Consider the following 72,089-nt stretch of genomic DNA (forward strand, 5'->3'; position numbering starts at 1 on the left):
TTAAATGACCAGAAATATGGTACAAATGCAAAGGGAATGTAATGCTTTGGGCTAAATTGGTAAAAAGACAACCATAGGACAAGAATAAATGTTGCAGCTGCAATGTGGGAGCCAAATTTGCTTGCTGGCAGGTGAGGAAGGACTGAACCAGTGTTCCTAAAGAATATGAGTATGCCTGGGGACATACCTTCTTAGCCACAAAAATAAATGAATAAACTGGGATCCTTCTTAAGACAGGATCAGAGAAGCAGCCAAGGTGTTTACATAAACATATACCCCTTTTCAGTGCTAGTTAGCTAGACAATGACACCAAAATGAAATAGGGAGCTCATTAAACATACCCATGCTCTGGAGCAACAGCAAGTTCAAACCTATATTTGGGTTTCACAGAAGGTTGTTGCCTTGTTATGAGGTTGAAGCACATTTCCAGTGTGAAAATTCTTCACCTGTGGTTTGTTCTATGTTGATATGTGACTCTGTCACCAGTCCCTGTGGCTTGGGGCCACCGCTGCTCACACCACATCTTACTGCTGAGTCTCTGCAGCTGTCCTATTTTCTGAGTGCAAAGACTGAACCTAAGAAGTGTGGTTTCTCTCTTGCTTGGCACACGCTTTACACTGGTGATGCTCCTTGCCTTTCTAACAGCAGGAAGAAAATCTTGACAACAGCTCAAGGAATGTTCCTTGGAGAGTCCTAACTGCTCAAATTGCAGTTATTTCAATAGGTAGAGCCCTGGTGTCACTACAGGGAGCTTAAAGGTGTACCACCAAGCACGGTGTCTTTCAGCCCTTGCCTTTGTGTCCTCTGCACCCACGATGAAGTTTATGGTATAGGTATTCTCCTCAGAGGATATCTCTTCTGGGAGACCTCCTAATTTTCTGTTCCTTCACAAGAGCTTTCAGTGTGTGGGAAAGGTGGGAGGTGTGGTTGTCAGGGATCTATCTGAGGAAGCCATTCCCAGAGCAGGGCTGGAAGCCTTGTGATCATGATACAAGGCCAGAAGATGCTACTGTGATCATCTGCATGGTGTGCTGTAATATAATCAGTCAAAATAAACTGTGGAAAGGGCTTGATTGAAGAAAACATGTTTCCAAACAAAGTTATTTTATTTCCTATCTGTTTTCAATGGCACTGCCTCTTTTGACTATTTCCCTCATTCCCCAGTTATGCATCCCTTCTTCCCCTAATGTGGAGAGACTCACAACTCATACTACAGCATCAGTTCTCCTCCTCTACCCCTTGGGCACTCCTGAAATGCAACCAAACCCAAATCAACCCATTAGACTCCTCCCACACTGAGCATTTTGCTATTTTTTTGGAACACTTTCTAGAAATGGAGCTGGTACCTCAGAAGATGTATATCAGCTTTTTTTTTTTTTTTTTTTTTTAACAGCCAAAGAGATTAAAATTACAGCAAGGTAAATAAATCTCAACAGATTTCAGTGGGTTTTCTGTCTAGTCAAAACCATTCAATTTTCAGCAAAATTGAAGATTTGCTTGATTGATTGATTGATTTTTATTATTTTGCTAGATAAGCACGACAGATTAAAATCCAGAGACATCTCCTGCAACCTCTCATCCTCTGATTTTGAAATGTCCCTGGGCTACTTGGCATCTGAAGTGCAGGGTGTCACTATGCTCCCTGTGTCACCTGAGGTTTGGTATGACTGGCCAGCACCAGATGTTTCTTGCATGTTCACAAGTGCCAGGAGGTCTCTTTCCTGCCATTTACCAACAGTTTATATTCACAGGATACTCGTTCCTTCTCAGAGAACTCCGGCTTATTGTCCTGATGATACATTTAGAAAAGGAGTTCACTGTTGCTCTTTTGAACTTCCTCCTCCTTGTCCTCATTTGTTAATGGATTTCATTCCTCCCCAGCAGTTATTCATCCCTGAGTGCCTGAATTAGCCGGAAGGGTTTTTTCTACAACTGGTGGTCATTGAGAATCTTTGTCAATGAGCATTAATAGACACAAATGTATTGAGAAAGACATGAAAATCATCTCTGTGTGGATTATCACTTTTTATCTCTCTGATTTGATATTTTTGAAAGTGGTTGGTCAAGCACATGGTAATGAAAAACTTTGCACCACTGTACTTGTGAAGTAATTTTCTTCCTTGCCCCAGCTAGTTGATGGATTTTGGTTTTTAAATGTTTGGGTTTTTTTAAATATTATAAGATTTTCAGTATTTTTAACATCTAATTGTTCATTCACATCTGCATCTCAGGACATATCACCAGCTTTCAGGAAACCTCTTTTCCAACACACCTTAATTCTGACATTAATACCTTTATTTTGGAAAACAGTTGCTAAGTGAGAACTATATTTAAAAAACTTCTGTAACAGGATTTAAACATTATATCCATGCATTAACATAGTCAGGCAGCTTAAAAATTATATTCTTATGGTTTACTTTGGCGAAATATCTATCTGGAGTCACTGGTCTTGTGGTGATTTATCTACTCTCACTATTTGTACTGGATTTAAAAGGGAGTGCCTCATTCTTAAACTAATTGCCTGTCATTTATTCCAGGGGAAATACTTTTATAAGGATAAGGGGCTAAAGGCCAACTTTTCAAAGGCATGTTGGCACCTTAGGATGAAGACCGGCACTAGAGAAGCACTGAGGCAGCTGAGGTGTTCCTGAAAAATTCTGTGAGTGTTTGGCTGTGCCTTTAGGTGCCCACATACCTTCAATCTGTTCCTAAGACTTTTTTCTCCGGCCAGAAGAGAGGTTTCCAGAGCAGCTGTGGCACAGAGGATCCCTGAGACACGAATGGGGAGCACAGAAGCTGCTCCCCCTTCTTTTATGCCAGGATGTGGTTAAACTGAGCTGGGTGGGAAATGTGAGGGAGCCTCAGAAATGTCATTTGTAGAAAATACAACTTGAATCCTGGGTTTTAAATGATGTCATGGCACAGCCACTGTGCTAGGAATTACTCTCTGAGTAGTGTCACATCCATGTGGAACACACAGCACTGCAATGAGAGGTGCAGTGAACATCTAAGGCTTCAGGCTAACCCTGCCCCACTTGGAGACACTTTTCCTTGGAGGTTCCATGATGGTGCCAGAGGGTTCCTCACTGCACCCAAGCTGGTGAACGGCTGTTTCTACCCCCACCAGTGGGATGTGACACTCGAGGTTCCCCACCAAGTGCAAAGCCATTGCTTGCAGTGAAATTCAAATGCTCACTGGAAGGAACAATGGGAAAATGTTTTTGTATACACATCCTGTCTCGCTTGTTCCCTGCCTTCCTGCTCAGTCACACAGCACTGCTCTAAGAAAGGTTTCTTGTCCTGATCACATTCGTCCTCACTTTCTCTCTTGTTTCTGTGTGGATTCCCTTCTTTCCTTGCAAGGATTTCTTTCCTTGTTTCATCATATGTCCTCTTCTGGTCCTCCTGTCCTTCTTCTCCCTTAGTAATTGGCTTCAATCTGCGTGCTGCTGCTGTACAATGCCTTAAGTTTCCTCACTTCATCCTTCATCCCACTTCTCATTTCTATGGTTCTCTTGTGCTCCTTCCCCTTTCCCCTCCCCAACTTTCATCAGGTTCCTCCAGATTTTTAGCTCTTTTTTCTTTTCTTCCTACCCTCTGTCTCTCTTTAAAAATTTAATTGGCATGCTTTCTTCAAGCTGTCTTAGAAAGCCTTATTTTTTTTTCTTCTCTCTTTTCAGCCTCTTTCCTGAATTGCAGTCACACCAGTTCTGCTTTCCTGACTGCAGAGTCACAGCAGCTGTGGTGCAGCAGAGCATCTGAAAAGAAAATGCTAATGGGGGTTTTTATAGTGTACAGTAAAAGGCTCTGATTAAAAAAAATAATAATGCTACACCTCAGTGCTACCTCTAACCCAGACTATTGCTTCTTGAGAGTTTCCTTCTAGACCCTGCAGTAGCAAAGCAGAATCCATAATTTCATGTGCCATCTCCCTGCCCGTCATAACCACAGGCAAAGCCTGATCAGTAATTTTCTTTAGAGGGAAGCAAAGGAGATGTATCTGTGTAATGGCATCTCCCCTGTGCCTGATCACAAGATCATAAAGAGTGCGCAAGGCAGATTTATGGAGGTCCTGCCAATGTACTGATTGTACATAGAAGCATCTCATCAGACACTTTCAGATCAAACTGGTTCTGCAAACATTTCTCCATGAGAGCTCATTAAAATCTATACAGGAATTTGCTCCAGCCATACTAATGTCCCCCTCAGGTCAGCTTTCTGTGAGCATTCACAGTTTGTTTATCACCAACAACCAGTCTATACACATTTCAGCCTTGGACGGGTCAGTATTTCCACACACGAATATTGGAGTTCATGGTCATCCAGCTCAGGACAAAGAACATGTCATAGACTCAGCTACACCAAAGCAAATTATTTCCTCTAGCAAAGAGGGAAATTAGTTTAAAATAATGCAATACTATGTAAATTATGAAAAAATCTTCTCAGTGCTGATTATTCTTGTAGAGTACTGAGAATATGATCATTTGCTGGCAGATATTCTGTAAGAGGTAAAATACATTAAAGTAAATGATTCCTCTCAAATTACTTATCCATAGAGCTACTTAAAAAAATATCTTATTCACTCCAATGCACAACATTGATAGAACAAAAATGAGAGTATTACATGGACTTTCTTCTGTCATTTCTTGTTCTTAATAGAAGATTTACAGATGGTGAAACCAATTATTTGTATTTTTCTTTTCTTTTTCTTAATGTATCAGGCAAGTTTCCTGGTAAAAGAAAAACATTCAGGAAAAAAAAAAGTAAACATACCATCCAGAAAATGTACCACTTTAAAAATACTTTATGTATTACAAAACAGTTCTGATTATACCCTCAAGGCTTAGCCCATAATTTCCTCTGGTTTGATCCCTGGTACAGAGAAGGAGTCCTAGTGGGGTCTTCTAGGACACCACTGAGCTTCCATCTGCTGCCAGCCCTATGTCTCTCATGCCCGCAGTGATTTTCACCTGCTCTTCTCTCATGCTTGGAGTTCCCTGAGTTGAGGAGGATTTGGTGGGATGTGACAAGTGGAAAACTGGAGCCAAGCCACAGAAATAGAAAGTCAGAGTGACTGAACTGGCAGGACACGAACGATGGGAAGAGATCTTGGCTGGCCTGCTCCGTCCCATGGATTGAATGCAGGAACACCACCTTCCTTTGTGCAGTGCTCTGGGAGGCCAAGGTGAAAAAGGCTCTAATGGAATTCCTGCAGGGACAGTTTTCACTGGCTCAGTGGGAGCTGTTTGCACACAGACGCCACGGAGTAAGCTGCTAGGTGTTTATTAACTCAGCTTGCAAGAGGAGGGGAAGGGCAGAGGAAAACCGCTGAGGGGAAAATGCCGGTTAAAAAGACAGACCACCACCCCCTGCTGTCCACCGGAGCTGAGGGAGCTGCGGCTGAGCGAGGTCCTTGTAACCTGTCTGGTAAGTTTTAAAGGATGTTTTCCCTCTCTTTTAACTGGCTGCTGCGTATGTGTGTTAGGAAACAGCAATTAAAATATTCAGCCAAGGGCTTAACCCTTGATTGTTTCTGTGTTTCGCCCCCCATTTAGTGACAGGCCCTGCGCCGGGGGCTTGGGGGGCACTGTGGGGGGCACTGCGGGGCCTGCTGGACACCTCGCCCGCCCTGAGGTGCGGCCTTCCTGCTGTGGGATTCGGTGGCACGCAAGGCAAGAGATCCTTTGGGATGAATGGAGCCCTTGGCCTGCCGTTTAGGCCATCCAGCCGCTCTGTGTTCTTTGTCAGGGCCAAACAAGCTCCATATCATTACGCTGGCATTCGCTTGCCCAGTCTCATTATTAGGTGCATTAGCTGTGGGAACTAAATCCATGACAAAAAAAAAAAGAAAAAAAAAAAAAAAAGAGGGGGTGGAATTGGCTCACACAAAAAAAGGCTTTCCCAGCTCAGGCTAACAACTTGTGCCTATTAACTAAAAACGATCATTAGAAAATTCCCTGCAGACTTAAAGCTTCAGCAGAAGCTCATTTCACGTATGCACTTGCCTTGTTACATGAACACATAACCAGCCTTAAAGAAACATACCCTCCCACACTTGGATCAGGACTGGGAAAAGGGGCTCCAGGCAGGCACTGCACTGCCTTTAAAGTAAATCTTTCTGCTTTTTCCAGCAATACTGCTTAAAATATTCTGTACCAATAGGAGATAAGGAATCTATAGCCTTAAAAGGGGAAGGGTATTAGAGGATAACCATGTCAGCTTGGGGTGGTCACTGAAAAAAGAAAACAAGTGGTTGCATGTGAAAGGAAAGATGTGTGATAATGTCTTTACAAACAGTTGGATGGGTGAGGGTAGGTATTAACATCTTTGAAACGGGGCTTAATGTCTTTACCAACTTCAAGCGGCAGGTTTGTTACAGAGCCCGGACAGTCTGCCTCCTGAAACACAGAAATGGGGCCGCACACGCCTGAGTTTCTGAGCTTTGGGGTAAAATGACGGGTACAAAGGGGGATATGTGGTAGGCGGTTCAGGAAGGCTGTACCTTCCTAGTACCTCAGCCAATGGGGAAAGGAAGAGGGCAGCAAGAGGGAGTTTAGGATAAAAGGAGGCTGCGCCCTCCTAAACCTCGAGAGAGAAAACCCCACGAGTGAGTGTCCCAGTGGTTTCTCTCCCTTTATTCGAATAAAGTTTCAGGCATCCTCTGTCGCCTTTATGGATGCTGGCTTCTCATAGCGTGATTTTCCATACACATGGAACTTTCTTTTTTTATGTAATATTTTATATAACATAAAATATTATATACATTAATAAAAAGATATAATATATTTTATTTTACATTATATTTTTATATGATATATTTTACCTTTTTTTTTTTTTAATATTTAGTGACCTTTTATACAGGTCAAACCACAGAAAAAATCATCGGAGATCAGGTCTCCATGAACTGGATGAAGATAGTTCTCTCTAAACAGCAAATTGTCTTTGTGAACATGCATGGAATCTTCCCTGACTGCTTTACCATAATTGTAACAAACCACGAGGCAACAGGTAGATCCATGGGGATCCCCAGGCTGCTCAGGAGCTGTGAAGAGTTTTCCAATGGGTGGGAATGTGCAGACATCTCAACTCAGATGTCCTGGTTACTCTGGTTTTTGGTAGTCCTTGTGCTTTTGGCACTGAGAAAGCTGGTCCCTGGAACATGTTGGTTGGTTGGTTTCTCTGGGATTTTTGTGGGTCTCACTTCCAGTGGTCCATGGCTCTCAAAAGCAAAAAATATTGCCCACAGAATCTGCTACTTGGTCAGCAGTTCAATTCACAGGCTTCTGATTAAAAGTTTTTCCTCCCAGAAGATGCTTTCTTTCTTAGTATTTCCTAATGCTAAGAATTTTTTAGGTTGTATGATAGCCTTTCTAGGAAATGATGAAATTTCCAGTCTTTCAGTCATGTGAAGATAAGCAGGACACATCTCTGGAGAATACAGGGGACGATATTTTCCTGACAGCAAAAACAAATGCACAAGTCTTTCCCACCCTTAGTGAACACACAGTGGTTCTCTTCAGGTTACCAAGCATCAGAAACAGGTCCCTAAATTCAGTTGATTTAAACCAGTGATAAATAACCATGGCTTAGCTATTCCCTCTCCTGAGTGCCCACCATTAACTGGTGTGATGGAGCAGGCAGCTACAGCTGGGAGTTTAATGATGCTCCCCATGGGAAGGCAGTTTGGGAGCCAACAGGGTGGGCAGGGTAGAGTCTCACCAACCAGGGTGCAGCCCTGCAGCACCTGAATGCAAAAGTGTCACAGTACCTGAGTGCCCGTGATCAGGAGCAGCCAGGATGGCCAGGAAAATTTGGAGAAATGAGGCAGGACCCCGGTGTGCGTCAGTGAGGTGCATGGCCAGGCACAGGCACAGCTGCTTTGTAGTTCATGCAAACACCAAAGGTGAGGGCCTGAGTTTATGGGTGGCTCCCAAGGGAAGAGGAGACTCTTCCAGTGAGGCTTTTCCCAGCTCTTTCCCAGCAGTCAGATCCAAGGTCACACAGCTCCACCATAGCTGGGCTGGGGCACAGGCAGCTGAAGGCCAGGGGTGTGCACTGGGGTCTAGCTAGCAGCTGGATGGGTGCAGAGGTGACAGTGTTCTGCTGCTCCCACAGCTCTTCACTGGAAATGGTGGAATGGACATAAGGAACCCATTCTGTTTCCCAGGCAACTTTAGCAGTGCTTTGCTTGCCCAGTGTTTGTCCTCTCGGGCCAAGGCTTTACAATGGAAGCAGCCACCCCTGTAGACACTCTGGGCTGAGCAAGCCCTTGGCTTCCTGCGCTGGCATCCTTTCCTGGTGCTCCATTTGCCCACCCAGGCTGTGAAGAATCTACCTCACAAAGATGCCCCATCCATATGGCAGCCTAAGGTCATGTTCATGTGTGGCTGTGCAACCAAAATGCGGGGATGCCAAAAGCAGACTCTGTGATCTGCTTCCCTTTGGCTCATCCCTACCCCCTGTGGAGACCAATCATGGCATGCACCTGGAATAGATGCAGATTTAGGGAACTACTTGACCAACAGTCTTGCATAGGTCTCATTCAAACACGTGTCAGCAGTTTTTGCTCTAATCCCACTTCTCTTCAGCACTCCTGAATGATGGCCATGATGCCAGCAAGCACAGTCTTAGCAGAAGGTTTACCTCCTACCATTTCTCCCTGAGGGCACTTTTCTCTCAGATAAGAGTGTCTTTGGATCTGTCAAGCTGAAAGAAGAACTCCGTAGTGCTCTGACTCCTCACGGAACAGATGGCAGGGAACAAGCAGCCTTGGTGCCCATTCAACACATAGAGGCTGGGATATTTAAGCAACTCCTCTGCTGCTTCTTTATGAGATATCAGATCACAAAGTACACATTCTTGTCTCTCCCAGCAAAGCAGTACAGCCAAACTCCTGCTCAGAGCAGTGCTCGGCTTTGAGAGGAGTTAATAAGCAAGTTTTTGAGCATTTTGGGTTTCTCACTGTCCCCGGACTCCAGCACAGGGGTATTTGGTAGGTTAAGGACCACACGGGTTAATTTCAATCAAACTGGTAAACAGAGATGTCTGGCACTGACAAAACAAGATAACATCCAAAACTGACCAGAAGTTAAGAGACCAAGTGACATGGACAGAACCCAGGCAGACCTGCTCACCTTCCTCCTCCTCCTCCTCACACCAGCATCTCATACTTCCTACAAAAGAAATTTAATATTTTGAAAAAAAGTAGCAGGACCTAGGATATGTGTGCCATAAGGCCTTTCTCAGATGCCAAAGCAAGTAACTTCTGGAGTTTTAAAAAAGGAAGAAGGTCTGCTATAATGAACCTGCATTGCACTGTTCTTTCATCCTGATTGTTGCAAGCATCTTTTGGGTCTGCTGACATTAAAAATTGTGATCTGTTAAAACATGTTGATTTCAGATGCTTACAACTTTTCAAAGCACTTTTTTTTTTTTTTCCTGAGGAGGGTATTTTCCCATCTTAGTCTGGGAAAAAGTGAATATCTAGAAGTGTTGAATCCCAAACATGTAATTTTCTAAGAAGCTCTTGCATTAAAAAAAAATTCCTTCTTGAATGAAAAAGACAGGATGAGCTGTTTCTGCTGTGGGAATAACAAAAACTAGCCAAGATGCAAAATATTTCATAATACAGACATTTCTCAGGTGTACTGCCTTCTTTTTACTAACGTGCTACTAGCACAGTGTAATACACACAAATTTTCCTGCAGGACTTGTTTTTGATGGAGCATGGGTTGATTTGAAGAGTCCTGCTGCCTGTCCTTGGCTAAAAGTTTTGCCTTCTCAGCATCACTGCCTGAGGAAAATGAAAGGTGTTCTTATTTTTGTCAGGTTCCACCAGTTCTAACAGGTCCGAGCCAGTAATCTGCGAGTTCCTCAGAATTTTACTGCATTTATATGATGGCCCAATGTATCAAGGTGAATGAAATCAGAGCCAGAGGAGTGAGTTTACATAGGTTTATTGTAGATGTTATAAAAAGCTTTAGGCGTCCCTCCCTCTGAGCACTTGCTTATTCATCAGGTACTCCCAAACCATGGGATGCCCTTGATGCCAAATCCTTTTGGATGCTGCATTGATCCTGGGGTACAAAAAGTTTGTGGAGTTTCTAGATCAAGTGGTTTTTACCATTTCTTTGGGGTTTTGGTTGTTTATGTTTTTTTTGTATGAGCAAACTAGAAAATTAATTGTTTGCTTTTGTTTTTTTCTAAAGAAAAAGAATGTTTTCTGTATTATTCTGCATTGTTACAGAAAATATTCTGTAAGAATAATTTCTTGAGCTACCCCTCTTCTCTTCATGTTCTGAGCTCAAGAGAGACCTGCTGAGAGAGGCAGCTGTTTCAGATGGATAAAACTCCTTCCAGAATGTGATTAAAAAACATGATTTGAATGTTATATCCAGTAAGATTAACTGAGATAAAAGAAACAATTTAGTTGATGAACCTTCATTCAATTGACTTGCAAATGGTGATCATGTAATTTTGTTAAATTTCAGCTTTTGTTGAGTAATACTTTTCTCAGTGGTGTCAGTTTTTTTCTTACGTGTGGAGTGGAATCCTTGTTTCCTGACTAGCCCTGGAAATTATCTCGTTGACCTATTTAAAATTTATTTGTGTCACTGTTGTGATCCATACACATGTCCCAATGGTCAACAGAAATATTTTGCTGCAAATATTTGAACTTCGGGCCAGTTTACGGGAAAAAATGTCATCAGAGCTAATGTCCCTGTTCCCTGAGGAATGTAAATTCTGCAGTTAGGTTTCTAAAGCAAATCACAAATGTTCATTCCAGCTGCTTCATGGAACTGTTCTGTAGGATTTGGGTAGAATTTACCCTGCAGCAGAAAAGCTTCTCCATAAAAAGTTCACTGGGCTGTTTGCTGTGAAGACCAAGCATGAGCAAGATGGAGAAGTGGGACTGATGTTCTGGAAACAGTGAATGAGAATTTGCTGAAAAATGACCTCATTTTTCCTGAAAACACAGATATCATGGTTCATGGAACAGTTTTGGTTGGAAGGGACCTTAAGGATCATTCCATTTCAATCCCCTGCCATGGGCAGGGATACCTGCCACTATCCCAGGTTGCTCTAAGTTCCATCCAGCCTAGCCTTGGACTCTTCCAGGGTAGAGCAGCCAGAGCTTCTTGGGAATTTATTCCCAAATGCCAATTGCAACAGTCATTGATCAATAAATAACAGTGACAATAATTGCTGTTAATATTATTGCGCCTAATATAATTGCACAGGTTTTGATATTCTTTTTTTTTTTTCTTTTCAGTTTTTTTGGTTTTTTTTTTAAATTGTTTTTCGTGATGTGAGCCACTGATTTTGCCTCCAGTTCAAAACTTGATCTAATTCCAGGAATGCCTGAAAACATTCACTATATCTTTTCTGCTGGGAAAAAAATCTCTCAACTTACTGTTAGCTCCGTGCTCCAAAAATAAAATGTACAGTACGTAACAAATTTGGTCTGACAGCATTTTCCCAGCTGGAAGGATGGAACTTCTTAATTGGTGTATAAATAAATAGTGGTTTGATCCTGCTCTTAAATATATATTAAAAAAAAATTTTTGGCCTTGCCTCTAGTATGCATAGGAACAGATCTTCCTTTCTATCAGAAACAGTAACAGAAAAGGACTCTTCATTGAGTCCAATTTAAAAGCTAAATCTAAAGTCTAAACACACTGAAATAAATTAAAGTCCTGCTGCTGCTGTTGAGGAAGGCCCATGAAGCTCCCTGTCTCTCTTGACATATGGTTTCCATACCATTTTAGTTCATAAATCATCATTTCAAATTGCTTTGAAGTTTGACATGAGAACCTCAAGTGTTGTTGAATCATCAAATAAATAGCTGCTTAGCAAGAAGATGCTCCTATGAATTTAGGTTTTTCTTGTGTCTTCATATTAAAGGAAGTGATAATTTAGATTGGAAGTTCACCCAGAATAATTGTGTGGTTTTCACTTTTGCTACGTGACAATAAATTGAAACTAAATGAGGACACCAATCTGCAAATCCAGAAACTAGAAGAGGGAAGAGCACATTGGTCCAAACCCATAAAATGCATTTATTTGGTCCTCAAGTCCAACACTAGGCACTCTGAGGCGCTGTAATACTTATTCCTAGTGCACCTGAACACTCCAGGTGCATTGCTTGGTTGAAGTTCCCTTGGCACTGGAGTTTTTACAGTAGGAGACGTGCAGCAAATGCCCACATCCTGAAGCTTCTCACCCCAACTCATGTCACCACTGAGAAGGATCCTCAGAAGCCCAATAGCCTGACCTTTCTGGGGCGCGTCTTCTTTTTCCTCATACCCCAATAATTAACGATTCATCTCGAGAAAGGAAAAGGTCTGTTTGGGAAAAAGTGGGAGAAATCAAAACCACATCTCCTAGCTCCTGAAAAAGAACAGCCTCACCAAAACCAGCAAGTAAACATCTTGTTTCCTGGCCCCATCTTTGTGCAGCACACAGACAAGAGGCTTTGAAAAGCTTTCACTGCCAGAATATGAGATAAACGTGTCATTAGGGAACTCCCTTATTCTGTTTCTGGGCTGCTGGCACACCTTTGATTAAAATAGTTCAGTTTAAAGCAATGCACCAGTTTGGGCGTGTAATATTTGTACGGAGCTTAAGATGGTCCTGCCATAACACTTCTATCTCCCCCATTGTGCAAAGTTGGACCAGAAATCTCATGAGAATGAGCTTACTCATGAGATATCTGCTACTTCTGGCTTCCAGTTATGCTGTAAATAGTATGAGAACTGCCTTTCTAGCAGTTTTACGGAATTTGGCTCCCAGCCATTGCTAGAAAAGCCCAAGCTGTGACCTAAGTGAAAAGCAAGGGGGAAAGAAAAATGCTCCAGATTTCCAGAAAGCTCTTTATTAGTGCCAGAAGTTTGTCTTCTTCTCTATGTTCTTCTTCTCAAGTGTAATGGCCTCTGTTTGCAAAGACATGCTCTTGTGAGGTCAGGGACCTTACAGAAGGCACAGTGCTCAGTAATCAGATACTATGATGGCTGGATATGGCTGTTCTGTGGAGTTTTTGAGGAATAGAAAGCTGTGCCAAAAGCTGCATGGCAAGCTCAGGACTCTGTCTACAGCTCTTCAGCAATGGAGACTCCTGATCCCATTGCTTCTTTCTCCTCTGCCTCCTTCAGAGATGCTGGGATGGTGCCCTTTTCCCTACCCTGTGATGCCTTGCCCTGCCAGCTACCTGCCCTGCCTCCCAGGTCTCATTTTCATTACTGGGTCCAGGAACCCAAGGCTCTGCCTTGTAGCAAAGCCCTTGGGCAGTTCTGTGTGTAAACAGTGTCTCAAAAAGAAGCTGGGCAGACAGGTGGCTTTTTTAAGTTTCAAGAAACCCTCTGTGCAAATAATCCCGGTACCCCAGAAAGCAATCCCTACTTTCAAAACTAAAGGCAAAAGTCATGTGCTCTACAGGCCTAAACTTGAGTACTGGATTCTATCTCATATGCAAATTCTTAGCCCTGGTATCAAAAGTACTAGTAAGCATGTACCTATAAACACTCGTTAGCTTTAATTACACTGAGAATACTTGTGAGAGTGGCTTGGGTTACCTGATTTAGTGCACTGATAAGAGTTTCTAAGGCTGACAAGTGTCACACAGAAATTATTACATGTGTCAGAGATGAAATGTGGAATTGTAGAATTGTAGAATATTCTGAGTTGGAAGGGACACACAAGGATCATCCAGTCCAGCTCCTGGCCCTGCTCAGGACACCCAACAATCCCACCCTGTGAATCCCCAAGAGCACTGTCCAAACACTCCTGGAGCTCTGGCAGCCTTGGGGCTGTGACCATTCCCTGGGGAGCCTGTTCAATGCCCCACCACCCTCTGGGGGAAGGACCTTTTCCTGATATCCAGCCTAACCCTCCCCTGACACAGCTCCAGCCGTTCCCTCAGGTCCTGTCCCTGGTCACACAGAGCAGAGATCAGTGCCTGCCCCTCCCCTTCCCCAGGTGAGGAAGCTGCAGAACGGCTGTGAGCTCTGACCTCAGTCTCCTCTTCCCCAGATGAACAGTACATTTAACACAGCCTTGTTTGCAGTATTAGTAGCCAAGTTACTATGTTTCCATAATGATACTGTGGTCACTTCCAAATACTTTTCAACAGGTATTGAAAGCACAGCAGGTGATTTAAAATTGCCAGGAAGAAATGGGTCCCTTTGATAATTAATTAAGTAAGCAGTAATTATCACAGAAAACATCTTGTCTAAAGCCTGTATCACATTGAAAAGATGGTTGCTTCTCTGGGCAACCTGTGCCAGGGTCCCACCACTCTCTCAGCCAAGAATTTCTTCCTCATATCCAATCTAAACCTGCTCTCTGTCAGTGTGAAGCCATTCCCCTTGTCCTGTCACTCCAGGCCCTTGCCAAGAGTCTCTCTCCATCTTTCCTGTGGGCTCCCTTCAGGCACTGCAAGGCCACAATGAGGTCACCCTGGAGCCTTCTCTTCTCCAGGCTGAACAATCCCAGTTCCCTCAGCCTCTCCTCCCAGAAGAGCTGCTCCATCCCTCTGCTCCCCTTGGTGTCCCTGCTCTGGACTGGCTCCAGCAGCTCCCTGTCCTTCCTGTGCTGGGCCCAGGGCTGGATGCAGCCCTGCAGGGGGGTCTCAGCAGAGCGGGGCAGAGGGGCACAATCCCTTCCCTCACCCTGGTTCTATAACTGTATCTGATTTAAACATCATTTATTAGTTTGGGGGTTTTGCCCATGCTGGTTTGCAAATTAATTTATTCCCAATTCTAGGGTAAAACCATGTCAGCTGTCATTTGTAATTTAGTGTTTGTGAATGTGAATATTATGCCCCCTTCAATACAATACAATACAATACAATATCCAAACTCCCAACTCTTTAAAGTGGTTAAGTGTCTAGTTGTCAATATTTTCAATGGGGTTTAGATGCCTGTGCACTTTGGGACTGATTCAGTCATCTTCTAAAATTTGGTACTGAAATAAATATCCTGATTGGCCTCATGCAGCTGTGAGGTTCTGAGCACATGGGACTTGAGACTGGTTGTACAGGAGCCTTTGTAAAACAAGGACTTTCAATCGAGTTTCCAGGGAACACCTGTGGAAACCTCTGTGTACATGACATACAACCTCCAAACAATTTTCCAGCGACTTGTTTTGAGGAATGTTATGTACTGATATTTCTCACTGTATTTACTTTTCAAGTTCTTCATGTTGTAGCAAGTAACATACACACACACACACTCTCATAAGGTCTTTGCAAACATCTGTGGGGACATCAAATATGCAAATTGTAGCCAAAAGAAATTCTTTATAAACAGCCAAGAAGCTGGAACAGATTTTCATAAAACCTTTGTTAAATGGTGAAAATATCAGCAGTCACTGAAGCCTTTATAGTCAGCATGTATCCCCAGAAGGGCTGCATCATATGGAGAGTTCCAGTGCCCATCAGGACATCCTCTACAGGACCAGAGGCTCCTCCTCCTTCTTTGTAAGACTCTTGTGAGCAAAAAGTGTGGCAGAATTGAGTAATATGTAGTTATTTTCAAGGGCAGCCATCAGACATCAGGCACATTCTGGAATGTTTATGAATTCCATTGCTGCAGTATCCAAGTGTCTCCCAGCTGTTTATGCATTGCTTCTTCCTTAAGTTCCGTGTAACAGGGATCTATCCATCCCGTTTTCCAGGTCCAGCACCTGAGCACAGCTGGGACAGTTCATAATGCCAACGCTCCGCAAGAGCATAAAGGGGCAGAGGGACATCTAGTGGGATCTCTACTCTCTCTGCATTTGCAGGCCACCAGAAATCTTCGCACAGGGTTCACCTCACCTGTGACACATCTTCAGAGCAGCACCCAGATCCTTCGCTTCATGAGGATGCTGGGGCTGGACTGTAATTCCAGTGGATCTTGTGTTTACACTTTCTGAAGATTCACAGCCTGCTGTAATTAAAGGTAAGAGGAGGGACTAATCTGATTTCTGTCAGAGAGCTCACCTTGACAGACTTTCAGCAGCAGTGAGGTTGAAGGCATTTTGAAGGTTATCTTCATAAGAAAAGGACTGGCAACTTACACTGGAAAAAAACAAAAGTGTGATTAGCAACTTCTTTCTTGGCATGCCTGATGGCTGAGTGATTACAATGCACTGTATTGCCCTTCTCAGCTGGTGTAGAACAACAGTTTCACCCACTGAAGGCAAAAGGCTATGAGAATTTACATCAGACAGGGGTCTCTGACTAAACTACTGTGTCCGTGGATCCAGTCTTCAAGCTCTTCATTCTCTGCAGCTGTCCTCAAGTTCTGTGGGCCAAAAGAGCAGGATTTCTTGCTAGCCAACATATGAACTCCTTTTAGTCACTGAACTTGTCTTTGAGGCATCATGGAAATTGGCTTTTTTAGGGAAGCAATAGCTGAACCAGAGGAGAATTCAGCCATGTTGCAGGTACAGTGCAGCATGGCTCTGAAAGCCCAGGACATGTTCACCATCCTACAGACACCATCAGTTGTTTACATGGCAGTGGGACACCAAGGACAGACAAGGGGTGTGTGTGTGTTATGGAATCACAGAATCATGGATTGGGTTGGAAAGGACCTTAAAGATCATCCAGTTCCAACCCCTGCCACGGGCAGGGACACCTTACACTATCCCAGGCTGCTCAGAGCCCCATCCAACCTGGCCTGGAACACTTCCAGGGATGGGGCAGCCACAGCTTCTCTGGGCAACCTGTGCCAGGGCCTCAGCACCCTCACAGGGAACAATTTCTTCCTCACATCCCATCTAAACCTATTCACTGTCAGTTTAAATCCATTACACCTTGTCCTGTCACTACATGCCCATGCAAAATGTCTCTCCCCACCTTTCTTGCAGAATATCTTCAGGTACAGGAAGGCTTTGGAAGAAGGCAGACCTGCATTCTGCCATCTCATTAATGCTGCACATTATTGGCAGTGGATTCAACTGACAGAGGCCTGACTGTCACAGCCATGTGGTAATGAAATGACACAAAGATTTCCAGTGCCCCTGTTCAGTTCTGAATAATCAGCTCTTCCACAGCAATGGGGGAGTGGAGGTTTCTGGATGCTCCTCATACAGAGACACAGAAGGGGGCTGGAAGATGCTCTGCCCTGCTTTTGCCCTGACCCTGCTGCTCCTTCTTGAGCGACTGAAGAACCTGACAAGACACAGGGTAACCAAATGAATAAATGTTTGCAGGATTAGCTCTTTACTTTCTCCAGGCATCATTACTGGAACTTACACTTTTCACCTGAATCTATTTAATCAGTATTTGCACATATGACATTTGGTGCAGTCAGAGATGACGTAGAATCCAGGGATAGGGTGGAGTATTTCTGCATGTTCCTTATAGAGGGCTTTCCTCATTACAAGTGACCTGCAAAGAAAATTGAGCATCCTTTGCTTTGCATCACGTTTAGTCAAAGACCTGACCAAAATATGCTAAAATTTAGATGTATTTTCCTTTCAGTTGGATTATCCTTTGAAACTCTGACCAAACCCTGCCTGACAACACAAAGGAATTTTCCCATGGATCAGCTAAAGCTGACTCACATGAAAGACTTGCCCAAAGTGGTCATGCCCTCTGAGCAAATACCACAGGCATGAGGATCTCTGCTCTTGGCCTAACAGCACTGTTAGGATTCCAGGGACCCAGCCTCGGAAGGCAGCTTTTATTGGAGGAGGGGAGGTCTCCTACCTGTGACCCAGCCAATCTGCTCTGCTATTTATCTATGTTGCTAACTTGCAGGGGAGGTGAGCGTTTTGCTCTGTCACTGCACCATTGTGAGAAATTTCCTGCCTGGCCCCGAAGTTCACCAAATAGCACTGGCTGTTTGCTTAAGCAGGTACAGCACATAGCAAAAGGCACTGCTGTGACTCAAAGGAAGAAAGAAATAAAATCATCTAATCATGAAAGCTTTCAGCACCAGGTTTTAGTGCTGGAGTGAAAACCTAACGGAAGCTGTGCACCCTTCTAAGATAAATATTTCCTCTGCTGGAGTTGCTGAGTGTATCACAGATCAACGACCAGGAAGGCTTTGCTTACTCATCCCTGCCACGTGTTTCTGGAGTGGTTTTCTGCTCTTTTAATATTACCAAAGAGTGCATCCTCTGGCTGCCCTGGCTTGTTAGAAAGGCAAGCGCATGCTGAGCAAAGCGTCAGAACAACCCACAAAGCACTGATGCAAATAGAGACAGAATTTTGCACCACTCAGAGAGACACAGAGAGAGTTAAAGCTTCAGGCCAATGTGTTGCTGGAATTTTAAAGCTAAAAGGATTTTGAACTAACCTTTGCATTTTCTCCCTGAACTTTTTGTTTACTCTCTGCTCTTTTGCTCAGTGAAAGTAAAGCAGGCAAGACAACATCACTTGCTGTTTCCAACTGGCTTCTGCTTTGTTTCTAATACTCCTCTGAAAGAGTTCTGTTATACAGCTCACAGCATTTCAAGGAAACATTTTATTAATTGGGTACCTGTCTCTCACTTTCTGTTTTCTTATCTCTGGTTGCCCTTAAATAATATTTGGGCTTAAGTTATTTGTCATTTTCCCTTTGTATTTAATCTGGTCCATTTCTGTGTTTGAATTTGGGTTTTAAGTAAACTCACATGTGATCTGTGCCAAAATAGAGGCAAAGTCTCTTCTCACATTCCTCAAATATGTGGCACTGGGGTAACAATTTCAAAATTATGTGGCAGCTTCTTTTAAACAGGAAAACTCCAGTGGGTTTCACTCAGCTGTATATAAAAGCCAATAGTACACTTGGTGTTAGTCCCTGTGTTATTTGTTTTAAATTATGTTCCATTTCATACTTTCTCCACATTCCCTGTTTCCAGTATCCGGCAGATTTTTGTATTGACAAATGTGTGACTTTTACAGGAAGCTGTTGTGGAGGAAACCTGTGGTTCTTCTGTATGGGCTGAGCATAGTTGTGGCTTCTGACCCTGGGGAGAGCTGCTTGAGTTTGGGATTATCCCATCAGATGGATGCTTCTAATAAAACTCCCAGCAGCCAGATATCTTATCTGTGTTATCACCATACAGTTCCAGAGCCAACATTCCCCTCAGCATGAAAGGGTGAATACTGAGTGTCATTCGTTTTGAGTGTGCTGTGGGCTCAGGTTGTAGCTGAGCTAACACAGTGACTGCAGCTGATCTGAAGCAGGGCTGCCTTGCCCTTTCTCACTCTCTTCTTGTAATCCACCAGGTAAATCCATCCTGCTAAACCTGCGACAAACCCTTCTAAAAAGCAATCAAAGAGTTTTCTGCCATCTTAGCAAGATGTTCTATGTGGTTTCTTATGGTTCCAGAAGAAACTACTGATGAGAGGTGGTCAGATAACCAAAACTACGTACACCAGAGCAGAACTGCGACAGAGTTTGAATAAGGGAGCACTGTTTCTTGGAAACTGCTGGAAACACTCATCTCCCCTTCCTCTGGGCTGAAACTGTGTGTCCCTCACTCTGCACCTCCTCTTTGTTTTCCCCTTGTTGTGATTTATTGGGTTGGGTTCTGCGGCTGCTTCTTGGCTGAGTGCAGCCAAGGTATGTAAATTGCTTTTTAACAGCTAATACGCACCCACACTCCTGAAGATAATCAAAAAAGACAAAATAATATCATCAGCAGTGAGTTATAGGAGATCAAGAAAGCACCCAGAGGTAAAAGTCAGTGGCTGGCTAGCCAAGTCCTGCATACTGTCACAGCTGTGTTCAGAATAATCCCAGTGGAGAGCAGGTTTGGTAGCTTGAAATTAAGATTTTAAAGGAAAGGACTGCCTCTGTGGCTGCAATACATACTGCATGAACTGGACTTCTCTGAACCAAGCAAATTTTCTTTTTATAGAAATTTCAAACCCAAAACACAGTGTTTCATCCTCCAGTGGCATCTCACTACTTGTCCTGACTTGGTCCACTTTAAATAAAGGACAATGGCCACAGCTCTGCTGAGACTGTCCCCTCCCCCCCACCCGCAGGGCTGCATCCAGCCCTGGGCCCAGCACAGGAAGGACAGGGAGCTGCCGGAGCCAGTCCAGAGCAGGGACACCAAGGGGAGCAGAGGGATGGAGCAGCTCTGCTGGGAGGAAAGGCTGAGGGAACTGGGATTGTTCAGCCTGGAGAAGAGAAGGCTTTGGGGTGACCTCAGTGTGGCCTTGCAGTGCCTGAAGGGAGCCCACAGGAAAGATGGAGAGAGACTCCTGGCAAGGGCCTGGAGTGACAGGACAAGGGGAATGGCTTCACACTGACAGAGAGCAGGTTTAGATTGGATACGAGGAAGAAATTCTCGGCTGAGAGGGTGGTGGGACCCTGGCACAGGTTGCCCAGAGAAGCTGTGGCTTGGAAGTGTCTGAGGCCAGGTTGGATGGGGGTCTAAGAAACCTGGGATAGTGGAAGGTGTCCCTGCCCATGGCAGGTGGGTTGGAACAAGATGATCTTTAAGGTCTCTTCCAACCCATGCCATTCTATAATTCTGTGGTATCTTCAACCTTCTGGAAAGCCACAGCTAATGGGGTTAAATTTATCCTTGTTCTCAGAGCTTTTCTTATGGCTTTTCCACACCTTGTGGTTCTTGATGGTGAATGAAAGTTGCCCAGGGCTGAGACTGCATCCTCCAGCCTGTGTGTGAAGGCCCCAGGGTGTTTTTATGGTTGCTAAGACATTGCATATAAACACAGTGAGTGAGGCCCATCTTGCCATTCAGACTGTGAGCTGCAGAAAGCCACTAACCTCCCCAAAGGTCTTCTGGTAAAGGAATGTAAAATCAAATGCAAACCAATATGGATAATCGTGCTGCTGGCTAAGATGTGTTAGCAAAATACCAAAAAATGACAAACCTCAAAATGGGGTGATTCATCCAGACACCCAAAAAGCACTTACAAGAAACCACCTGACTAGTGATGCTGGAGCTCAGGGACACATATAATTTTATACTTCACAAAAACCAATCCTTGTCCTCTCAAGGTAAATAATATCTGCTGTGCTAATGGTATTATTGAGCTAATGGTATGAATTGCTGGGAAGAACAAACTTCTCCTCCTTGGGCTCCTTCTCCTACTCATGTATTATTTGCCCAACACCTGGCAAAATAGTTACATAAGCAACAAAAAACCCCAAACGCACAAACAAAAAAGCGAAAGGCCCAAATTGTGCCCTGCCCATGCTGATTTTTGTGTGGTGGCATTTCATGTGGGGGACTTCAGCCATGCTACACACACAAAGGCAAAAGCAGACTCTGTCTTCCAAGCTGACAGTGATACAACCCAGGTTAGTGGGTTGGGAATCTGATCAGGGGAGGCTGATGAGCTTCCATGGAGTTGTAAGTGATGTCCCTGGAAGGGAGGTGAAAGGCTGTGACCCAATCCCTCAGGGTGAGGCAGTGGTTCTCCTGTCAGCTGAAATATGGCTTTGAAAGTGCCAAGATGCTCCCACTTTGGTGGGGAGAAAATCATGTCTAAATTTGAATGCGTTTGATGATACTATAAAACACATAAAACTACAAGGTAATTATTACAGGAAACTCCTATTTCAGCTATTTCAGCAAAATTTCAGCGCCTCTGTTCATTTGAAGGCCTGGAACAAAGCAACTGGGTTTCGACTTTCACAGTTTACCTAACGTGGCATAGATGGTGAACCGTATGGTGATGTAAAGCACAGAGCTATATTTGTTTAAGGAACCTTCAGGCCGAATTTCCAGCTTTCTGAGTGCTGAGAGAGAAGAAAGAGGCAAGTTCAGAGGAAAACAAATGCTTCCTGAACTTTGAGTTTCTTTGCTTTTATATATCACCAGATTTTTCTGTGATGTGACCAGCCGTCCTTTATAAACTTTGCTTTATCTCTGACATTTTGCGTCTAGGAAATGATTAAGCTGTCATATTTGGGGACTGAAAAGAGCAAAGGGCTGCAAGAGTTTGTTCTACCTGTCAAGTTACCCAGTTACAGCTGAGTCCCTTTACAGACATGCATTTCCACTGGCTTACACACACCCTCCATGAGCTGGTCCTCGCCTGCTCCTCACTCTGTGGGAGCTCTAGATATCCAAAAATGTATATAAACCTATATGGATGAAAAATGTACCACCTGATGAGGAGGCTTGTGGGGATCAGCAAAGCTCCCTATTACTTATTAGCCAGCTAGTGGTCTGGCCTGCCTGTCCCTGTCCTTGGCAATAAAACGAAGATGAAAGGTAGCCGCTGACTTGGAGCCTCGCCTGAAAGTACAGTTTTATCAAAGGCTGGGACAGCAATAATCGTGCTGAGGGAGCAACAAGGACATGGTAGGCTGGGCTGACAAACAGTTACACCTTGTGGGCAAACAGCAGTTTCACATCCCCACGGGCACCCAAACAGCGCTGGCAGCTGAGGAGAGGCTGCAGCAGATGGTGCCCAACCGTGGTGCCAGCTCCTTCTCCAGGACAGGCTGGGCAGGGCAGTGCCTCCCCAGCCATGGGACCTTCCCAGGAGCTACCTGGTGAGGGCTTCTAGGGAGAACGTGTGCCTCAGGCCACCAGAGGAAGCTTAGCTGTCACCAGCCTGGCTCTTCCCAACTGGGAAAATAATTTTGAGCCTGAGAGTCTCACAGATCCGCCCTCACTTAGGCTGTAAGCAAATGACATTGAGGACAGTCCTCTTCAGGGGTGTTAAAACAGTCATCTCAAGTGGTGACAGAAAGGTGGGACTTGGGAACAGTCACACTTGTGTTTTAGCAACACCGGATCATCCTTTCAGAGGTGAGCATTAGAGGTTCAAGCTTCAAGGTTCCTCAAGCACTGTGTTGAAACCCCAAAGTTTCCAGATGATTCTAGTGGAGAACTCCTACACGTAGAATTGACCTGAATCAGTAAGTTGAACAAAGAGACAGTGCCTCTCTTGAGAAGAAATAGACTGAGGTATTGAATCACTGCAGCTTTTGTTGGCTGCATGAAATGGGTTTTTTCCAGCTCACTAAATTTGTCCATACATGTCTCCGAAGTACTAGGGCTACATGTACCTGACAAATTGTCTTACACAATACAGCAAACATGGTTTCAGATTGTGCTCTCTGTCATGGAGTTACTAACTGAAAACCAGAAAGACAGTTTTACTTTGGATAGGTATGTCAACCAAATCTGTGGAGTTGGGAGTGCAGTGTTAGTGCTGGAGTTCCTCTCCACAGATCAGTTTTTCAGTTAGAGGAAGGAAGAGATCCACAAAGAAGATGCTGAAGACACAACATACAAAACAGAAGATATTGAACTGGCAATAGTAGCATAAAAATATATTTGCCCTGAGTCACAAGGACTTCATCAGGAGAGGATGCAAGATCCAACACTGTCTTAAGTACCAAGTTCTGTGGCAAACTTACCTCTCCACTGCAAAATAATGATGATGTGCTGGATGAATGTACATAGGAGGAACATGGAAATTTTGGAGCAAGTCCAGAGGAAGCCACAAACTGATAAAGGGACTGGAGCACCCTCCCTGTGGAGATAGGCTTGGAGACTTTGGGCTGTTCAGCCTGGAGAGGAGAAGGTTGTGTGGCAACCTCAGGGCACCTTCCAGCATCTGAAGGGGCTATAGGGAAGTTGGAGAGGGACTTTTCATCAGGAACAGTAGTGGCAGGACAAGGGGGAATGGATTTAAACTGACAGAGAGTATGTTTAGCTTGGATATTGGGAAGAAATTCTTCCCTGTGAGGGTGGGGAGGCCCTGGCACAGCCTGCCCAGAGAAGCTGTGGCTGCCCCATCCCTGGCAGTGTTCAAGGCCAGGCTGGATGGGGCTCTGAGCAACCTGGGAGTAGTGGAAGGTGTCCCTGCCCATGGAAGGGGGTTGCAACAAGGTGATCTTTAAGGTCCCTTCCAACCCAGATCATTAATGATTCTATGCAAAAAGTAGCTTGACAAGTTTTAAGGAATTTTTAATACATTAATTGAACATAAAATTCCTGGTGAACAACTTTCCAAGTCTATGAGTAAAGCCTGAGGTAGCAAAAACTGGGGGTAGCAGGTTGCAAGAGACCTCTCAGAAAAAAAAAACAACTTCTAATGCATTTTCTAAATGTGTATGTCAGTCTCACCTAACACAGCCCATCTGTATCATATAGCTGATGTTTCTGGCAGCCTTAAGAGTCGCTAGATCCAGGCTCCACAGCATTATGTAATTTGCTTCATTTTAATCCTGATAAGAAAATTCTTGGAAGTCACTTAAAAAACAGTAACTATGGTGCTGATCTGTTTCATTTTGCTGCAATGAAGCAGAGTCCTGAAGGCAGCCAACATGATGGGAGAGATGATGCGCAGTGAGAGATCCTTCCTGTGTGTTTTTCCATTCCTCAGGGTAAACTAAGTTTTGAAAACTTAAGCTTGGAGCAATTTTTTTACTCATATCTGTTATGCCAGTGGTCAGCATTAATATTAAAAACCAGTTTCAAATCACATATTTAACCTGAAAAAGTAATATACCTGCTGACATTTTTTCCCTAGGCTAAAAAAAAGCTAAATAAGCCACTTTCTGTTGTGTTTTAAGTGTGAGATCACTTGTTCCATTTGTCTTAATTTCCTTTGATAGAGCTAACTCATTTCAGTTTTTGAAAATTATCACCTTGTGATGGTTGTAACTTTTAGAACCTACTTCTTTTTGATAATTTTGAACATTTTGCTAATTTTTCTCCCATCCTTTGCAGCCACTCCTTGTACACCTTCATTGAAATCCTTTTCGCAGCTCCTGTAGTCTGGGTTCATCAGTATTGGACTTGAGTGACCTGAGCTGCATGCAGCATGCAAGAGTGCCTGCTATGGAAATACTATCCCTTATTTGCAACCAGTGACCTACCAGTTTAACATAAATAATCTCTAAAGGCATGGCCACAGACTTCACACTGAATTAGTGCATTATTTTGAAGCCAACAAATGGAGAAAGGACAGGAGCAATACAAGCTATGTTAGCCTCATCTCCTGTGAGTAAAATTAAAACAGAGGTGCTTGATTGTGTTTCCCATGGATCAATGGCAAGTGTATTTCCATTTCTGAAAACATTTTTACCCCTAGTGAACACCCTCTTAATGAAAACATACAAAATGAAAATCACCTCCAAGATTTTCTATTCCCTCTCTTCAGCAGCAGAAAGACTGAGAGCCCTCTCACTGGAGTGGCAGGAGCTGCTGGTTAAAACTGAGAGTGGAGCCCAGCCACCAGTCCCTCATTGTGACTTAGACGGATAATTAGTCAGGTAACAATTCCACTGTTGAAAAGCCTGTGAGGCTGGGATCAAACTAACTCAGCACTGCAGGCAACTGTCATGAGATAAAAAGATAAGATGAATGAGTTTGTATTGCACTTGGAATGCACAGAGCCCAATATAGATGTAAAATATTACTAAATGCACTGAGGGCTCTATCGTAAGGAGACTTCCTGCAAAAGCAACTGAATGAATAAACTCCAGAGACCTGGACGGGTCACGGAGATAAATCATGTCAGTAAAGCAGTACTGGTTCCTGGGCTGCACCCTGCTCTCCTGTAACAATGTCCCCTGGGCAAGGTTTATACCTGTGTGCCGTGGCCATAGCAACCCCGGTGATGACAGATACAAGAGCTCCCTTGTGCCAGGTCGGTGAAGCTCGGAGAAGCAGTCTCTGGGTTTCCATCACAGCAGGGAACTGCTGGTTGTGATCTTCCTGGCACTGCCAGAGAGCTTGGGGGCTGCCCAGTGAAGAGGTTTGGGGCAGTCAGTGGGGTGAGAGAGATGCTGGACCCATCTCTCTCTGAACACTGAACTGCAGGGCAGAAGAGATACACAGTGTCCACCAAAACATTCTAGAGCCCTTTGGTGGCTCATTTCTTGCATGGTGCGCTTCTGCCCCTTGGAGGGCTGCTTTGTTCTGGTCAACAAGGTGAAGCAGATGCTGGAGCAGGTCCATGGATCCAGGATTCAACCTGCTCCGAGGCTGAACACCCACTTGTGGGCAGCGTGCTACACCCAGCACTTTGCTGGCTGAGTCGCTGTGTGTACAAACTTTCCCAGGATCATCTGGACAGCTTTTCTCATCCCCTCGAGCACAAAGCTTGTAAGTGGGAACAGTGCCACTAGGACAAATTTCTGCTCCTGTGGCTTATTCACATTTAGTACTGCAGTTGTCTGTTCTGACAGAGCCATTACAAGTTCTCTCCCAGAGCAAGTTTAGCTGATGGTTCAGACATGTAAAGGCAGAAGCAAAAGGATTACTTATGGATGACGCTGGGATCAATCACATATCCAAAGTGCAATTCAGAATTCAGCTTCATTAAGGACTGAGTCCAGAGGAGGGACACCAAGGGGATCAGAGGGATGGAGTAGCTCTGCTGTGAGGAAAGGCTGAGGGAATTGGGATTGTTCAGCCTTGGGGTGACCCAATTGTGGGTTTGTACCTGAAGGGAACCTACTGAAAAGATGGAGAGAGACTCTTGGCAAGGGTGTGGAATGCCAGGACAAGGGGGAATGGCTTCCTACTGACACAGGGCAGGGATAGATTGGCTATGAAGAAGAAATTGTTCCGTGTGAGGGGGGAGGCCCTGGCACAGGTTGCCCAGAGAAGCTGTGGCTGCCCCATCCCTGGAAGAGTCCAAGGCCAGGTTGGACAGGGCTTGGAGCAACCTGGGATAATGGGAGGTGTCCCTGCCCATGGCAGGGGGTGGAACTGGATGGGCTTTTAAGGTCCTTTCCAACCCAGCCCATTCCATGATGCTATGATTCTTTTACATTGTGATTCTGGAGTTCACTTTCACTTTTCATCATGATCCTGTGCCATGAGAAGTTCTCACCAGAATATCTGACACCTCATACTTCTCTTCTGGGATGCAGAGAGAAAAAGAAAGGCTGGCTGACAGCTACCATAAAGTCACTGGTATGGGTTTTTAATGCCAGGCAGGTTCCCTTGTAACCCTTTGACACACCCTGTTGCTGTGCTGCTTCGAATGAGTACCAGGCTAATTGAGAACACAGGTCTAAAAATAGATGTGTCTGGGAAGTGATGATTTTCCCACAGAAACATCAAGTTTTCATTAAAAACTCTAAAAACATGGAAGTTTTAAGTATAATGCAGAAAGGTTTTGGGTTACCAAGCTTAGGTTTTATGTTCTTCTTTTTGACCAACACTGAAGATTTTTGTGGGGAATTCTTTTTAACAAAAAATATTGGTTCCCCAAAGAAAACCACAGCTACTGACAAAATAATTTTTAAACATCATTAAAATGTTAGGCTCAGCTTACATCTTTTTCCCTGTTAATCTGCTTTCCTGCTTCTTCCATTTTTCTGTTTTCTGCCCTCTCCTTCTCATGTGCAGCCCACTTGCTGGTACTTACATGGTAACCAGTCCTACTAAGGGAAACCAGTGCTTTCATCTTCATCAGTTCTTCCCTCACTGTTTTTTCTCTTTATTCATATTTGTTACTGTTCTTTTTCTGTCCATTTATCTTCATGAGAACTTATCTTTCCTTTATCTTTTCCATGTCATATTCCTCCCCTCCCTTTCTTGTCCAGCAGTTAGATATCTCTAATAATCTTTGTTCCTTCCTGCTTCCATCTTTAGTTCTTTCTGGCACCTTTAATACCTGTGCTTTCATTTCCTTGTCTTCTCTCTGGATATTAATGTATGTTGGCAGTCTTTCCCACCTGTATCTCTGAATACCACATACTCCATAGGGCTTTAAAAACCATAAGCAATTTTTAATCACAATACTACAAGAGATTAAAAAGTAAATATTATTCTATTAATTTTATGTGTGTGAAAAACTAAAGGCAGAAATATTGATTAATTCTTTAATAGATCTGATGTTTCTTTCATCCTACTCTGTGGTCAGACTATTGTTCCTTCTACTGCTGTGATACTCTGTTTTCAATCTTCCTGGATTCTCTTAGACTCTGGACTACTGCAGGCTTCAACCCCACTTTATTCTTCATCTTCCATCACTTGAAACTTTTCCCACAAGCTTTCTCATGTGGAGATCACCATGCAGCAGCAGCAGAAGCATTGGGCCTGGGGGGAGCTGGGTAGCAAAGCACCACTTGCAGGATCTGAGGTCACTGCTTGTGGCCATACATTGAGAAATACAGAAAAAATAGTTGTGAAGATCAAGGAAACTTCATTCTACAGAATCACAGAATCCCAGGATGGGTCAGGTTGGAAGGGACCACAGAGGGTCATATGGTCTCACCTCCCTGCTCCAGCAGGGCCATCCCAGAGCACAGGGCACAGGATTGTGTCCAGATGGTTCTGGAATATCCTGAGTGAGGGAGACTTCACACCCTCTCTGGACAATCTGTTCAGGGCTCGGCCACTGCACAGGACAGAAGTTCTGCCTCCTGTCCAGGGGGAACTTCCTGGGATCAGTCCCTGCCCGTTCCTCTGGTGCCATTGCTGGGCCCCCCGGAGCAGAGCCTGGGCCCTGCTCGGAGCCCTCCCTGCACACAGGGACACCCAGGGCTGAGGGCCCCTCTCAGCTGGGGCTCCTCTCCAGGCTGAACAGCCCCAGCTCCCTCAGCCTTTCCCTGTCAGGGATGCTCCAGGCCCTAAATCATCTCTGCAGCCTCCGCTGGCCCCTCTCTAGGACCTCCCTGTCCCTCCTGTCCTGAGGATGCCAGGACTGGACACAGCACTCCACATGTGCCTCCCAGGGCCGGGCAGAGGGGCAGGATCACTTCCTGACCTGCTGGCACTGCTCTTCCCAGTGCACCCCAGGACAGCCCTGGCCTTCTTGTCCCTCAGGTCACTGCTGGCTCACAGACAGCCTGTTGTCCACCAGGACCTCCAGGTCCTTCTCAGCAGAGCTGCTGGCCAGTAGGTCACCCCCAGCCTGTGCTGGTGCCTGGGGTTATTCCTCCCCAGGTGCAGAATCCGGCATTTGCCCTTGCTGAACTTCAGCCACATTCCTCCTTGGAGACATGGAAAGATACAGGTTATACAGGTTCAAGTGTGCAGGGCTTTTGTACCTGCAAAAAACTTCATAAATGGCAGGATGAGCTGGGTTGCTGGGAGAATAAGCAGCCTGCCCCTGAGAGGAGAAACAAAGAATGGGTTAACAGACACACAACATTTTCATTTGGGTTGCTTAGGCTGTGTTTCAGATTCACTAACCTGGGTGTTTTTCACATGAGTTTGGGTTTCAGAATGAAAGCTTGCATAATGGTAGCAGGCTTGTGAGAAGAGAGAAGGAATTTGCCCGTGCTTCAGGCTGGGAAGGGTTAGTACTTGAAGACTTCAAATTACTTACATATGCATGATGTGTGTCAGTGGAGGATTTTTTTAATCATAAAACTAAAGTATGTAACTGGGTCCAGTCTGTTGGACATGCAAGTACAACAGATTTAGAAAGTTCTGTTTCTGCAGATGAGAGAAATCTGATAAAACTTGGAATGCACTTCCAAGCAAAGTTTACTAACTTTGAGAGGCTGCTGCAATTCTGTGTTAGGACCATGTGTTAATTATAGATCTTCTATTTCTAGTGAAAGCTCCCTTCTCACTACCCCAGAATGAGTTGAGTATAGTTTCAAGGAAAAGAGATAGGCTAAGCACAGTCCAGATCAAACATAGCGTGCGTTTTGTGCTTTTTCTCATCTTTTCTGGGAGGCTCAGACATTTCCAGAGGTGGTGGGTGGGAGACAGTGACATTCCTCAGGCTCTTCAGTCCTGCCCTTGCAGGGCATGAGCTTGGACTCAGCAATCTGTCCAAAGCACGCAGGCCATGTTTGTGGAGGCCCCAGAGAGCAGAGTGAACATCCAGAGTGAGCTCTCCTTGAGGTGAGCATGGTGTCCATCCCATAAATCCCACAGCAGACCCCCTAAACACAGCTCTCCTGTGGGTCACCTGGATGTGTTGGCACTGCCAAGGCTTTGTTCTGTGCCATCCATCCTGCTCGGGGCTCAGCCCTGTCAGCTCCCATCTGCTGCACAGGTTTGGGCTTGAGTGGATCACCAGAAGAAGGAGGCAGAGCTGGAGGAGGCTGGGCTGGTGACTCAGTGGGCAGAATTCTTCCCTCTGAGTCAGGGCTGAGTCAAGGGGTGCTAAGGGGGACTGTGCTGCTCAAGCTGCTGGGTTTGGGACACAACTGAGAAACCAAACTCCCAACCAGTGATGGTTTCAGAAATGTCTGAGGTCCTTCCTCAGCAGCAGTGGCATTTACCCACTATCTTGACCACGTTCCAGTGTGGAAAATGTATTTCACTCACCTCCAGCTCCCTGTTACCCCAGTGAAATGCTTCATTCTTCACTACTGCAGCACAATGCATCAGTGAGGAGATGCAGTATTTCATGTGGCTTTTTGGCTTTAATATTGGCCAAAATGGCTTGCACGCACATTGCAAAACTTTTTTTCATATGCCTCTTTTATGCATATCAAGGGATATCCTGGTCATCCTGCTCACACATGGCAGTACTTCCACAACTGTTAATCAGGAATCTGCATAGGTAAAGAGAGCATCATATGTCTCACAGCCCAGTTTATCTCAGGGCAAATAATACTTTGCAATCATGCAAAGTCCTTTTGCACATCAGTTCGCAGTGAAGTGCAAGTATTAGCCTCACTGAGGCAACAGCCTTCAGCACAGATAGCTTCTCCTGAGGCAGAGTACCTGGTCTCAGAAGGTCCAAACACTTCACCATGTCCTCTTGCTATTCCATCCACCGCAACAGTGATTTTTGAAGGCAACCAACTCTGAAAAGTTTGTGCTTGAACTCACTTTAGAATCACAGAATATCCATAACTGGAAGGGACTCTCAAGGATCATTCAGTCCAACTCCTGACCCTGCACAGACACCCCAACAATCCCACCCTGTGCCTGAGAACTATGTCCAAGCATTCCTGGAGCTCTGGCAGCCTTGGGGCTGTGACCATTCCTGGGGGAGTCTATTCAGTACCCCACTATCCTCTAGGAGAAGAACTTTTTCTTCATATCCAGCCTAACCCTCCCCTGACACAGCTCCAGCCGTTCCCTCAGGTCCTGTCCCTGGTCACACAGAGCAGAGATCAGTGCCTGCCCCTCCTCTTCCCCAGGTGAGGAAGCTGCAGAACTGCTGTGAGCTCTGACCTCAGTCTCCTCCAGCTGAACAGACCAAGTGCTCCTTGTGTAGCTTCACCTCCAGACCCTTCAGCATCTTTGTAGCCCTCTCTTGGACACTCTCTAATAACTTTATATTTTTCTTATATTGAGGTGCCCCAAACTGCCCCAGGACTCACTTTGTCCCCGCTTTGCTCACTTGCCATGGCTGACATGCCTCAGTTCATGCCTCCCAGCGATGGAGGCTGTGTGCCAGCATTGAGACACACATGCTGCCCGATACTTGCTTCGTTTGATATGTGATGACAGCTCTTTATAGGTGTCTGAGAAAAACAAATGAATGAAGAAGCAGTTCCTGGTGGCCTCTGCCAGCTGTTGACAATACCAAATAATTTGCCTTTCCTGAAACAGACCTGATGCCTCTTGTGGATGATGTGACGCGTAGGTGTCATGTCAATCAATAAAAATTAAAAGTTGCTAAAGGGCAGGAACAGCAGCTGTGAGATTTCTTACTGCTTTTCGTTCACAGGGAAATGGTATCAGGCTCTGCTTAGTGGCTTGTGTGATTTACTGTCACATTTATCTCACACGCTTCAGCAAGGACTTGCACAAGCAGATTGCTTTTAGACCCCAGCTTTTAAAGGTGGAAGACAAATGGTTTGTTCATAAAAACTTATTTTTGAAACCTTGTTTAGCATCTAAGCTTTTTCCAGAGCAGCTAGTATGGACCCCTTTACATGCAGGAAGCAATGCACACCAACCATGGGATGCCCCAGGTGCCTCTACAGAAATGGCTCTTGGGAAACACCTCTGGTGCTAAGCAAGCAAGGAGAGAGTAAAGGGACTTTCTCCAAATTCAGTGTTCCTGTGTCAGACACATCAGCAATGCTATTGTGCCTGAAAACAACCAAATAGATATAATTAGGTATTACTAGGATAAAAAAAAAAAAAAAAAAAGTTTATTTTTTGTTTGAAACTTCTTTACCACGAGGTCTGATTAAAATGTTTCTATTGAAATTGTTCTTTGGCAGGAAAAGCTGTTTCGAACAGAGCAGATCTCACAGAAGAGTGGATCCACCGAGGAAGATCCTCCTGCTACAGAATGTTTAGACATTTCACTGGAAAGCAGAAATGCTTCTGACAAAAGGATAGATGCTGTGCCATGGGTTAACCCAATGCTACACACAAGGAATTCTGCTGGAGAGCCCTGGAGGTGACACCCCAATGTGTCTGGCATTGCCCTGTTGCTTGGTCTTTACATTAAGTTGTCTAAAGCCTCCATGTGTCACCAGCCTAATGAGAATGCACAACCAGCACAGGGTGGAGGACGGGCGCATGAGGCACCCAGAATTACACTCTCATAACGTGGCATATCCATTTTGTTCCATATTTCATTTATTGGGCAATGTAGCTAAGGTTTTGGCTTTCAGTCAAAACCAAAGATTTTCCCAAGAAGAGAAATTGGATGAGGAATTAAAGAAACCCCACCAAGTGACCAAAACACCTCCTAAGCACCATTTTCCACTATTCATATTTAGAAGAATTAAATGCGGTTTTAGTGCAAGGAATAACTGTACCCTGGCCCTAGGGTTATGAACTGGATAAGCTATTAGGAATTTTCCATTTCTGACTGATTGTGATCTCACATCAGTGTAACTCTGCTCACTTCAGTGGAATTACTTCAGAACTGCTCTGATGGGAAAGCAGAAGGAGGTCCTGTGATTCTGTAACTATTTCTACTAAGCTGTTGGCATATGCTTGTGACAAGCAGCTTTTAAGAAAATATAGTGAAATTTAGAGCCCGTTTTTCATCAGTTCAGTTAATCAGTTTACTTTGGTCTACTGATCACTTCTGCTGCTTTGCATGTGATTGTCTTTATAAGTGAGGTCAGTTTTATAGGGAAGGAAAATCCCCTTTATAAGCCCAGATGGTATCATTAGAAGAAACAGACAAGTTGGGCACCTCTAAAGTTGTTTTTTTTAATCTTTCTGAAGACAAAGTTTTACCAGTGATTAAGGATTTATTGTTCTGTGTTATAGGTTATAAGAAATGACAATTTGTCATTATAAGACCCTAAGATCTTGATTTTTTTTTTTTTGCTTCTGTCAATAGGAAATTACTGCTGGCCTGTCTGGCAAGACAACTCATCCTTGAAGATTTGTAGAAGCACCCCAAGATCCTCATTTACAACATGACATATGGTTCCCATCCAACTAGAATCATAGAAACATAGAATATCCTGAGTTGGAAAGGACTCACAAGGATCATCAAGTCCAGCTCCAGGAGAATAAGAATAGCAACATGTCAGTATTTTATGAAGGAGCACCTTGAGTTCCCTGTCCTGGAAGAGGATCACAAAAGGCAGAGCTGTTTAACAGGGAAGTGGATTTCAGTGCTTACTTGGCTACACTGTGAGCCCGAGGAGACTGGACAGAAAGGGTGGGAAGGGCTGAAGGTCCTTCTCACCACCTCCTTCCTGCATGGAATATCTAGCATACACCTGAATAGTAGGGTCTGAGCCATAAATTCAGAAAGTGACAGAATAACTGAGGTTCACAGACATCTGTGAAGTCCAAATCCCCACTTAGAGATGAGCTAATTTCTGTCTCAAAAAATTTTTTCAGAGTCTTCTCTAGCCAAGTTCTGAATATCCCAATATTGATATGTATTGATATGTCTATTTCAAACTGACAGAGAGTAGGTTTAGATTGGATATTAGGAAGAAATTCTTCCCTGTGAGGGTGGGGAGGCCCTGGCACAGGCTGCCCAGAGAAGCTGTGGCTGCCCCATCCAAGGCCAGGCTGGATGGGGCTTGGAGCAACCTGGGATAATGGGAGCTGTCCCTGCCCATGGTAGGGGGGTGGGAACTGGATGATCTTTAAGGTCCCTTCTAACCCAGGCAGGGACAGTCATCTGTAACGTGCCAAAATATAGATGGGTTTGAGGGCTGGCATCAGATGTATTTCAGGGTTGGAATAAGACTTCAAGGAGATTTAAGCTTCAGGGATTTTGGAGAGGAACAGTTTAACCAACCTAATTCAATAGGGCTGAATCCCACAGTTATCAGTATCCCCAGAGGAAAAGAAGTAGCTTCTGCAGTCTTTTGATTAACTGAGCATAAAATGAGCCGTCCTCCCCTTACTGTTTTAATTAGATATGAATGAACCGGTTCAAACCACATAAAAATTGACTCCTGACTCCTCTGCATGTAAATTAACCACTAGGTCACAGTTTTATTTTTTACCCTGAGAAAACCAATTTTCCCAGAAGGGGGGATAGCATTTAGAAGTACTCCCACTGTATCTTCTTCCATCCTAGAGCTTTCTTACACTTGGCTGTTCAAGTGACAGGAGGACTTAAGCCGGGTTAGATGGGGCTCTGAGCAACTTGGTCTAGCAGAAGGTGTCCCTGCCCACGGCAGGGGATTGGAATGAGATGATCTCTAAGGTCCTTTCTAAACCAGGCCATTCCGTGATGTTGTGATTGTACAGCCATGAGCCATGACCCCAGCTGGTGGTCAGCAAGCGCTGGCAGATGTCGATGCTTGGGTGGTCGAGATTACAGCTGCAAAGGGAAGGAGAGCAGGTTTACACGTGCGGGCTGTTTGCCAGCCTAGAGGCAATGCAGGGTGTTTTTTGGGGGGGTTAGTGTGGGGGAAAGGCGCGGGTAGGGCGGCTGCGGTAGCGCGGGCACCGCTGCCCTCTGCTGGGTACCGTCCCGCCGGGCACTGCCTCCCGCAGCATCCGCACGAACGACGGGAACCGGCGCCGTCCCTGCTCCCTGAGTTCTGCCACAGCCTCAGCCAGCCGGACACTGCTTTGTGTGCTTCCAGTCCAGGGGCAGAGCAGCGGAGGGATGCATCCCTGCAGGGATGGAAGACCTTATCGAAAGGGCTGAGCTTGAGCTTCCATCACACCCGGGTGCAATCTGCTGTGTCCTGCTGTTATCCCAGAGCACCCTCTGGGACGGCAATGCAGTTTTGCTTCTTCGTCACGGAGTGAAGCAAGCGTGGATGTGTGTACTTGCTGGGGAGGTGCAGTTGCACTGCAAACTTATCCATCCCATGGTTACCCATCCTAGAACTTTGTCTCAGATGAAAAGGACCTGGGGGTTCTAAACAACAGCTGCTGAACATGAGCTGGAGGGGTTCAGCCTGGAGAAAGGAGGCCCAGGGGGGACCAGCTTGCTCTCCACAGCTTCCTGACAGGAGGGTGCAGCCAAGGGCGGGTCAGGCTCTGCTCCTAGGGAGCAAGGGACAGGACAAGGGGAAATGATTTCAAGCTGTGCCAGGGGAGATTCAGGCTGGATATTTTCTTCACTGAAAGGGTTTCTGAGCATTGGAACAGGCTGCCCAGTGGGTGGTGGAGTCACCATCCCTGGAGGTGTTCAAGACTCAGTGCTCTGGTCTGGTTGACATGGTGGTGATTGGTCACAGGTTGGACTCGATGATCTTGGGAGATCTTTTCCAGCCTAAATGATTCTGTGATTCTGTGAACACCCTCTCTGTCTTGCTGCCTCTTGCAGTGAGAATATGTACCCATAAAACCAGTCCCTCTGCATTTTGGCTAGCTATAGGAAACACTTTGTGGGCCTATTTCTCCTTGACAAATCCCAAAGAAAGCCTCACCTGTGAGCTTTAAAATCATGCAAAACTCATAATAGAAGGACAAATTTCAAAGCCTCAGCCTTTTAGATAAACCTGTCCAAGCCTGTTCACTTAATTAATGAACAAAGATGCAGGAGAGGCAGAGCCTTGAAATGAAATGTGAAAGCTAAATTCAGCCTAGCTGGGGAGCCAGATATGTAGAGGGAACTGAAAGTTGCTGTGCAAGGGGTAGGTCTGAGAGTGTACAGGAGTCTGATAGAGGTCAGAGTTGGACTGCTGTTAAAATCAGTTTTATCTGTATCTATAAAGAGGTGTGGGGGGGATAAACAGTACTACAAGGCTCTTACAGTACAGAATGGAAATGGAGAGACAGATTGAGCTGCTGAAACTCCTGCAAGTAATTGCTAGCTGACGTGAGTAAGAAGATCAAAATGTTGGCATATTATAAAACTGCACAGTGGTGGGGATGGACAGACAGTACAGAGGGAGCTGGAAATACTGTTCAGCAAAAATAAGATTCTCAAACATCTGGGAGAAAATACTCAGAAATCAAGCTACTCAGCAGGAGGGTGGAATTTGGAAAGCATTCAATGCTGAGAGACTCCAGGGTGATAAGGGCAAAATAGACACAGAGTCATAGAATCATAGAATGGTTTAAGTTGGAAGTAACCTTAAAGATTGTCCAGTTCCAACCCCCTGCCATGGGCAGGGACACCTCCTACTATCCCAGGTTGCTCAGAGCCCCATCCAACCTGGCCATGGACACTTCCAGGGATGGGGCAGCCACAGCTTCTCTGGGCAACCTGTGCCAGGGCCTTACCACCCTCACAGGGAACAATTTCTTCTTTATATCTAAACTAAACATACTTTGAATGAAGCCATTGCCCCTTGCCCTGTCACTCCAGGCCCTTGTCAATAGTCTCTCTCCATCTTTCCTGTAGGCTCCTTTCTGGTACTGACGACCACAATAAAGTCACGCAAAGCCTTCTCCTCTCCAGGCTGAACAATCCCAATCCTCTCAGCCTTTCCTCACAGCAGAGCTGCTCCATCCCTCTTGTGGGTCTTTCATAGCCCATAGGATGGCAGCCAGCTTATGTATGGGTCAGTTGCAGCCTTCAGAGGCAGCTGAAGGCCTCCCCTGGTATTACACCACAGCATTCCCCAAAAAATGTGGCATACTACGTCTCAGTTCATCCAGAGGGAAAATAAGGCATGGAAAGGTTAAGTGGCTTGCTTTGTGTTACGCAACTGGGAATGGAAATAGCTCTCAGATCTTTTATTCTTAACAGCAGCCAGTCGAGGGAACCTGTACTTGGATCTCCAAGGATTTCCTCCTCCAGCAAAGGCTTTCATTTCCAGTAAAAGCAGGGAGGCCGGGTGGGAACAACCCGAGGGATGCCGTGCATTGTTCACGTGCTTGCAGCAGTGTGGAATGTGAAGGCTGAGGAGCAGGAGGCAGCAGTGCCTGGCCAGGAGAGCAGGAGCAGTTCAGGTGGCCCTGGCAGGGATCCACAGAGCCAGCCAAGAGTGACTCAACAACCAGGGGGGACTTGGCCAGGCTGTGCTGGACCTTTCAGCCACCTGGTGGAGAGCAGTGCCATGTCCTGAGGTCACCTCAGTGTGGCTGAGCAAAGAGCAGACTGCTTGAATGGCTGCTTGAATCCTAAACCTCCCAAAATGAATGGCAGGAAGCCTGAGACCCAGCTCAGGAAGTCAGTGACTTTTGTGCATAGCACAAGCCTTATATCAACTGCATATGAGCTACAGTTTGGGGCTCAGCCACACTAAAGACATGGGGGCAGAAAGGCTAATTCAGATGTTTAATTAAGGTGGTACTTGGTGAGTTTTGGGAATGAATTTTAGGACATGTTTTCTGGGATTTCAATGAGCAAATTTAAGTGTCCAAGAGATCCCTATCTGTCTTAAGTACTGTGGGTATCCAGCAGTCATTTAACCCTACATGGTGTCACTTTTCTTAACAACAAAATGTGAAAAATGAAGCTTTAGAAATTATTTTGAGTGGTGAAGGGCAAAACTAGATGTGGGCCAAGGAAATAAGCAGTGGAACTGTTAAGTAAAGGATCAGGGAATTCTTCCTAGCAGTGAGGTCTGAAAGTGTAGCTGGATCTCAAGGGAGGCATGATCCCCATGTCATTTGGGTGAGTGAGGACTGCATGGTCCTTTCCTGCCCTCTTCCCAAGGGAGTGGGGCTTGTCTCCTCTATCTAAAGAAGCCTTTCCATCTCTAATTTCCCCTTCCTTTGTTTGAATAGGTTATCTGATATAATTACACAACATTCAAGTGCAGGAGTGCAGGAAGAAGTGATAAAATCAAGAACAGCTTTAATGAGGCCAGAAAAGGAAGAAAAATGAGTCAACTCAGGGGAACTTCAAGGTCCTTTTGGTGCTATTCAAGCAAAGAAATGGGAATTCTGCTAAGACAGAAGAAGCTGGGTGGAGTCAGAAAGTTGATTTGGAACTAGCAGAGCATTCAGTGGTTTCAGTGTCCAGAAAGAAGCAGGGAGCCTTGATGGTGTCAGGAACACACAGAGGAATTTGGGTAAGCAAACATCCTGTTGTGCAGGCATGCACCTCTGCCTGCTGTAGAGTGATGTATCTGTTGCAGGGGGTGAGACTGAGGGGAGTGACACAGATAGGGAAGGATGGCCAGGACTGATGCTGGCTGGGGAGGGCTGAGAAACACACATTTTACAGAAAGCATCAATTTTCTGCATTCACTTGTATTAACTTATCAGTTAAAATTAACCCTAACACAAATATGGAAAAGAAGGGGAATTTCATCTCCTATGAAGAGTGTGTGTTAATATCCAGTTATTCCAGGGGAAGGTGAAGGATGCCATTGCCTGCTAGACAGAAATTTTAATTTACACAGTAGTTCAAGGGCACTGGACACAGCAATTCAATTTCCAATGCAAGATAATGCAATCAGGCCCCCTCAAGATACCCCCAAGCCTAATGGGAAACACAACCAAACATGTTGTCACCACAACTCCTAAATTAATAGGGAGATAATTAATGTTCTCAGGTGTTCATGTGGGCTGGGCTGGGGGGAAACGGGGTGTCTAACACCGATGGATGTTCTTGCATCCTATTTATGACATCATTTACTGAGAGTATCTATGTGATGTATCACAGCTGTATTCATAGCTGGGTATTATTCTGACACAAATGTCCCCCTGAAGTCTAGACGTATTTCTCAGTCAGCTTTTGGGTGATGGTAAGGAAGCCTAGACCTTTCCTGCAGAGATAAATGCTGCAGTTCCATTCCGGGTGTTCCCATTGCTCTATTCCTGCCTCACACTTTTACCTGCCTTTACCAGGATAAGTACCAAGAGCAGCAGGTTAGGAGTCAGTACCAGCACCAGGACCAGAATTCTGGCTCCACAACTCACTTCTTGAGGTGAAACCACTTCCTTGTTCCTTTTTATCTCTCTGGCTAAAACAGGAATAGTTTTTGCATCAGGCTACAGAGCTCATGGTTCTTCCTGTATTTTTCTCAGCTATTTCTATTAATCTACATTATTGTTGCAGCTTAGACCTCACGGGTGAGTTACTGCTATCTTCAGCCAGAATAAACAAAAATAAGGAAAAAAGAAAATAAAATGTGTAACTTTTACCTCTATAGAATATCAGGGCAAGCATCTGTTTCAAAAACAAGGACAGTGTTTAATTTAGAGTGAGTGCATGGACATCAGAGTGCTGGCTAACTACTGTCAAAATAGGTGTTAAACAAAGATTGTCCTCACCAATATTTTCCCTGTGACTAGAAAATAAGTAAAGGACAATATCCATGGAATAAACCCCAATTATCACAGTTGTACACTTTTCCTCTGTTCAGCAACTACAATATTTTTGCTCAGATTTTTTCTGTTCCAATTAAAAATATTTGGAGCTATTCTTCTATAAACCCAAGAAAGGTCTAACTAAGCCACTGCCGTTCCCTGCTATCCTACATAACAGGCTAGGTGTAAACTTCTTTATTAGTATTTTGGTTCTGGAACTAACTTTGCAAAAAAGCAGCCAAAGTTCTTGGAAATATTACCAAAGCTTGGGGAAAAAGGAAAGCATTTGGCTCACTTCACTGTTAGTGACAATAATCAATGCCAAGACAAGCACGGCTTCAAAAAATGTGTCAAGAACTCACTTTATATTTTAAACAGACCATGAAGACATTCAAATTCTTCATCTGGAAGAGAAAAAAGAGGAGGGGGAGATGGCGGGAGGGAGAGATTTCCTTCCACCAGGCAGCAAGAGATCACTTCACGCTTCCCTTTGGTAGGTTAGAGGGGAATTGTAAAGCCATCCCATGTGAACAGATGGAGGCAAAGGATCTCAGCTTTCACGGGAGCGGGTTAAAGATCCGACGCCTGGGACGGTGGGCGAGACAGGGCCCAGCAGCAGGGGCTTTCTGCCCCCTGACAGTCAGACGTCTCCAGGGCCTGCTGGGGTGGCAGCAATCCTTGGGGAGCACCTCGGCAGGTTCTCAGCAGCCCGGCACCAGCTAAGCCCCAGACTTGTATAGGCACTTCACATTTAGGAGCATGTCTAATCCAATCAGGGGCAGATTGGAAGCTATCCGTGTACCTCCCAGATAGCATATTCTTGTTGGCTTGAAAGCAGCCCTCTCCTCCTCAGCCTTCCCCCCTGCCTCCCTATTAGTCTGTGCAAGCAGTGGCCTCCCCCCTTGGGCACAAGGAGCTAATCCTATTTACTCAGCCCATCAATTTAACAGCTTTAATATTCGCGTGGGTTCGATGGATGCAGCTGAAAGGTTTGCAGCAGCCAGGGAGGGGGGAGAGGCTGTGGTGAGCAGTGGGAGGCAGCCTTCCCATGCTGGCCAAAGCAGAAGAAAGTCATTCAAAACCATGAAGGCTGAGGCATGTCTCATGCCCACTCACACACACACGCACAAAGCAGACAACACATGTGCAGCCCATTACACACCCCAGCAGTGTCACTTTGGCACACCACAGCCCCAGGTTCTGCTGCCTGGTCATTCCTCGGCAGTGTTGGTGCTGGGGTTGGCAGGAGTGCCATAGACCATTGGGATTGGGCCTGTGTTAGCATGTGGTCTCTCTCTTCCTTAAACTGGAAGGTGTGCGTGGAAGGACGGACACAAGAACAAACACAGAGGGTGTCATGCACTCCCTAATGAGAGTGGTGACCCTGTGAGCCTCCTGCTCACATGCAGGCATTTGTGGAGGACCTCAGTCTGATTCGGCTTTATACTTAACTCTGTTTCTCAGCCCTCTGTTTACAAATTCCTGAACTGAAATTCCTCCTTTTATCTGTCCTGAGCATCCTTTAGCATCCTTTAGCTATACCTCCTGTGCTCTGGTTATAGATTAGAGCGATCCTGAGGAGGCAAGTCTTTTTAGGAGGATTCAAGAATGCAGTCAGGAAGCTCCTCAGTGCTCCCATCCTCTTGTCACTGCTCCAAGTGATCGTGGACTTCAGAAAGAACCAGCACCCACCTGTGAAACCCCTGTGGATCCTGTGTGCCTCTCCTCCAGCACTTGGGTTTTTACCAATCACTTTACTCCAAGTGTGGAACAGCTCTTGGTTTGTGGTTTAACTCACCTGCGTAAGTCACACCTGAATTCCTCTCCTCATTACCAAGGTTAAATAGAATTGCGGTGGCTGTTGCCTTTCAGGGTATTGCAGCCTTTGATGTGCAAAGGACATAGATCTGTCTGATATTTCGACCTGGCACATTTTTTTTACATTTAATCTGGTCTTTATTTATCTGTTTAGTTCTCAGACTAAACGTGGTTTTGGTTGTGTTTTTTTTCAATTTGCTTTTGCTGCTTGTGTTAGAGATCACGGGTGCTAACAAAAATCACAAGTTTTCCAGTGCCAGCAGGCAGCCAATTTGAGGATCTTCTATGAGTATCCAGACTTGGGATCTGCCCCTAAGTCAGGCAGACACATTTCCATCATTCTGAATTAAGGCTGAAATGGAATATAAAGAGGAACAGAAGTGAATTCCTTCTTCAGTTATTCCTGTTCTCAACACCTAAAGGTACTCATCTAAAAGAGATCCCAGTGTTTTGATCTAGTGGACAACACCTTTTTCCCCAGGCTGAGAGCCCTTTGGGCAGTGACTTTACAATTCAAGAGGGATATTCCAATAGCACTACTGAGTAAGTCAGATGAAGTGAATGTCCTTTATTTGTCTGATTAGCAGTGGGAGGTTATGGCAAAGGAGAGCATTCACAGTGTGCACTTTCCAGCTGCTGGCATGCTGTGAGCCTGACACACCCCAAGGAATCCAGAAAAAATTCTTGAAGCATGAGAATAATTTTTCCCCCTAGTTCTGCCTCCCCTTTTCCTCCAGGAGGGAGCTCCCATGTACTGTTTAGGGCTACATCTTGATTTCCCCATTGCCCTTCTCAGCAATATATGTCATCCCTGGATACTCATGGAAACACACACACTATTTTTGCAGCAGATCTGTGTTCAGCCCAATATCCTGGGGTTTGGGCGGGTTTTTTCAGTTGTAACCTTCTGTTTCATTTCTTAGCATTAATTACTCATACTGTCCTCCTGCTTGGTGCAGTAGGACCAAGTATTCTCTTGTTATAAGAGCATGGGGATGCTTTTGGTAGAAGATTTGGCCAGTGCAGCTTCAATTAATTGTGTCAGCCATGATGATAATCAACCTTCAGGGAGCAATTCACTGGGGAAAGGCTGAGAACTGCACATCGGAAGGTCTGAGGTGAGGAGGCAGAAGATCCAGAGCTGAGGGAGAGTGATGTGTCTAGCACAGCTGGATGGGAAAGGACAGATGGGACTGCATGAAAAGTGGGAGCAAGATTCAGAACTTAGGATATTCAGAATGAAGGCAATAGCAAGGATGTGGTTTTCTCAGCCAAGATAAAATGACTTTTAGCTGGGAAGCCATTAAAAGTGATGGCCCTCTCCTTCCTTCCTTTGCTCTGGCTGCTTGTGCCCACTGTGCTGTAGCTCTGTGAGATCTCAGGCTGTGACAGAGTCAGATGAATGGGGGAGCTAGCCTGGCTGAAAACAAATCATTTACTATCCCAGGTTTATCTGTCAATGGATTGGGTCCCAGATCTGACACCCACACAGCTTTTCAAGCAAGGATGCTGGCACGGGGGAGGGGATGTTTTCAGCCAGAGAGACAGGGAGATCCACATAATTTCCAGCACTCCTTCCCTGGAAGCATCAGGCCAAAACAGCTGATGGATCAGCATGAGGAGGCTGGCACCCACCCTGCTGCATGTGCTTAAAGAGGCTGCAAACAAGCAAAACATACTTTAAAGGCTGAGCAGGCCTGGGCAAAACTGAGCAGTCACTTCCCTCCCTCAAGCTGCTGCTCTTCAGAGGCCGTGGGTTGCACAAGTCACGGCAGAGCCCATGAGGAGGTCACACAGGCAGCCCGGGCAGAAGGAGCTGCAAAAGGTGGTCCACAGGGTCTAACCTCCTTGTTTCTTCTCTGGGTATCAACAGCCCGCACCCCCCCAGCAGCTTCCCAACAGGGAGCAGCACTAGTGCAAGCACACGTGTTCCTGACTGGACATAACTCAACTGGGGGGGGGGGGGAGGAAAAAGGAAAAAAAGAAATAAAAAAGGATGACCAGCTTCCAGCTTTAAACGGCATGATAGAGAGATACATCCTGACAGGCAAGATTAGCGACAGATAGACAGATTAGAGGCAGAGAGATTTCATCAGAAAAGGGGAAACTCCTCAGGGTATTCTTTTCCAAATACTGGCTATTACTGAATGAGTACCACAGGACATGAGCCAAATCCTCACCTGGAGAGAACTGGGAAAGCTCTCCCACCAGTGGGGCTAAGGACTCCTCCCAGCTGAGACCCGACCCAGTGTGCTGATGGCAAGAGGCAAACTTTACGTGAGTGTTCTGCTGCTGCTGCTTCTGTCGGAGCCCACGACCACCCCCTGCTCAGGGAGAGGTCAGGAGGCCATGAACCTCGGAGGCCACACAAAGACTTCATCAGAAGTTCAACGCCAAGACTTCTTCCCTAAGCTGCATTCAGGCCCCCCTGCCCTGATCAGCTGCCTTTTGTTAGAAGTGCCGGCTCTCCGTAGGAGAGGCACTGTCGCTCTGGTGAATTGCCCTCCCGTTTTCACAGGATGCGGTGTTTTTTCCTCAGGAGCTTTGATGTGGCGAGGTAATGACCAAATGTCCCACACCCGCCCTGTCGCCCATCAGCTGCCGCTGCGGGTTTCAGCACCTTGTGGGGTTTCACTTCCTCCAGCGGAGTTAGTCCCCCTTCACTTCCATTTCCTTCCACCCCGACTTTGCTCTCCTCCGTGAGTTTAGTTGGAGCCAGATCACACACCCCTCGCTCCGGGCTCCCCTTCCCTGGACGCAGGAACTGGAGTGACCCCGGCAAGCCCCAGGAGAAGAGAGACAATCAGCGAGCCCCCGGCGGCCGCCGTGGTTCTGCTGTCGCTGTGCGCCAGCACAAGCAACAAATTCCAAGAAGATGCGATCATCAGCAGCTCTGTGAAGACAGGAAAGTGGTTACAAATGCTCTGTGCCTCAAAGAGAGAGAGAAGAAACCACAGTCTGGCTGCAGCTGTGCCTCGTGCTTTCTGATTAATCTGCTGTTTAGAAACATTCGCTGTGGTACCCGTGCATAGGTAGAGGTGAAAACAAACACACCGATGGATGCAAAGGGACTGCTTTATCTCCGGCCAACACAAACAGAGCCAACTTCCAGCGTGGATACAAAGTCCTCCTACAAAAGGGAACAGAGACAGAGGTTTCTTCCTCAGAGCTGTCTACATTGCACATTCAGGGAGAGAAAAATTTGCTAGGGCATATGGTGTGACCATTCACGTGTGGGATCTAGGGTTTTAAATGTTAAAGTCCTCAGTGCTTCAAATACAGCATCTTCTTTAAATACTGATGCTACTCAGTAGGCAAATATGTCTCATCATTATCATCATATTTTCCTCAGTCTTCTGGCCTAAATTGTCTCTCTTTTGATAATGTGCTGCATATGCATCTGTTTGCCCAAAGAGGAGGGAGCAAGTGTTCACAAGCAGCCCTATCATGACAGTAAATGGCAGAATGAACAAAGTTAAAAGTTTTCTGAAATGTTTAATTAGCAGTTCAATGGCCAGATTCTCCATACAGCCCAATGTCCAGGTATGGTTCAGTTGGAAATTACTGGGTCAGTTGAGATTCAAAGAGATGCAAAAAGAAAATATTACTCATGAATCATAGAATGATTTGGGTTGCAAGGAGCCTTAAAGATCATCTCATTCCAGCCCCCTGCCATGGGCAGGGACACCTTCCACTGTCCCAGGTTGCTCAAAGCCCCATCCAACCTGTCCTTGAACACTTACTGATGCCTCCCTAGACAGTTTGACCCAGCCTTCCATGCTGTTTTAGCAGCTGGAGCTATGTGCTCCCAGCACATCTCCGTATCTCCCTGGCGAGTCCCTTGGTCCAAGTGCTATAGGGGAGGGTACATCCCTGATTTTCTCTCTCACACTCCATTGCTGCAAAGCTGAATGGATCCTTTTCTCCCCCGGTGTAAAAAGGCCACAACAAAACACAGAATCTGGCCTCATTATTGATATCTGACATTCCTTATTTTCATTATCAAAAGGTTTTATTGAAGCCTTGAATTTGCCACAGTGGGTATCCTTTCAAAATCCGCCAAGTTTGCTGTAGAAAAAACAGATAACATTACCTTGGTATTTGCGGTATTCCTTGTGCTGCTCTTCCTACTTCAGCAGAAGACTGCTGAGGATGTTTAGGGAAAGGCTAAGATAAATGTTCCTCAATATCAAAATAAACAATAGAGACTAATGTGCAGCTTGTATTTTTCATGCTCATATTGGATTCCAGCTTGAGTTTAAAGGGAGCTGCCCCAGAGCTTTTGGGCTGTGGCTCCCAAGTCCAGAAGGATCAAAGGGCAGAAGTGAGGGCATATTCATGTACATGTGCACATGCAGATAAAGAAGTTTCTCTGCATAAAGTCTCTTTTTCAGCATGGAAACATGTTGCCAACACTCAGCAAATAATAAATAATAGCAACAGTACAAGAATGCTTCCCCAGGATAATTCACCAGCCACAAAAATTACCATAACTATCCACCAGCCTCTGGTCTGGCAGGGTAAAAGGCAGAAGCTTAACTTGCTGCACAAGAGGAAAAGATAAATTCTCCAGGGCAGTCCTTTAGTGGTCCAAAGGGATCGTGGTTTTCCTGCTTTGAACTGTGTGCAAAGGAAAGAGTGAAGTCCAGAGCCAACCCACTGAGTATTCAGGCCTAGTGTTTGAAAAGGCCAGATACTGAAGCCTTGATGTTTAGTCCCTCATGCCACGTTCATGCTCCCACACAAGCTGGCAGTGTTCAAGGCCAGGTTAGATGGGGGTCTGAGCAACCTGGTCTAGTGGAAGGCTCATGGCAGGGTGTTGAAAGAAATGATCTTTTAAGGTCCCTTCCAACCTAAACCACTCTGTGATTCAATTTGTTGCATCAGGAGATGATGAGTATAATATACCATCCTAGCAAAAACCACTTGGGGTGTGGCAGTCTAGGAGAACAAGATTAAGGCAAATGATAGGTATTTCAAGCCAAAATTCACCATTTCATAGCTAAGTGAACAGACAAAACATAAAATGCTCTTTGTCCTTTCGAACACAGAACATGACCTGCTCTGTGGCCTAATCCTGGAACTCCCACAGGATGCAATTTGATGCCTCAATTATCCTGCTTCTATTGAAAGGGCTCCTAAGAAGCACCCGATGCGATGTGAGACACTCTTGGTACAATCTGGAGCAAAAACAAGGAAGAAAGAGCTGCACAATTTTGGAGGCAGTGGTTCAAAACACAGCCATGCAAAACAGATTCTCATTTGATCTCTTTCTCAGAAGGCATTATCTCAGAAACATCTCAGTATGTTAAAGCACTGCCTCGATGGCTTGTTACTCCTCCAGTGCCTGAAAGACTGAGTTGCTGGAGCCTTCTTTGAGACATGTTTCATTCTACTGTCAAATCTAAGTATTTGGGTTCAGTTTCAGCTGCTGCCACTGCAATGTCACCTGTGGTCCTGCAGAAAAAGCAGGAGACAACCGTGTTGGTCGTGGTGCCTCAGCTCTACAGGACAAAACACTGTCTGGTTTCTCCTCTCACTTACATGGAAATAACTCCACTGCTTTCAACAGAGTAGCCTTGTCAGCTCCAAATCAGATCTGTAGACCTTGTTGCTGAGTCTATCTTATGCTGGTGTTGTTGCTGAAGTTACAGGATGGAGAAATGATGACCCCTATCTGTGCTTTCCTCTATTATGGTAGACCTTTGAAATGTACCCAAGGCAAGTTTTGTTGTCTCCTAAGAAACTCCAGACAGATTTAGCTATTGAAAGGGCTTTAAAAATCCTTTTGCTCTTTCTCTATTATTGTCAGGAAAATCTCCACAATACCACTAGACACAGACACTTGAAGTGCCCTGTAAGAGTATGAAATGTCACTTCAGAGCAGTGCTCCTTTGGGAATATCTGGTGGTAGCTTCTTACAGAGGCATCTGGCCTTTATTTTTCATGCAGGCCCACTGACACTGCATGAAGAAACCATTCCTGAGCTTCCAGGATTTCTGCTGAGACTGAGCACAGGCCTGAAGACAAAGCCATAGGGATGCATGTTGCAGTCCTAGGTATTCTGGGTGAAAAACTCTTCCCTGGTGAGGTTGATGAGTAGGAGGATTCTGACATCTTGTAATGTTTTACCTCTAAATTAATCCAAGGGAAACAGGTACAAAACCAGGCTTGCTGAACTGGCACAGCCATGTATCTAGAAGTGAGGAAGTGACACATGCTGATTGTCCAAGCCATGGAAATAGGGATAAAGGGAGGGCGGGGGATTTAATATTTTCCTAGATGGGGCAGAGTCTGTCCCCTTTCCTGCCTAGCAGATGAGTTTGCCCACATATTTTACTGCTGGACCACAGTGTTAGAGATAATCACAGCGTAAACTATGTTCTTTTAGTGCAGCTTTTGTCTCTTTTCTGTAGGATGGAAAGTCTCCTTGTGAAATCAGACACTGTCATGCCAGGCACTGAAGAAAACACGTGTTGAAAAAAGTGCCTGTTCCCAGGCTTTCAGACTAAATAACACCAGACCAAAGGTGAGGGGGAAGCAGAAACCTGGATGAGGGACTTGATGGAGTTCCTGCAGCAAGTCCATGTCCAGGGTGGAACTGAGTCCAAACACCTCACACCTTGCTTGTAACAATCAGGGTGAAGCTGCTCCCCTGCACTGAGCAGGTTATTATTTTCCTACCTGTTGCTGTAACACACAACCAGATTTGTAAGATATGTGAAAATTATAGCTTCATAAATAACATGATCCAATTTCTATTTGCTGGCCACCTGATGTCTTATGTGTATTCAGGATTACCAGGATTCAGGATAACCTAAGGAGAACAGCACATGCTCATTTTGCCTTACTTCCGAAGTTCTGGGTGTGTTTATCCTTAACCATAATTCTTTCCCCAGCCTTGCTCCTACTCCTAGCCCTGACCTTATCTTAGGCTGTCAGAATAAGAGTTTAAAAACAAAGGTGCAGCCAATTTTCTTTTCTTTTTAATACAGCTTGACAGAGTTAAAATGCAGAACACAGACCTTCCAATTTTCACAAAGTGCTGTGATTGTCTTGTCTGCTTTGCACTGTTTTATGCTAACATCCATGGAGCCATTCTAATTTCAGAGGAAAAAGGGAGCTGCCTTCCATTCCACAGCAGGAGTGGTAAAAGCACAGGTAGGCTGATATTTATGCACAACCTTCAGATATAAGGTTGTTGTTATCATTTACAGTAATGGCTGTGTTGCAAGTTGAGAGCTGGTGGTACAACACCTATAGTAATTACTATGCGGTTATGGTGGTGATGAGTCTTTGTCAAGTTCAGGGTGAGAAGGACAAGGAACAAAGGTGTAAATGAGCTACACTTTGTCTGTCCCCTGAACTGCCAACAGTCACAGAGCCTTAACTGAGGAGCAGAGCACACAAACTTTCAAAAGCAGCCACCTGACCTTGGAACTGATGTACAAATTTCACGCAGCACTCGGACTTTTAGGAGCCTCCATCCCACAGACTTCATGGGGACTGAGCCTGTTCAGAAGCAAAAGACAAAAGCAGTTTTGCTCTTCACTTCAAAGGGAAGAGAATCTGGCCCTATCTGCAATCAGTTCAGAGATGCTGGTGGAGCAGAAAAACTCTGAAGTAGAGATACCCCAGGTCTGTTCCCTCTGTGGAAGGATCTGTCTGTTGGATCCTGAAGACATGAGTGAGGAACTGACTGGATGGGAGGAACTTCAGCTGCCTGTGATTATGCTGCTTTTTCACACACTCGTGCTGGAATATGGAGTGAACACAATGCTGCTGTTTGCACTGCATATGAGTGGACAGAAAATCTGTGCCTAATGTGTCTGAGGCAGTAAAGCTCATCACAGCAGTTAAGAAGTCCTGAAGGCAGCTACCTGAGAAAGGATGGTTGAAAATTTATTACCAGAAATATTTGTGTGGTTGAAGTTTTTTTACCGGTATTTGTGCTAAAGACTCTTTTGAGGATTTTGTGCCATTGGAGTTGCTTTCTCCTACAAAGCTGAAGTTGGTGCTGGGGTTTATGTGTTGTTATTCTCAATGCTGTAATGAGGATGAGCAAAAGGAGTTTGAAGGTGACTCAGATGCCATTTTCTGTACTGTATTTATCTAATGCCTGTCACAGACTTCATGCTTGGCTGGCTGCCTGAGGACTAGGAAGAAACAGTCTTCACAACTCCTATGATTTATCACCCACATCATAAAGTTTAATTTCACTTTTGAAGTACCGGTGCTGCCCTGGCTGAAAAAAAAGGAGGCTGGACAAGCATGCTTATGCTTGTAGTGGTATTGGAAAATTTCTCAAGTACCTGTGGGCAGGTGTGGTTCACATACTTGGGTTAAACCAATCGCCAGATCTAGGGTCAGGAAGGAATTTTGCCCCAGGTCATATTGGCAGGGACGATTGTGTTGTTTTTGTTTCCCTTGCTTCACAGTGTGGATTGTGGTTGGCTTCCTAGATTATCTACTGCCATCTTAAGAAATGCTAATGACCCAGGCTTTAGGTCCACAGGTGGAATTGTAGGCCCAAACTTGCAGGTCTCAGGCCTGCCTCTGATAGTGATTGCTGCCACTTTGTGCCCCTGTGCAGAGACTCCAGCACAAGGCATCCTCAGAGCTCTCAGCATCCTTCATGCTCTGTGGTCCGGGCATCTCCACCTAATAGAATCCTTGTAAGTGTGCAATTTGGAATTCTGGCTGTGCTGTTCCTCTCTCTTGGTTCTTTCCCTATGCTGCAGCAGGTTTTCAGATTGTTTTGGGTGATGGAGCACCTTGTGATGAGGACTGGGATATGGATGCTCCCTGGAACTTGTCAGCCTGCAGGATGCTTATGGTTGCGATGCCCTGGATTTGTGGATGTGGGTGACCTTTCCTGGGTGGCACAGCAATGTCATTTGGTTTCCTGTGTTCCTGGGAGGGGGTGGGGGAGGGGGCAGAGGCGGGGGGGAAGGTGTTGGTACTATTCACTTTTTTTAGTGGAATTGAAAATACTAGAAGGTTTACATTTAGCAAGTACTGTTCCCATGCCACTTATGTGGGATGACTGGAATCATATTAGGAGCATGGTTGCACGATCCAAGAAAGCCAGAATGAGAGAGCATCACTTCGAAGGGATGGCAGTCTCACAAGCAGGCATTCTTCCCTGTTAATGAAAGCACTTCGGTCATAATTGCACTGTTAATTCATTTCAGGTATGTTGCTGCATCTGAATTTCCCAGCTAACCAGTGATTAAAACAACAAGTCGCTTGGGGAGTGGCTTGTGTGATGTTGGTATTAATAGGATGAAAACAACCAGAAAGTTAGGGCATTCTTCTGAGGTACTGAAAACCCTTAATGAGGCCCTTAATTATGCAATAACGTCTTTGCAAGCAAACACATGCCTATTATCATTATTATTGTGCTGATAGTTGATATCCCACTGACATGAACAATTTAGAGAATTCCAAGTATTATGCAGCTCTCCTGCCAGCTCGGAATAGGCTGACACAGCTACAGCTACCTATTTAAGAAGATTAGCCTGATTTTATTTGCATAAGAATTTAAAGCGACAAAACCACTTGCCACACCCAGGAAACGATCATTAAAAATGAATTACTGCACATTCTTTTATTAGCTGTGTGGTTAACTTCTGAACGCTACAGTCAATGCCAAATCCAAAGAGAGATGCCCTGGAATATCTTCCCCTAGGTTTTGCAGGTTCTTAGAATCACAGAGTATGCTGACTTGGAAGGAACGCATCAGGACCATTGAGTCCAAGAATCACATCATGTACTTTCCTTGGATGTGCAGAGAAAATGTCTCATTATCCAGTCTGGCAAAAAAAAAAAAAAAAAAAAAAAAAAAAAAAAAAAAAAGGCACCTTGAGTACAATGTACATAATTATTCTTAAGTGGGCATCCCCTAGGAATGATGACAAGCAAATCTTTGCAAGCCTTGTGTTACTTACACACAGTTCCAGCAGTTCTGCTTGTCTGTGTTGGCCATTACTCTGAGACATCAGGCTAAAGAAGCCGTAAGCCACGGGCTTCATTTTCAGTTGAGGTTCTCCTAGTCCAGAGAGGAGCCCTCCAGGAAAGGCAAGGTATTTTATGCTGGCACCTTCTGCCGAGTGGAGGCTGGTTGCAGAGGAGAATCCATCCCAGCAGCTCAAGCTTCAACAGGTAAGTGAAAGAAGAGAAGGAGCAAAACCTGATGGAAAAAAGAACATAGAAAACTTTCCTTTTTAAAAGCCTCAGCCACGGGCTGTTGATTTTTTTGTTGTTGCTCGAGCAGCAGCCAGGTGCCAGCGCCGACGGCAGCGCTTTGGGATGTGGGGAACGGGGTCAGCTCCGGGAGCGCGGCCCGCGCGCGGCCCCTGCCGGCACCGTCAGCAGCTGCGCCCGAGGCCTGCTGGAAGAGTTTGGAAAACCTTGAGATCACGGAATGGCCTGGGTGGGAAAGGTCCTTAAAGACCACCCAGTTCCAACCCCGCTGCAGGGACACCTTCCACTATCTCAGGTTGCTCAGAGCCCCATCCAGCCTGACGTTGAACACTGCCAGGGATGAAGCCTAGTGGTCTTCTTTCAAAACACCCAGCACAGAACCATAGTCGTTATTTTCTTTTCTCTTGTCCTCCAAAACTTAATTGCATGGCCATTAAAATGACTGGAAAGAGTTTTATTTTAAGACTTTAAAAATTTTAAAAGCAGCTTCAGTAATTATTTGGTAGATATTTTCCAATATATAAAAGAATGCCTGTAAGAGATTCACCCCTCCCAGCCAAAGCAGCAGCATTCCAGCCCAGCTCCTAGTAATGAGAAAGTGGGGAACGAGATGCAAAAGATCTTCCAAGAGAATTATAGAATGGTTTGATCTGGAAAGGATCTTAAAGATCACTCATTCCAACCCCCTGCCATGAGCAGGGACACCTTCCACTATCCCAGCTTGCTCTGAGCCCCATCCAGCCTGGCCTTGGACACTTCCAGGGATGGGGCAGCCACAGCTTCTCTGGGCAACCTGTGCCAGGGCCTCCCCATCCTCATGGGGAGAATTTCTTCCTAATATCCAATCTAAACCTGATCTCTGTCAGTGTGAAGCCCTTCCCCCTTGTCCTGTCACTCCAGGCCTTTGTTGATAAACAGCAGTGGTGACAAGCCCTTTTTATATTGCCTGTATGGCACTTCCATGGCTCTGTCAGAGGAACCAGGCTCAAAAGCACCTACAAATGAAACTGCACCCGAAGCAGCCCCTGATCACAGTGATGGCACTGTCTGGCCCTATGTCTGAAATGCATCTTTGAGGTGAATTGTACCTCAGGAGTTTCCCTCCTTCCCCAGCCAGGAACTGCACACCAATATCTGCATTTGCCTGAAAACATGACAGCAAACCACACGTTGGAGAGCCAGGGAAGAGGTGCCCTGGGGCACAATCAGACACAGAGGTACAGAGGGGGTGCCTGAGGGTCCCTGTTCCATCATGGACAGAGGCAGGTCTGGCTGAGCCTGTGCCTTGTTCCCAGGGTGACATGGGAATGGTTGCTCTCACCTATCCTTCCTTGCCTCTTCCCAGAGTGAGGGCTTCAGATGGTTCAGCTGCCCCTGTGCAATCACGTCCTTGCTGCTGGTCATGCTGTGAAGCCATGTGTTAGCAGAGCTTGTGAACCAAAGATTGCTTTTGTTCTGTGAACCCAGGCAGTGGCAGGGACTGGCTGTGGGACTCACACAGTCTGGTTCCCAGGATACTACCAGGTGCATCACCAACCTGCCCATGCATTCAGTAAGTAATCAGGTATCTGACCTGAACTGGTTTCCAGGAGAGCAGAGCACCAGCATTTGTCCAAATTCTTCAAAAACATGTGCCTGAACATTCAGGGAAAGTAAAAGTGCTATTGTACAGAGAGAGCTTACATCCCAAGCCAGGAACTGGCAGGTTCATGCAAGAAACATTTGTATTTCTGTTTCCATGTCTAAACCTCTCTTGTGTGGCTAAATGTTTGCCTCCAAGGCTGACAAGTTTGTCATTTATATGGAATCTAAATTCACTTCCTTGTCAGCCTGAATCTCTCAGTCTAGGAAATGGGAATGGGAAGACACTCCAGAGTAGAAGAGTGACACTGGAAGACTATGATGTGTCCTTTTACCACTGAAGCCTTCAGTGCTCTTCTTGTCAGTGCTGTGGCACAGGATTCAATATACAGGAATTTAGGGTTGTCTTGCCAGAACATTCTCCATGAATTTAAGGAGATCACTTAACATGAAATCTTGTTCTCACAGTAGCTCATGGGAGTCTTGCCATGGAATTCAGTCCTTTAATAAAGAAAAATGTAAGATGTCCCCTGTTTGACATCAGAGAGGAAGCACTTTGCGGCAAGATTATCTCTTGCTTTGACAGTTGGTGGACCTTTACTCATGGAACAAGAATAAGAGGTATATAATTGAATGAGAGAAATATTTTAAGGCTCTGATTATGGGAAAAGAAAAAAAAATGTTTACCTTTGCAAAGACAACTGGCACACACCTTACAAGCTCTCCACAGACCATGAGTCAGAAGAGAGAAACAGGAGTACAGATCCCTGCAAACCAAGAAGCCAGATTGGTGGCAGATAGGGCAGACTGATTTAATGTTGCACTGAGGTCAAAACAGAAACTTTAGCATCAAAGAAAGGAGTGCTGCAAAAGCCCAGTGCTCAGAAGTAGCGCTTACCAGAGGTATCATATAAACTTAAACCTGCTGTCGTTATTCCTGTTGGAAAGAAAGGAGGTGAAGGCCACGACCTGTGAAGCAGAGGTCAGATGTTACAGACCATCAGACAAAGGAAGTGACAATGGGGAAAGGTTCTTCTCTGAAGCACTACCAGATGGTGGCTAATCTCAGTCAGGGGAGAAGGCATGGCCACCAAATCTACACTGGCTCTCTGAACCTGACACTCAGGCATTATCAAGGGAAAAGACTGTTCTTCCAACTGTTACAAGACAGACTATGCAGTGCAACCCATTCAGTTAATCACAGTGCTGTGCTGATTTGGGACAGAATTTTCCAGGATCAGGCATACAACAGGTATTTGCTTGTTAATTATTTCTGCACAAAAGCAGGAATATGAAATACTCTGAAAATTTCTACCTTGGTGGGAATTTTTCCTCCTGCCCCTCTGATTATTTGTGAAAATATCTTTGTCTTCTCATGTAGAAGAAAGCACTGACAGTTGGATGGTATGAACTGGCAGAGCTCTGTGATCTGCACTGGGGTCTGTCCAGGAGACTTTTTTATGACAGTAGTGATGGAAATGTTGTCTTTGCATTCAGTTGCAAATCTGCTCACAGATTTACAAAGGGATTTCTGCTAGCTGAGCTCAAATAGGACTCCAGCATTTCCATGTCTGTCCCGGGGACGATGAAAACAGAAATGGAGACAGAGGTGGAGGTGAGCTCCGGAGTCCCAGAGAGGCATCTACTTGAGGCAGCAGGGCACAGACCTGAGAACAGAAACCTAAATGCTCCTTGTGAGATTCATCACTACATGGTTTGCATTTAATCTTGTCTGAGTAGCTTATGTTTTCACCATGCTTCTGTTTCCTTGCCTGGGCCAGAAGGAATAGAGGTCCCATTGTTGTAAGCAGCTGCCCCGAGAGCCGCGTGCAGAATGCAGAGCTGGGATGTTGCTGTGCCCAGAGAGAGCCTTGCATGACAATGACAGCCACTGGGTTTGTGTCCCTTCCAGCCATTTCTCTAAACACAGGAATAGCAGGATTGTGCCCTTGTTGTCTCTGTTCTGGACCTCAGTGGAGTGGTTTGAGTCCCTCTATTTGACAGAGAGATCCAGAGGTCTGAAAAAATAATCCAGCCAGCAGAAAACAATTAAGGATCTTCATGAAATTTGGTGTGTGCTTAAGTGCTAAGCTGGGTCTTTCATTGCTGCTGTGGTCAGATCTCCTCAGCATTATGTAGGTAAGCAGTATCACACATATATTTTTTTCTACAAGGAAAAGCAGTGGGAGCATCATATTTTACATGCCTGTCACTCATTACCTTAATATCTGGTATTAACTTGGTATCACACCAGCTATAACCAAGGTCCTCACTTCTTCTGGTCTGCTTGGAAATAGGGTGCATAGGAACACACTTCTTCAAATGATCCACTGTGCAATGTCTGTGTGTTGGTATCTACCAGGAACAGCATTCTGTACGCTGCCACATGGGATGTGCATTTCTGAACTATGGACATGAGAGATGTAACACAGTTCAGGGAGGTGCAGCCAGGAGGTAACAAAGCCTTCCTGAGCATACTGTGGTACACCCCCAAGTGACCCTGTCATGTCCTGGGAAATGTCTTCTCAACCATTTTCTGGATATCTCAGCCACCCTGTCATGAAGCAAGGTTAGGAACACAGCAGAAAATACAGGTTTAACCCATGGTATGAGCTGTGAAACCCCTCTGAATTCATGCTGCTTTTGCTGTTGGTGCCTTTTAGAAGTCCTGCTTCATCTTTTGAGTTGACATTTCAGTGTTTTTCCTGTGCTAAATGTGTAAAGCTGTCCATGACAGGAAGCAGAATAAACTCTGCTTGCAAAGAGCCTTGTTCTCTCTGTTGACAAACTTGAAATTCCCTTCAAAATTTGAGTCTCTTGAAGCTGGAGGATCTTTCTGATTTCTTTTAGGCATCTTGTTATTATTGTGTGAGATGGACTCTGCAGGGTAAGCAATCCTTTTAATGAGAATAGTCTGTTTTTCCTCCATACTGGCAGCTGTTTTTTAGGAAATGGCCACAAAGTGACATTATTTTAGAACTGCAGCAATAGGACAGAGCTGGCTGGAACTCAGAGCTTCAGCAAAAACTTTCAGCAAGATTTCAGATTTCATTGGACAACAGAATAGGAGATTTTGACTGAAATGTTTCCGAAAATAGCAAAACCCTCACCCACTCAGAGAGCTGAATGTGGAACCTCAAATTTTGATGGGGAGAAAAAAAAGCGATGACATTTTCCTTCCAGATTTGGATCAGTCCCGACAATAAACTTCACTTTTTATAGGAACCAAATAGTCATAATAGGAATTAAACTGCACATAGATCATAAATAGAAAATACAAGATACTAATAAAACTATCAGATACATACAAGGCAGAAAGTTGAAAGCAGAGAAGAAAATGAGATAAAGGGGGAAGGTATAGCTTATATGTGGAAAAATGAGACCAGAGTAGAGATGGAGGCACAGATGTGAGTTGTCATGGGGCAGGGCAGAACTGCTCCCACCCCAGCCATGGAGAGCTGCAGTCATGAACAAGGTAAGGAGTACAAGGCATGGATTCTGGAGCAAGTCCAGGGGTGGGAGACCAAGCTGATCAGAGAGGTGGAGCAGCTCTGCTGTAAGGAAAGGCTGAGAGAATTGGGATTGTTCAGCCTGGAGAAGAGAAGGCTTTGGGGTGACCTCATTGTGGCCTAGCAGTGCCTGAAGGGAGCCCACAGGAAAGATGGAGAGAGACTCTTGACAAGGGCCTGGAGTGACAGGGCAAGGGGAAATGGCTTCACACTGACACAGAGCAGGTTTAGATTGGATGTGAGGAAGAAACTTTTCCCTGCGAGGGTGGGGAGGCCCTGGCACAGGTTGCCCGGAGAAGCTGTGGCTGCTCCATCCCTGGCAGGTTGGACGGGGCTCTGAGCAAGCTGGGATAGTGGAAGGTGTCCCTGCCTGTGGGATATGCTGAGCCCCTGCCCTGGAGGGAGGCCTGCTGATAAGGAGATTGCACAACTTCCCAGCAGAATCCCCTTGGAAAAGGCAGCACTTTTCGGTCACAGTGAGAGAGGACACAGAACCATGATCCTCTGGGAGACCCTATGTAGATCCTTTGAAACCCATTGGCTTTTACCCTCTCACACCCACCTTTGTATCCCCATAAAAGAAGCCTGGCTAGCTCAGTCAGTAGAGCGAGCCTGTCACTGGCCACCTTTTGCGGGTGCAGGACAATAAAGCCACCTATGCAGGAATGCCAAACGGGCCTCTCGTCTCTCTCTCCTGGTCTGGCCTGGAGACTGCCTCGCAAAGCAAGAGCTGAAATCACTAGTGGAAAATCACTAAAAGAGCTGTTAGCCTGCTGAAACAGGCACTTCTCTGCAAAGGCACTCCAGCGGCTGAGGGAAAGCTGCACAGCCCCTGGAAGACGGGACCATCTCTCCAGACCGGTCACGGCTTCCTGGGTCTGAGCTACACACCCCATACCAGCTGCCACACCTGCCCATGGCAGGGGATGGAATGAGATGATCTTTAAGATCCCTTCCAAACCAAGCCATTCTATGATTCTGTGATTCTACGATTCTGTGATTCTATGATTCTGTGATTCTATGATTCTATGATTTTGTGACTATGCACTTTCTACCCACCTGGCATGAGGCCTTGGGAGGTTCTAACTGGGAGCAGCACATGCACTGGAGAGGCAGGAGATATTTCAGGAGAAACCAGTGATATCAAAGGAGCAAGCTGGGACCTACAAGCCAGAGGTTTTCTGGCTTCCTTTGGTGTCACTGACCCGGCTCTTGCTTCTCTGACTGCAAAATGGAAACAACAAATATCATCCCCCTCTTGTTTATCTACTGAACCCCTTTGGAAGCGGTTCATGGTTTGCCCTGGGTTTTGCTCCCTGTCTCTCCACGCTCCGTGCTGGGGATCCCGGGGTCATTGCTGCAAGACAAAACAGTGGGAACAACAATAACTGCGCAGTCCTGGCACAGGAGGGGGGACGATTGTTTTCAGCCTTTGCAGCCCACGACTGTTGGTACAAATGACAGATACAATCAGGCCTCGGGGTTTTCCTTACATTTATATGTCTGGGGAAGGGTGTCAGCCGCTGTTCTCAGCCACTCTGGTGAACTGAAGCTAAAGATTTGGGCAGGTGGGGGAGAGAGAGAGAGAAATGCATTGAATTGCCATCGAAAGAAACATGCATAATTCTTAGAAATGCTTTGTGTCAGTTTCAAAGATCCTACTGGGAATGCAGCTTATTCTCTGGCCAACACATTTCCTTTGCAAAAGGCACAACTGGTGTATTTTGGGGTTTTTTTTTAGTTTCCAGCAGCAGTCAGTACCTATGTTTTCTTTGACTGACATGCCTGTAAGTTCAATCAGCTGAAATGGTTTACGTGCAGTAAGGGATGGGGCAAGTACACATGGAGTACCATGTGGTACTAAGAGGACCTTGAGACAAACTGTGGTCTCACTGATGTAACTGGAGGTTCTGTTTCAGATCTCTGCTGATCTGAGAAGGATGAAGCAGGAAAAAAGGAAATACTTAACCTTCCTGGTAGAAAACACCATGGGAAGCAGAGAAAGCAATGTAACATTTCTCTAAAGCCCCACTGCAGAATTGTGGTTAAATGTGGTAAAACTTCTTATCCTCCCACTGCCTTTACAAGAGTATAAAAATGGTACCTCTGAAACTTTGCTGGTGTTGGACTTGACAAAAGCAAACAAACAAACCCCTGCAATAGTTAAACACTGTTACTTAATAGAGCTTTAAATGCTAACCAGCTTCTAGTGTAAAAGAATTAACTTTAAGCCCACATTTTTTTGGCCATGGTTAAGTCTAAGGTTTAACCTCAACCAGTGATTTTTTTTTGCCTAAGCCTTGATGTGTTTATGGCACACTGCTTGTGGTGACAATCCTACTTTCAGTAGCAATATCTCTGCTTCAAAGCCAGGTCTGTCATCTCCTTTCACTGAACTCAGCAGTTTCCTGAGCAAAATTCTGTGGATTAAAATAAAATAAAATAAGAAACTGTTTTAAAAACAGCCCAAACCCAAACATATTTCTGAAATTATTTGGATTTTTAAAAAGAATGTATCTTTCTTGTTTTACCCTGCCATTATATGCACCAATGTCATCGCTGCATGGCTTCTGCTGAACCAGACAGACCACAAAGCCTAAAGCCTTTATCCACTTTCTCTTTGATGAACACTCAGTGCCTTATTTTGGAATTTTGTTGAATTTCTTTCACTGAGGGAAGTGCTGGCACCATCTGCTGGGACTTTTGTCACTGCAGCCACTAAACACAGAATCAGAGAATCACAGAATGGATTGTGTGGGAAGGGACCTTAGAGACCACCCAGTTTCAACCCCCCTGCCATGGGCAGGGACACCTGCCACTATCCCAGCTTGCTCAGAGCCCCATCCAACCTGGCCTTGGACACTTCCAGGGATGAGGCAGCCACAGCTTCTCCGGGCAACCTGTGCCAGGGCCTCCCCACCCTCATGGGGAGAATTTCTTCCTCATATCCAATCTAAACCTGCTCTTGTCAGTGTGAAGCCATTCTCCCTTGTCCTGTCACTCCAGGCCCTTGCCAAGAGTCTCTCTCCATCTTTCCTGTAGGCTCCGTTCAGGCACTGGAATATCACAATGAGGTCACCCTGGAGCCTTCTCTTCTCCAGGCTGAATAATCCCAATTCTCTCAGTCTTTCCTCCTGTGTAAGGATTCCAGTCCTTGCATCTATAAACATACCAAATATTCCCAGTTTGACTCATATGGTTACTTTTTTTTGTTATTATTTTTATTTTTTCCACACCTGTGCTGCATTTAGGTTGCATTCACCAGACCTTAGCAATTCCCTGCAGCCAGCCCTGGGTCCTGCCTGGGTTTGGAGACGTAACTAAAAAGTCTTCTGTGCAGTTTCATGCTGAGACTAAGCAGACTAATGAAGGTGATAGGACAAGGTTTTAAACTGAAAGAAGGTAAATTCAGACTAGATATAAGGAAGACTTTTTTTTATGGTGAGGGTAGCGAAACACTAGAACAGCTTGTCCAGACAGATGACAGATGCCCATCCCTGGAAATATTTAAGGGCAGGTCAGAGGAGGCTCTGAGCAACCTGGTCTGTTGAAGATGTCCCTGTTCACTGCAGGCGGATTGGACCAGATGACCTTTGGAGGTCCCTTTCAACCCAAACAATCCTATAGTTCTATGATTCTATGAACTCGAGTCCTATTGTCCAGGTCCTATAGAAATGGATTTTATTTGTGAAGGAGGCTACTGAGTTTAAATGGAGAAGTCTGAGATTAAAAACAGCCTCAAAGAAAGACTGAAGCATTTCCTTAATTTGTGTAAGATTCAGGAAACAGGGATCAGTCTATGACAATATAACCAAACTCTTTTTCTGTAGATCTCAGAGCAAGATTTTAATAAGCTGAGAATTACAGAAATGGGGAGTCAAGTTGGCATTTTTTGACAATAAAAATGTTTTTATAACATTTTCAGTCTTAAATATAACCTTGTAACTGGAAATTATTGTAGTCAATAAATCTGGGAATTACTATAGAAATTAGATTCACAAGATTGTTGGGAATGTAAAATTAGGAGAATGTATCATTTATGTTTGTGTAATATCCTTCATAATTTTAAAATAGTTATTAAAAATGCATACAAGAATATGCATATTTTTGATGTATATAATATATAGTAGGTGAAATACATATTTTGTGTATTACATATATTTTGTGTATTTATATATACTATATATGTAAAATATAATCACATGGAATTGTCAAAGCTTTAACTCCCAAACATCATAACATATTTCTTTGTAATTTTAAAATTTTACTAGCTATATTTACTCTGTATTCTATGTCTTGTCATAAATTAAGAGATATTTAAATCCTTATGATAGGAAATTCACACATGCAACCTTAAATATACATAAACCTGTTATATTTTGAGGACAGCTTCCCATTTGAATCTCCACCTTTACCAGGGAGAGGGTGATTTCTTTTTTTCTATGGATCCAAAACGAAATTACCTGACTTCAGTGTTCAAAAGCAGTTTTTAAGGTGGTACAGTGGAAACATCAGAACAAAATTAATCTAATGAGGGTCACTCTGGGGTGACAAAGTACTCACCTCTGATTGCACATGTCATCTAAACTAGATGAGCAGAAACTTTCTACTGGAAGTTACAAGGTTGCAAGTGTCTCTGATGCCCTGTACTGACTTGAACACTGGTGATGGCCAACTGCTCAGAGAATTGCCATTTTGGGGCATTTTCAGGAACTCCTAAAAGCAGGCATAATAGTAGTGTGGTTGAACAAGGTATACGAGGTCTTGTTTTGAAGCTGAATTTCATCTCCAATGTAAGCATGCACCCACACTGGGAAAACTTGAAACTGGGCAATTCCCAGTGCAGCTTTGCTTTCTTGCTGATTTTGTTAATTTTTCAAATGTTGGTTTGGCAGATTTTAAAGCACCGAAAAAACGTGGTAACAGTTGATGTAATTTGGCATTAATAATTTGAAGCAGGTGCCAGACCTACCTGCACGATGCACTCTGAATAGGGCTGTTGGGGGGAATGGTGGCAGCACCTGCCAGTTTTTAGGAAAACAGTCTGACATTCCATTTGTAGGCCCATTTCTTCAGTTCAGTCTGAGACACTGCTCAGTGCTTCATCCAGCCTCATCCCCAATGGACTGTGGAGCACATTGTCCTGAGGAATCCGAGGGCTCTGGGCAGATGGAGCGGTGATGTCATCCGACTTTTCCATTTCTACTTCCTATGAACATTTGCCTTATTCTTACATGCCAGCTCTTTCTCAGCATGTTTTAGACTAGAAACATTTTTCTTTTCTGGGTGTAGAGAAGGAATCACTTCTTTTTGATTTCAGACAAGATCTGGCAAGTGAGCTCTTGTTGCTAGTCAAAGAAAAAGCCTTAAAAAAATTAACACAGAATCTGTGTTTAGCAAAGTGATTTGCATAAGCTGTACACTTGGTTCTTAGAGTTGGAACAGTTCTAACCTATGACAAATTCCTCTGTCTGGGCTGTCTTCCAAAATCATTTTCATCTACCCTGGCAAAAGAACTGAAGTCTGCGTTCTGCACTAATTAAAGGCCTTCAGGAGAAGGGCCCCAGTTGAAATGCTGACACACTTTGTACACGCTTTATTTGTGAAAGGGGATACTGAGCCCATTTGACGGCGCCTCCTGCTCCGTCAGGCCGTGCAAAATTTTAAGTGGGGAAAAAAAATGGGCACAGTTATATCTTGTTAAGGTTCTGAGTTACTAAAACACTGCAGTTTTCTCCATTAAAAAGCATGATATGGAGATTTTTTGATCTTTGAATAACATTAATAAGCAGTAAAAAGGCTAAAACCCATGACAGTTCCTTAGTGAATATGAACTGACCCTCCCAATTTTTATGAAGTACTATGGCTTAATGCAGCTGAATCTCTGTCTCCCTAAATATCTTCATTTTGGAAACAGCAGAAACCCAACATCCCTTTTACATAAAACTGGGAACTGCTGAAAAGGGAAGGCAGGAAGAACAGCTGTCCCAATAACTCTGCGGAATTCTTCTGGCAGGACTACCACTCCAGTGAGGATGCTTTCCATGTTAGATCCATGACAGCCTTCTCAGCTTTTTAGTATTCCCAAAGTATTCAATGGCAATCACAGTCCTTGACTGAGGAAGGCACCCAGAAAGTCTCTTTTTCTGAAGTTGTTGTCCTGAGTATTCACCACCTGCTTTGGGACACACGTGCTTAGGGCTGAAGAGAGATTTTAACTATTCTGGATGTTAACTACTTTGTCCAAGTGCCCAGCAGGAGGCAAAGAAAGAAAGTCCTCCTCTGTGGGAAGCCTCACCTAGTAGGAAGTGTGCTCTGAAAACATGGATTAGACTCAACTCTGCAGCTGAACTACACGGAGAGCTCCTGCAGAGACTAACAGAGCTTAACCAGGGTTCAATGCACTCCCCCTGGCCAGGGAGAGGAGGGAAGTACATCTATCCAGCAGCAGATGTTCGGATGCTTAGTGACCTGTGGGAAAACACTTGGGAGAGGCAAAGGCACTTAGGCAGCTGCATGGTGTTTGAGGAATTTAAGGAATCCCAGCCCATGTCCTAGGCTTTTCTCCTTGCTCCTTTGCACTGAGAGCAGAAAAGAAAAAAAAGGAGGAGCAGGAGGATTTCTCCCTCAGATATTCTTGCAGCATTCCTCAGGCTTCATCCTGCTTGTCTGCTGCAGCCCTCACTAAACAATTTTATTGTAAAGCAGCAATGCACTGATTCCATAGCCTCTGAGACAGATCCAGGGTTTTTGCTAGAAAATAAACTCACAAACATAATCAACATTCTTTATGAATCCTCATCGTTTCCTTAGGAGAAGGAATTTCTAGCCTATTTTCTATGAACCTTAAATGCAAATGCTCCAATATTTTGCTGCCTTCTTGGGCACAGGGGACAATCCTGTCTTGTTTTTGTCCCTAAAAGTATTGACTGTATTAGACACTGGGCACGTGCTTTCGAAAGAAAAGCATGATGAATGCTTGCATGTCCCTGTATTATTGGCCACGTGCTCCATCCCTGGGAGACAAACGGGCCACTGAAATGCGGCTGGCCTGGACATCCCACATACCAAGCAGATGCAAGGAGAATGCCATAGGGAAATAAGAAACACATTGTATGTGATTTAAAAGGCTTACAGCTATGGAATATCCCTCTGAAAGCCTAACGAACATCTCCAACACATAGACAATCAAAGTACAAAACACGCCCTGCATCAGGATACAAAACCACGGAACTGGAGATAATCTTGGAAGAGACCCACAAAATAAATCTACTGACAGCAGCACCTATAAATCATACAACTCCAGCACCTGGCTTGTCAAAATGTCTCCAAGCTCAGGATTTTCTGTGGAGAGGAAGCTGTCCACACAGATTCTTTCTTAATTTTGGGCCTTCTGTTTTCCTCTCAAGTGAGCCTGTGTCCTGGGTTTGGGGTTTGTCTTTGTTTTGCTTTCTTAGATGCTAATATGGCCCAGACTGACTTTGACAAAGTTAGTGATTAGAAATTAGGCCACAAGGTTACTTTCTTACCTTGTGGTACTTTCTTACCACAAGGCTGGAAAAAAAAAATTATACAAACTCTTGTTCCAGTCACTGAAAATACAGACTTTTTTTTTCCTGGTGACTGTTGGAGTGATTGGATCAATGTTTGGATATAGTGGGGAGAATATGTAGGAAAAAGGAAGGGGGAAAGGGGAAAATCTCTCAGGATCAGTCTTCTGGGGGTACTTTTTTTGCATGGACCTCCCTACTTATGATACATATCAGCTCTTGGAAGTGCATCTGCAGAGTTTCCACCAAAAGCTGAGCTAGCAAAGGTGGCAAATGTGGCAAGGGCAAGGTGAAAGAGGCTAACAAGATAATTTCATCCCTCATTGTCAAAGGGAAACACAGGTCTGAAACAATTCCTTCTACAAATGGGTTAATTCCCAAGTTTTCCCAGCTGCTGTAACAAGTGGAGTAATAGCTGGTGTTAAACCTGTATTGTGAGATGAGAAGCAGCATTAAGCACGCCAGGCTCAGTGGCTTTCTATCCACAAGACTAATTGTAACAAGAGCTTAGATTGTCTACTCTGTGGTTTGAACCCAATATATGTAAATAGCCTTGGTTGTGTTATTCCTGCTTATCCGTGTGCCCCATGCCTTGCACAAAGGAGCTCTGACACACCTTAAGGAGCAGAAACTATTCCAACTCTGCTCCTCCATAGACTGCTGAAAGCTTGTAAGACTTCGGAGCACACACAGCCTAACATTTTTGTATGCAAATCCTGGAGGGTGCCTCAACTTTGGGGACAAAACTCTGGGAAAACAACACCATCAAAACAGCACAAAACCACCAACATTCCCCAGGGTGGTCCTGCATGGACAGATGATCAAGACTGCCAGCAATGAACTATGCATTTTCACACACAAAAGAGGAAGAATGATGACAGATAAGAGAGGGACTAGGCTGAGACTCAGGAGACCAGCTGGGAGACTTCAGCACTAACTTCTGCTCCACCACTGAACTGCTGCAGGACCTGGGAAACTCAATTTGCTTCTGTTTTCTTGCCCATTCATAGTATAAATTCCTGAGGGTGATGACTGTCCCTTGCTATACATTTAAACTGCACAACAGGAACTCAGTTCAGGCCTGTTTCTGCTACTGCAGTTGAAATCACACGTAAATAACTTACACAAACTAACCAGATCAGCTGGTGGAAGAGTGCAGATGGGCATGAAATGAGATATGGGTGAAAAAATGGGAAGGAGCAGAAAAGACAAGGGGAAAGAATGGCCCCGAAATGGAAAAAAAAAAAAGGTGAGAAAAGGGAGTTAACAAGTGGCAGAAGAGAACTGAGCACAGACAGAACATGGTCATTCCAAAATCATCTGATGCCTGCAGTTCCCCACTGTCCAGAGGGAAATTTGAAAGTGGTTTAAACAGAGAAAGAGGTGAACAGGGAAACCATCCTGCCTTTCACTAGCCCTCTGCTAACCCTGGTTCCCAGTTCATGAACTCCTAAAAAACATTCAGTAATCTGAACCTGTAGAACAATTGGTTTAAGGCAGTGGAATCTCTCCTTAAGGACCCAACACAACCATATCCCCAGCACACCGCTCTGCCAGCATTTATTAGTCCTCCAGGGGTCATCTTTGACCTGTGCTAATGTAATCCTGCTAAAACCTTCTGGCTGGCTGGGGCCTGACTGTCTCCAGCAACACACCAGTGTGAAATATTTGCAGATTAAAATAAAATTAAAATGCAATTTTCAGGCATTTTGATAGGAAGCCTTTAGCTCTACTTGTGGCTAAGTGATAGAAGGTTGGAAGTAACAGCTAAGAGGCTCAGAATACTGTGATGGAAGGTGAAGTCCATGGAGAGGGCCCAAGCTAATGCTTTTTCAAGTCGATGGAAAGATTCTGTCTCTCTGTCTCTCTGAGTGTTGAATTGCTCTGTGAGGGACTGGATGAGATCCAATTGAGGCCCACAGTTACCAGAAGTTGCTACCAACTGGTGACTATTCAGAGGGTCACATTAAGCAAAAAGATGGTTGCAGTAACATGTTTAGTGACCAATGGCTGCAGACACAAAATAATTTTCACTCTTCACAGTGGTCTGGGGTTGTAAGACCAGGGAGGAAAGGGCATGAAGGCAATAATAATGAATTTATCAGTCCACACCAGCCCCCATCAAGGGGTCTGGAGGAACAGTGAGACGTAAACCCCACTCTGTTTCCCAAAAGATCCAGGGAGCTGCAGGCTGGAGTGACTGTGCTGGTCAGGCTGACTCCCTTTACCAGCACTGAACTGCTGCTTTAAAATAAAAATCCAAGAGTTGACCTACAACTACTACACTGCCAAACACAACTGAGATTTCTTTGAACCTGCTCTCACTGTCAGTTTTGTGTAAAATGTTTCCCAAGATGTCTTTGTGTGGCTATTAGTTATTGCAGTTGATGTGCTGTGAAAGATTTAAAATGGCAAATCAGAGTGTTTCCTTGAGAACTCTTCCATTATGGACAGCTCTTAAGTTAAACCAGGAAAACAGAACAACAATAACAAAAAGCAATAATGAGACTGTAAAGGAATGGGAAATATTCCTTGTTTCCACCCTCACTGATAATTAGTCAGAAACAGAGATTTCAGGTTCAACCTGAAGGAAGACACTGGAATGAAAACTGCTTAAGACAAAGGATCAAAGTGATTCTTCAGCCATTGTAAATCTTTCAGGAGGAAGCGAAACTAAATACTGCAACACTTTTTCAGAATAAATTGTCTAGAGAAATAATGGAATTTTTAAATTTGGAGAATTCTAAGCATAGACCAGGCTAATTCTTGCTCGGAACAATTTAGGTAGTGCTGATGCTATGGTGGAGCAGGGGAATAGAGCAGGAGAACTCTTCAGACATCCTGTAAATTTATCTTCTTGGGTTCTGTGCCTACAAACAGGAGTGTTAGCCAAGAACATGCTAAACTTGGGAAGGTGTGCAGTAATGTTTTAAATCCAGTTATATACAAACTAAAGTTTAAGAAAATATACATATGAGATGAGGAACTGCAAATGAAAGATGACAGAGAAATAACACTCAGGCATTTGAAATGTGGGCTGAAAATAAAACAGGATTCAGCCTGGAAAATGCATGCTAACATACTTGGGGAAATATAATCCTAAATAATATCCTCAGTGGGAAAGCAAAACCTGGAAATCATTTATTTTACAAAGGAATCTTCTGACTGATTGAGGACAGTGAATCAGATAGATGTGTTTTAAGCACCACTGTAACAGCTGGAGCTCAGCTGGGACTTCCAAATTCAGGTTTGCTGCTGCTGCAACCTGAGGCATACAAATAAATCTCCCAGCACTCATGGTAAGAGTCTACCAGCTGATTTATACCTTCATTGAAAATTTGAGTTTCTGAAGCTTCGCCTGGAGACCATCAGCTGAGCCCAGAGATATGGCCTGATGACAATCAGGCTGAACACTGTTTCCAACAGTGAGGAAGCAGGCACCCTTCTAGCCCTCCCCAGTTTACATGTAGTAAGGCATCTTGAGCAAGGTCTTGACTCCCTGACATTAGTAAAGATTAAAATTCCTCTTGCTGGCTTCTAGGGACACAGAATTGTACCAATACTGGGTATTCAAAATTTTTGAGATTAGTTGAAAGAAAACACTAGGCAAGTAAGTGGAAAAGAATTCGGGTGATGAGATAAATCACAGAAAATACCATGAAGAACTGGCAAAAAAACCCACCACATACACAGATATTGACAATAACTCTTGCAAATTATTAGACAGTCTCTTTTACCTGACTTAGCTACTAACTCTGTTCCCTACCTGTCTGTTCACAAGGAAATCCAAAGCCATTGAGGAAAATTCCTTCACCACCCGATAAGAGCAATCAGTTCCAAGGCCCTTGCAAGGAACCTTAAAATCTGGCTAGACAGAGATGACAGAAATCCTACACCCCACCTGCAATATGGGTGGCAGCACCTTTTTACCCAGTTACAGAGAAAAACAACAGTCTAATTTCAGAGACTTATTTCCAGAGTCCAGGAGCAATAATTTTGGTGTAGATGTTTTCTTTAACACAGTTTTCCATTCTGTCAGTGGCACACTCAGCAGCTCCTGCCATAAGCACAAATCCAGGCAGCTGATGGCAGCGAAGGGAAAGTCTGTGTTTGCTCCATGGGAGATCTCTGGACTCCCACAGTGAGTGTTTGTACTTTAGTGCAGGAGTTCAATGTCCATTACCAGATATTAAAATAAACTTGGTTCCCTCTGCCTCCAGTACTCACTTTGTGGTTGTTGTGTTCTTTCCTAACCACTCCTACTGGATATTCCCGTGGACTCTCGACAGCTCCTACCTGTCCATGTGGCAGGGAAGAGAAGATGATGCTTCCAAAGGAACTGACCTAAAATCTGAGAAGTCTGTCTCTTAGCTCTGTTGAGATGATAGCCTTGAAGAAGAGCAATCCTTCCCCTTCTCCCTGCTCTTGATACTGTTTCTCCATCCAAAGAGAGCTTTAATTAGATCTCCCTGTTTTAACTACATCATGAATTGAAATGAAGTCATTGCTATACTCTGGCAAATGAGGGTGATCTGTGTGGTCCTCCAGCTGTGCAGAGTGATTTTCTCCATGAAACTTTTCCTGTTATTGAGAGGAATTTCGTTACCTGGTATTTCTTTATTGCTAGTCCTGTATTTTACAAACCCTTATTGAAAGGGTTTGATATTGGGCTTCACTAGATAAAGCACAGAGAAGCTGTGTTGGACAAAATCATTTACTGAATTCATTGTGCACGATCTTCTCTGATGACTGTCGGTGGTGGAAAAAACAGCACGACTACTGGCACAAGCCATGCCAGCTTCCTGCTCCTGCTGAGAAATACAGGATTGGCAAAATCTGCCCATGCAGCAGCTGAGCCATCTAGGAAGATACGGCCTGGGCTTCTCAAGACTCCTGCTGTCCCCCCACTGTGGTCTCAGGTCTGCCATGGAGCCCTTTAAGGCGCAGAGGGTCAGTTTGCTTACTGAATTCAGTGGAGTCATAGGATCATAGAATGGCCTGGGTTGGAAGGGACCAAAAAAATCATCTTATTCCATGGGCAGGGACACCTTCCACTATCCCGGGTTGCTCAGAACCCCATCCAGCCTGGCCTTGGACACTTCAAGGAATGGAGCAGCCACAGCTTCTCTGGGCAACCTGTGCCAGGGTCTCACCAATATGATCAGAAGGATGGAGCAGCTCTGCTGTAAGGAAAGGTTGGGATAATTGGGATTGTTCAGCCTAGAGAAGAGAAGGCTCCAGGGTGACCTCATTGTGGCCTTGCAGTGCCTGAAGGGAGCCCACAGGAAAGATGGAGAGAGACTCTTGGCAAGGGCCTGGAGTGACAGGGCAAGGGGCAATGGCTTCACACTGACAAGAGCAGGTTTAGATTGGATATGAGGAAAAAAGGCTTCCCTGTGAGGGTGGAGAGTCATTCCAGGTTGAATGCTAGTGGAAACATGCTCAAGCTGGGGCAAATACACATTCAATAGGCTGTAAGGAACAGAAAGGTGTGAGTTCTCAATTCACTGGCCTTCTTTGTAACCTTAATGTTTATCTACTGGCTGTGCAAGTGTTCATAAAACAACACAAATGACTAGCCAGGATCAGCTACAAAGTACACAGATATAAATCTTGATGAAGGGGAACAATTACTTATGGGCATTTATTTTACCTCTTATTTTAGTTATGCTTTCTAGTACATTTCTAAATATATTCCCTTCTTGCTTTAATATTTAAAGATCTCTTGCACAAGCAGACAGCATTTTATATGTCTATTCATATGAAATCTTGTAGCCTGTAGATATATTTCTTCATTGAAAAAAAACACATCCTGTAGACCTTTATCATGTCTTCTAAATTCATAGTTTCAGTATTTCTGGTAAAGTAGTTTCTTGCACTAGATTTACTGTTCAAGGAGCAATCTTTGTGATTCTATGAGTCTATGAGTCGGGTACTTGGAACTCGTAGCAAATCAGCAACATGGGTAAAAATGTTTGTGAACAACTCATGGTGTTTATAATGTAAATATTTCTTTGTTACATGGCACTGCTGTTAGAATGTTTCAGAAATATTTCTGAATGTAAACGTCTTAATTTATGTAATAAATGTTGAAAGCAAATATATTTGTTACCGTTAACATTAGACCCAGTGAATTTTTGGGGATAAACCCTATAAAATAATTTTCCACCACCTTTGTGCTGAGCTAAAGTGACGTCTGTTTCTGTACATCTTTATTCCTGTTAGTTAGGGTGGATATTAGGAAAAGGACACTGGACAGGCTTCCCAGTGAAATGGTCACAGCCCCAAGGCTATCAGAGCTCAAGGAGTGTTTAGACAACACTTTCAGGCATAGGGTTGCTTTGTTGAAGTGTGTGCAGGGCCAGGTGTTGGACTTGATGATCCTGATGGGTCCCTTCCAACTCAGGATAGTCTATGATTCTATGATTCTTCACAGGATTACTCAGTCTCTGAAAGGCCAATATGTCCCCTAGTGGGTTTTTGCCAGTATTTTGGTTCGTTTCATCAGCCAGATTTCCACACCTTCTACTTTGCAAAGAAAAAAAACTCTTCTATTTTTCTTAGCTTCCACATTAGCATTAATGCAGCACAGGACATGTCATTTTTGGGCTTCTGTCTTTCAGGTTCTGATTTGTATGAACCTGGTTCTTCAGCTTTTTTTGGTGGATATCAACATCTTTTGGAAAATGTTTGGAAAGTACTGTCATGGGACCCCTGATAAGACAACCCAAAGGCAGTGGGACCTGCTTTGCCAGCATTGTCACTTTCTGTTAGCTCCTTGCTGGTGTTCTTCTGCTAGATTAGTTGACAATCTATGGGCAATAATGCAATCACAATTAAGCCCATGAATCTGGTAACAATATGGCTACATCCCAAATTTCTTAATGCCAGGGCACATTCTTTCATGATCTTTTTTCAGTTCCCTTCTTGCTTGTGCTTTTGGTGTTCAAACCCTTGATTAATAATGTCGTTACCATTGCATCTGCACGGCTCTTTTTTTTTTTCTTTTGGCAACATTTCAGTCCTTCTTGCTGCAGACCTCAATTCTTAGCCTTTGCATCAGTTCTTGAATCTGTTTTCACAGAGACATGTGTTAGGTGTTATCTCCTTCAGGTTTTTGCTCTGTCAAGGTAGAATGAAAATGATGCATCATTGCTTGTACAATTTCTGCAGCCTTACAGGCTGGGAATTGCATCCAGAGCATTTTGAGGCTCCTGGTGCTCGGGGCTGTGGCGTTTGGTGTGCAGAAAACATCCCAGGCTGTCCGATTCAGGTCTGGATGTGCATTTCCACAGTTCCTCAGAGTGGGAAAAGGCCAAGAGGGTGGTGGGAAGGGCTTTCTCCCAAGCCTGGGCATCCTCAAGACCTAGAAGGTTCTCCACTCCCTGTTCCCCCATTGGCCCTTGCCCATCACCACTCCCTCAGAGGTTCCCACTGGCTGCCATTCCCTAGCCCCGCCTGTGTACCGCCCCTGTGCCCTCAGATCATTGGTCTCTGATGCTCCCTCCACTCCCGTGTTTAAACCTGGACCCTCCATTGTTCTTTGTCTTCGTCCCTGGATCCCTTCATGCGAGTGGCTGCAATAAACCCCCCCCGTGGAACCCCATATGAAGACCCTTCCTACATCTTTGTCGTGGACCCGTTTTCTGGAGCTATCCGTGTGCGTGTATGTGTGTGTGAGTGTGTGGTGGTCCTGCCCAGCGGCTTCGCCTTGGAGACGTTTTCGGAAGGTTGTGGCACCTCACCATCCGGCACCACAAGCCACTGTGACATTGGAGTGCCTGTTCGTTCACCCGTTGAGCTTGGAAGAGGAGCTGAGCAGGAAATTCCAGGGAAGCTGCACTGGCTGTAGCGACTGGAGTGAGAAGCAGTGGCTGCTGTTTGCTGTGTGCTGGTTTGCCTCTTCGCTTTGGTTCCCCGGTGCTCCAGGTAATCCCCCACCACTCTTGCTTTTCCAAGTGCTTTGCTGAAGGGTTTCTGAATGTGGCAGTGAGCTTTTCCATACTTCCCATTTATATGGAGG

At 44.8% G+C, this 72,089-nt stretch overlaps 2 long non-coding RNA genes across 3 annotated transcripts; one reads left to right on the top strand and one right to left on the bottom strand.

The window, feature by feature from the left end:
• Positions 1-4,862: 4,862 nt before the first annotated feature.
• Positions 4,863-33,746, top strand: LOC121675547. 2 transcript variants are annotated; one of them, XR_006020107.1, is made up of 4 exons: positions 4,863-5,427; positions 15,673-15,938; positions 32,025-32,206; positions 33,107-33,746. It is a non-coding gene; the product is annotated as an uncharacterized LOC121675547 (long non-coding RNA). The 2 variants fall into 2 exon arrangements; XR_006020106.1 differs by lacking the exons at positions 32,025-32,206; positions 33,107-33,746 and adding an exon at positions 16,852-19,011 and having other exon boundaries at positions 4,873-5,427.
• A 17,058-nt stretch (positions 33,747-50,804) lies between these two features.
• Positions 50,805-51,740, bottom strand: LOC121675549. The gene is made up of 2 exons (XR_006020108.1): positions 51,171-51,740; positions 50,805-51,035 (listed from the first exon to the last, which is right to left on the bottom strand). It is a non-coding gene; the product is annotated as an uncharacterized LOC121675549 (long non-coding RNA).
• Between the last annotated feature and the right edge of the window lie 20,349 nt (positions 51,741-72,089).

The sequence above is a fragment of the Corvus kubaryi genome, unplaced genomic scaffold (genome assembly GCF_017639235.1).
Source record: "Corvus kubaryi isolate FWS band 111438036 unplaced genomic scaffold, C.kubaryi_AGA036_p1.0 74, whole genome shotgun sequence".
In the NCBI taxonomy this organism is placed as follows: domain Eukaryota; kingdom Metazoa; phylum Chordata; class Aves; order Passeriformes; family Corvidae; genus Corvus; species Corvus kubaryi.